This window comes from Capricornis sumatraensis, unplaced genomic scaffold, assembly GCF_032405125.1.
Source record: "Capricornis sumatraensis isolate serow.1 unplaced genomic scaffold, serow.2 scaffold3, whole genome shotgun sequence".
Taxonomy (NCBI): Eukaryota; Metazoa; Chordata; class Mammalia; order Artiodactyla; family Bovidae; genus Capricornis; species Capricornis sumatraensis.
Genome location: NW_027184614.1, coordinates 6634970 through 6707058, shown reverse-complemented (window position 1 = coordinate 6707058; position 72089 = coordinate 6634970). Strand labels below are relative to the sequence as shown.

At 40.7% G+C, this 72089-nt stretch overlaps 1 protein-coding gene across 1 annotated transcript; it reads left to right on the top strand.

The window, feature by feature from the left end:
• The first annotated feature begins 21294 nt into the window (after positions 1 to 21294).
• LOC138072329 (transmembrane protein 192-like) lies at positions 21295 to 49172 on the top strand. The gene is made up of 6 exons (XM_068963433.1): positions 21295 to 21612; positions 30604 to 30750; positions 35837 to 36105; positions 42496 to 42626; positions 48613 to 48715; positions 49034 to 49172. Exons 1-6 carry the CDS (start codon positions 21295 to 21297, stop codon positions 49170 to 49172), a joined length of 1107 nt encoding a protein of 368 aa, XP_068819534.1.
• The last annotated feature ends 22917 nt before the right edge of the window (positions 49173 to 72089 follow it).

Sequence of the window (72089 nt, the reverse complement as noted above, 5' to 3'; positions counted from 1 at the left end):
CCCTATGGACTCTAGCCTGCCAGGCTCCTCTGCCCATGGGATTTTCTAGGCAAGAATACAGGAGTGGGTTGCCGTGCTCTCCTCCATGGGATCTTCCCCACCCAGGGACTGAACCTGTGTCTCTTACATAGCACCACCTGGGAAGCCCATGTATACAGTATGTATCAGTTCAGTTCAGTCACTTAGTCATGTCCAACTTTTTGCAACCCCATGGACTGCAGCACTCCAGGCTTTCCTGTCCATCATCAACTCCCAGAGCTTGCTAAAACTCATGTCCTTTGAGTCAGTGATGCCATACAATCATCTCATTCTCTGTCATCCCTTCTCTTCTTGCCTTCAGTCTTTCCCAGCATCAGAGTCTTTTCAAATGAGTCAGCTCTTCGGATCAGGTGGTCAAAGTAATGGAGCTTCAGCTTCAGCATCAGTCCTTCCAGTGAATATTCAGGACAAATTTCCTTTAGGGTTTACTGGTTTGATCTCTTTGCAGTCCAAGGAACTCTCAAGAGTCTTTTCCAACACCACAGTTCAAAAGCATCAATTCTCTGATGCTCAGCTTTCTTTATAGTCCAATTTTCACATCCATACATGACTACTGGAAAAACCACAGCTTTGACTAGATGGACCTTGATCAGCAAAGTAATGTCTCTGCTTTTTAATATGCTATCTAGGTTTGTCATAGCTTCTCTTCCAAAGAGCAAGCACCTTTTAATTTCATGGTTGCAGTCACCATCTGCAGTGATTTAGGCGCCCAAGAAAAGCTTGTCACTGTTTCCATTGTTTCCCCATCTATTTGCCATGGAGTGATGGGACCAGATGCCATGATCTTAGTTTTTTGAATGTTGGGTTTTAAGCTAGCTTTTTCACTCTCCTCTTTCACTTTCATCAAGAGCTCTTTAGTTCCTCTTTACTTTCTGCCATAAGGGTGGTGTCATCTGTGTACCTGAGGTTATTGATATTTCTCCTGGCAATCTTGATTCTAGCTTGGGCTTCATCCAACCCAGCATTTCACATGATGTTCTCTGCATATAAGTTAAATAAGCAGAGTGACAATATACAGCTTTGTATATACTACTATATATATATATATATATGTATATATATATATGTACATACAGTATGTGTGTGTGTGTATAACCATTTTTGCCTTTAACCAGAATGCTACTCATCCTATTTAATAATGTTTATATTTCCTATATGTAATTCCACAATAAACATGGAGATGTGCAAAACAACAACAGCAACAAAACAAAAAGAAAAAGGAGTGTTCCACGTTTTGACTATTGTGAACAGTTCTGCAGTGGACATTGTCAGGTAAGTATCTGTCTCAGTGCCTGCTTTCAATCCTCTTGGTTGTGTACCTACAAGAGGAATACCTGTGTCTTATAGTAATTCTGTTTAACTTTTTGAGGAACTGCGAAACTGATTTCAGCTACGTTATTTTATATTTCCACAAGCAATGTTTGGGATTCCAATTTTCCCACATTGTTATTTGCTGTTTTCTTTTTCTGAATATAATAGATATGATGTGGCATTTCATTGGGGTTTTTTGACTTGCATTTCTCTGATGACTAATGATGCTGAGCACTTTTTCATGTACCTGTTATCTATTTGTATGTTTTCTGTGGAGAAATGTCTTTTGAAATTCTTTATACATTTTATTTTAAATTTTTGATGTTTTTGAGCTGTGAAAGTGAAAGTGAAGTCACTCAGTCGTGTCTGACTCTTTGTGACCCCATGGACTGTAGTCACCCAGGTTCCTCCATTCATGGGATTCTCCAGGCAAGGAAACTGGAGTGGGTTGCCATTTCCTTCTCCAGGGGATCTTCCCAACCCAGGGATCTGTTGAGTTGTAGGAGTTCTTTATATATTCTGGATATTAAACCCTTATTACATATGTGAGCATCAAATATTTTTCATTCTATCTTTTCACTTTCTTGATATCATCTTTTGATGAACAAAGATTTTCATTTTAATCAAGTCCAGTTTATCTTTTCATTATTTTGTTCTCTGTGCTTTTGATATCATATTTTTAAAAACTGCCAAATTCAAGGTCATATAGGTTTGACTCTACATTTTCTTCTAATAGTTTTACAGTTTTCGTTCTTAAATTTAGATTTTAATCCATTTTCTGTCATTTTTTCTTTCATTGAATGATCTTGGAATCTTTGTTGAAAATCAATTGATTATTAATGTGTGGGTTATTGCTGGGATTTCAGTTCTATCTTTACTGGTCTAAAGCCTAGCTATATGCTGGTATCATACTATTTTGATTACTATAGCTTTGTAGCAAGTTTTCAAATCAGGAAAAATATGAGTCTTCCAAATTTGTTCTTCCCTTTCAAGATTATTTTGGCTATTCTGGGTCACCTAAAGTTCCATATGATTTTTAGGATGAGGGTTTCCATTTCTGAAAAAAATACTGTTAGGATTTTCATAGTGATTGCATTGAAACTGTTTGTCACTTTGGATAGTATTGTCATCTTAGCAATATTGTCTTGCAGTCAATGAACATAAGATGTCTTCCCATTTATTTAGGTCTTGTTTAATTTTTTTCAGCAATGTTCTCGGTTTTCAGTGCACAAGTCTTGCACTTTATTTCTTAAATTTATTCCTAGGTATTTTATTCTTTTGATGCTATTGTAAGTGTAATTATTTTTGGAATTTCTTTTATTCTGACTCCAGAAGAAACACTCATTTGTTGCTAATGTTTAGAACTGCAAATCATTTTGTGAGTAGTTGTGTATCCTGAGACTTTGCTAAATCTGTTTATTAGCTCAAGTGGTGTATTTATGCATTCCCTAAGGTTTTCTAGATGTAATATCATGACTTCTATGAATAGAGATAGTTTTACTTCTTTCATCTTTATTTGAATGCCTTTTATTTCTTTTTCTTGACTAATTTCTCTTGCTCTGTATCTGTTCGTAATATATATTTACACATCAAAATATTTGTGTCTTGCATTATCTATGTACTCTTTTTTATGAAAAAATTTATAAAAGACTATTATTTTGCTATCTGCTTTCATGACACACAGTCAAAGGCTTTAGCATAGTTGATGAAGAGAGGTGGGTATTTTTCTGGAATTCTCTTGCTTTTCCTATGATGCAGCCAATGTTGTCAATTTGATCTCTGGTTCCTTTTCATTTTCTAAATCTAGCTTGGACACCTGGAAGTTCTTGGTTTGCATAATGCTGAAGTTTGGATGCAAGATTTTAAGCATGACTTTACTAGCATGGGAGATGAGTGTAATTGTCTGATGGTTAGCACATTCTTTAGTACTACCCTTCTTGGGAATCGGGATGAGGATTGACCTTTTCCAGTCCTGTGGCCACTGCTGGGTCTCCCAGCTTTGCTGACATATTGAATGTAACACCTTGATGGCATCATCCTTTAGGGTTTTGAATAGCTCTGCTGGAATTCCATTGCATCCACTAGCTCTATTAGCAACAGGGCTTCCTAAGGCCCACTTGACTTCACACTCCAGAAAGTCTGGTTCTGGGTGGCTGACCACACTGTAGTAACTTGGTTTATTAAGATATTTTTTGTACAGTTCTTCCAGGTGTTCTTTCCATCTCTTCTTGATCTCTTCAGTGTGTACTAGTTTCCTACTGTTTCTGTCCTTTAATGTGCCCATCTTTGGGTGAAATATTCCCTTGATATTTCCAATTTTCCTGAAGAGATCTCTAGTCTTTCACATTCTGTTATTTTCTTCTAGTTTTATGCACTGTTCATTGAAGAAGGCCTTCTTGTCTTTCCATGCTATTCTTTGGAACTCTGCATTTAGTTGGATATACCTTTCCCTTTATCCCTTGCTTTTTGCTTCTCTTCTTTCTTTAGCTACTTGTAAAGCCTCCTCAGGCAACCACTTTGCCTTCTCGCTTTTCTTTTTCTTTGGGGTGATTTTGTTCACTGCCTCCTTTTTTTTTGTTTTAAGCTGTGAGAAACATTTATTAATGATTTTTAAGTATATATGTGGCAATGTTCACTGCCTCCTGTACAATATTACTGACCTCGGTCCATAGTTTTTCAAGCACACTGTTAACTAGATCTAATCCCTTGAATGTATTCATTACCTCCACTGCATATTCACTGGGGATTTGATATAAGTGGTGCCTGGCTGACCTAGTGGTTTCCCCCATTTTCTTTAGTTTAAGCCTGGATTTTGCAATGAGAAGCTGATGATCTGAATCACAGTCAGCTCCAGGTCTTTTTTTGCTGATGTGACATTTGGTGATGTCCACGTATAAAGTCATCTCCTTTGTTGTTGAAAAAGGGTATTTGCTATGACCAGTGCATTCTGTGGGCAGAATTCAGTCAGTCTTTGCTTCATTTTGTTCTCCAAGGCCAGACTTGCTTGTTATTCTAGGTATCTCTTGACTTCTTACATTTGTGTTCCAATTCCCAATGACGAATAGAACATCTTTTTTTGGTGTTAATTTTTCTAGGTGAGGTCTTCCAGGTCTTCACAGAACTGTGAAGAAAATTCAAAGAAACTTCAGTTTCTTTGGCTTTAGTGGTAGGGGCATATGTTTGAATTACTGTGATGTTGAATGGCTTACCTTGGAAATGAACCAAGACCATTCTGTTATCTTTGAGGTTACACCCAAGTACTGCATTTCTGACTCTTTTGTTGATTATGAGGGCTACTCCATTTCTTCTATGGGATTCTTGCCCACAGTAACAGATATAATGCTCATCTGAATTAAATTCTCCCTTCTGTCCATTTTACTTCACTGATTCCTAAGGTGTCGATGTTTATTCTTACCATCTCCTGCTTGATTACGTCCAATTTACCTTCATTCATGGACCTAACATTCCAGGTTCCTATGCAATACTGTTCTTTACTGCATCAGATCTTACTTTCATCATCAGAGACATCCATAATTGAGCATCGTTCTGCTTTGGTCCAGTCGCTTCATTCTTCCTCAGGCTATTAGTAGTTGTCCTCTGCTCTTCCCCAATAACATATTGGACAATTTCTGACCTGGAGGACTTATCTTTCAGTGTCATATCTTTTTGTCCTTTCATACAGTTCATGAGGTTCTCATGGCAAGGGTACTGGGGTGGTTTGCCATTCCCTCCTCCAGTGGATCACGTGCCTGCAGCCATGAAATCAGAAGATGATTGCTTCTTGGGAGGAAAGCTATAACAAACTTAGATAGTGTGTTGAAAAGCAGAGACACTACTTTGTCGAAAAAGGTCCATATAGCCAAGTCTATGATATTCCCAATTGCCACATACGGTTGGGAGAGGGGGCCATAATGAAGGCAGAACACCAAAGAACTGATGCCTTCAAACTGTGGTGCTGGAGAAGACTCCTGAAAATCCCTTGGAACAGTAAGGAGATCAAACAGTCAATCTTAAGGAAAATCAACCCTGAATACTCGTTGGAAGGGCTGATGCTAAAGCTGAAGTTCCAGTATTTTGGTCATGCTATATGAAGAGCCAACTAATTGGAAAAGCCTATGATGCTGGGAAAGATTGAGGGCAGAAGAAAAAGAGGGTGTCAGAGCATGAGATGACTGGATGGTATCACTGATACAATATTCATGAACTTGGGCAAACTTCTAATGATGTGGGACAGGGAGGCCTGATATGCTGTAGGCCATGGGATTGCAAAGAGCTGGACATGACTGGGTAACTGAACAACAACAATAGCAACATGTTATAGAGCTGCTTCTTTTTTCAGTCTAACCTGTATAGATCTAACTCATTTTAAAAATTTTTAGATAGTATTTTAATTATAGATACCATACTTTATTTAACCATTTCACAAATAATGGGTATTTAGGTTATTTCCAATTATGTGGCATTTATATTTTAACTTTATGTTTTTTTTTTTTTTTCCTTATGCAGTAGTCTCAAACCTTTTATGTATTCAAATTCATTACATTTTTTTTTTCCTTTGGTGCTTCTGGGTTTGGGGTTATACATGGAAAGTCTTTCTTTATATAACTTAGCATAAAATAAAACTAATATAAATATATGTTAAAAACAATTCTTTGTTCTAGAGCACTTATTGATTTATCTTATGTTTAAATCTTTAGAAGTTAGGAACTTATTCTGTCTTAAGGAACGTGGGAGTGATCAGTTTCATTTTCTTCTAAATGACTATCAGTTTTCCCCAACATCATTCATTAAATAATCTATCAACTGGGAGGTACTTATAAAAGAAATATAAAGTTCAAGTTAAAAAATGACTAGGGCATTTTTACTCCCAGAAAGTTTAAAAGGTTTAGTCTAAAGCATGAGTCTCGTGACAGAAAACTACTCATCCTTCAGAACTGAACTGGAGCCAGATTAGGGAACTACTATCAGCCCAGTGTGTGATACTGTGGTTTCTAATTTGGGTTCTTTGCTCCTTCCCTTTAATTCAAATATCCCTCTCTTTCTACTTTTCTCTGTGAAATCTAACTCAGTTGCTACCTCAACCATAATGAAATATTTATAAGTTTTCCAAAAGTTTCTGTGTTTTGTCCTGCTCCATTTCAAACACATGTATCAGAACATCCAGGAATCATTTTCACCTGTCAGCTGAGAATAGAAAGCTGAAACTGGGAAGGGGTTGAAAGGAGACCAGAGAATTGGGCTTATGCTGGAAACTAGAACATCATGCAAGAAAATAATTAGGAAGTTATGGACATTTGTGAGTATAGTGTACTCAGTGCATGTAGAGATTAAGCCTAAAAACAGGAGTCTAAGGACAAATCTTAGAGCAGACTTTATAATGATTAGCCAAGAGACAAGGAATAGAACATCAAGACTGTATTTTGTCACTCTGCTTATTTAACTTATATGCAGAGTATATCATGCAAAATGTCAGGCTGGAAGAAGCACAAATGAATCAGGTTGCCAGGAGAAATATCAATAACCTCAGATAAGCAGATGACAGAATGACAGAATTTCTTCCTTTATGGCAGAAATCGAAGAGAAACTAAAGAGCCTCTTGGTGAGGGTGAAAGAGGAGAGCGAAACAGCTGGATTAAAACTCAACATTCCGAAGTCTAAGATCATGGCATCCAGTCCCATCACTTCATGGCAAATAGATGAGGAAAAAATTACAACAGTGAGAGACTTTATTTTCTTGGGCTCCAAAATTATTGTGGATGGTGACTGCAGCCATGAAATTAAAAGATGCTTCCTCCTTGGAAGAAGAGCCATGACAAACCTAGACAGCATACTAAAAAGCAAAAACATTACTTTGCTAACAACAATGGTCAGAATAGTCAAAGCTGTGGTTTTTCAAGTAGTCATGTATGAATGTGAGAGTTGGACCATAAGGAAGGCTGAGTGCCAAAAAGTTGATGCTTTTGAACTGTGAAGACTCCTGTGAGTCCCTTGGACTACAAGGAATATTTATTGGAAGGATTGATACTGAAGCTGAAGCTCCAATCTTTGGCCCCCTGATGTGAAGAACTGACTCCTTGGAAAAGATTCTGATGCTGGGAAAGATCGAGGCAGGAGGAGAAGGGGAAAACAGAGAATGAGATGCTCGGGTGGGATCACCGGCTCAATAGATATGAGTTTAAGCAAGCTCAGGGAAGTCTGGAGTGCTGCAGTTCATGGGGTTGCAAAGAGTCAGACATGGCTGAGTGGCTAAACAACAACAACAAAGGAATAGAAACAAGGAAACATAGGTGATTTTATTTTAGTTTCCCATATTTCCCATCAGTGTCCCACACTGGAGGACTTTAGTAAATAATTATTGATGAATGAATAAATGAATGAGTGAGGGAGTGCTAAACATACACTCAAACTCTAGTTTCCCTGTGATCTTGGGAAAGTCATTTAAACACTCTTACCAGTTTTCTGAACTGTAAAATGCAAGCAATAGTATTTTACAAGCCCAACTCTGAGGATTGTTATCAAGACCAAAATAGAAATGTTGCTTAAATATGTGTAAAGGCTTTGTAAATTGTCACGCCCACATAAAAGCTGTACATAGGATCCTTCTTAGAGAGAGGCAGGATATACACATGTCCATGTATAAATGTACATGTTATTCCTTTGTGTCTTCTGTTTTTTCTCCTTTATAACACTCTAAGTAACTTAATTTTCATTTATTTTAAAGAATAAATTCATCTCTAGCTTATATTAACAAGAATGCCATTAATAGCAAATCATCACATGTCCTGTTTTATGTCACCTTTGTACAAACAACTTCAGAGACTGAAACTACAAACTTTTCTAAACATTGGAAAATCAAAATAATTATTTTATAAGTTGTTGGAAGATACTTTCAAATGTCTTTTAAACCTCAGCACACAAAATTATGAATTATATTTTAAAAGAAAAATTTTCCTTCTTAAAGTCTAGAACATAATTAAATGAGATATCACTGCTGAAAGATGAAAGCCCCATCTTCTGGTTATTTGTGAAATAAGGAAATCCTCCATGGAAATACTAAGAACTAACCTGGCTGGATTTCAGGGCCTGGGACTTAGCTTTAGAGTTGAATCAGGCAGGAGCAGAGATCAGATGAGACCAGCTCTAAATTACTGAGTAGTAGCCATGATTTGGGGGACTTCCCTGGTGGCTCAGACGGTAAAGCGTCTGTCTACAATGTGGGAGACCCGGGTTCGAGCCCTGGGTTGGGAAGATCCCCTGGAGAAAGAAATGGCAATCCACTCCAGTACTATTGCCTAGAAAATCCCATGGACAGAGGAGCCTGGCAGGCCCCAGTCTATGGGGTTGCAAAGAGTCGGACACGACTGAGCAAGAAGGAAATGGCAACCCACTCCAGTGTTCTTGCCTGGAGAATCCCAGGGACAGGGGAGCCTGGTGAGCTGCCATCTATGGGGTTGCACAGAATCGGACACAACTGAAGCGACTTAGCAGCAGCAGCAGCAGCTGCCATGATTTCCATGAAGTGTACAAAATTCATTTCATCCTGAGTTTCTGTAAATGGTTTTTCTAAACTTTCAGAGAAATTTTGCTTTTGGTCTAAATCTTCACATTTTGGTGTCTATCCAAGGAAAAATTATATTTGGAAGTTTTAGCAAATTTTTTCTCCCACTCTGAATTAGTCAGCGAAACTGATATAAAAGTTTTCTGTCTTCAAAAACAAGTGTGTTTTTAAATGTCAGGCACAAGAACTCCTGGATAACACAAACCAATAACTTGGGAGAAAGTGCGGGATAAAGTCTGAAATTTCAGAGGTGCTAAGGACCTGGAATAGAACACTTTCACCCAAATTTGAAAAGTTTTGTTACAGTTGGATTCTATTTGTGGTACACAGTGCTCTGAAAGATACATTTATGGAACAAATAAATAGAAACTGCAGAATATTTCCAATTGCTTACAATATCCTTAAATTTCTTTCTAGGAAAAGTTTATGAGTCAAAAATAATTTGACACACTAAAATAACTGTTGACTTACTTTTTCTGACTGTTGATTGAAAGGAAAAATTTCAGTGACACATCTCTGGGGATCTAAGAGAGATTTAGCTACAAAGCTTTATTTCAAAGCTTGAATTTGGAATATATGCATTCCTGATAAAGGTACAGGGAAACTTAAGAGATTTGTAAAAAGGTCAAATTTGAAATTTGGTTTACAGCCAAGGTAGAAATCAGTGTTGGCTCTCCTGGTGCCTCAATGGTAAGTAATCCACCTGCTAATGCAGATCATTCTCTGATCAGGAATGAGTCCACATGTTGTGGAGCAACTAAGCCCGTGCACTACAACTATTGAGCCTGTGCTCTTAAGCCCAGGAGCCACAAGTACTGAGCCCATGTGCAACAACCACTGAAGCTTGTGAGCCCTAGAACCTATGCTCCACAACAAAAGAAGCCACCACGATGAGAAGCCAGAACACAGTAACTAGAGAGTAGACCCTTCTCTCCACAACTAAAGAAAGCCCATACACAGCAATAAAGACCAAATGCAGACAAAAATAAATAAATTTTTAATAACTATCGATAAAAGTGTTAGCTGCTTAGTCGTGTCCAACACTTTGCAACCCTATGGACTGTAGCCCACATGCCAGGCTCCTCTTCCCATGGAATTTTCCAGGCAAGTATACTAAAGTGGGTAGCCATTCCCTTCTCAGGGGTTCTTCTGGACCCAGGGGTCAAACTTGGGTCTTCTGCATTGCAGGCAAATTCTTTATTGTCTGAACTACCAGGGAAGCCCAAAACAATCTCCAGTATCAGTAGCTAAAGTGAATGAGAGTGAATAAAGAGATCTCACTTTAAAATCAATAATAAATATTAAGTAGGCACCTATTGTTTGCACCTGTAGGGAGTAAGATGGAAGAATAGAAGGACATGTGCTGATCTTCTGCAAGAACACCAAAATCGCAACTAGCTGCTGAACAACCACCAACAGGAGAATATTGAAATCCAACAAGAAAAAAGATACCCCACATCCAGGGACAAAGGAAAGGCCTCAACAAGGTGGTAGGAAGGGCACACAATCACGTTAAAATCAAACCTCATACCCGCCAGAGTCTCTTGGAGGGCACAAATAAAACCAGGACCAGGGGAAAGGAACAGTGACCTCCCCTCCAGGAGACTGAGCCAGACCTGCCTATAAGTGTTTGAAGGTCTCCTGCAGAGGCATGGGTCAGCAGTGGCCGGCTGCAGGAACCGGGGTACTGGCAACAGCAGTTTGGGGAGACATGGCTTGTTGGCCTAGTTCCTCTTGGAGAAGGTCACCATTAGCTCTACCATTGGAGCTGACCCTGCACCTCTTTTTTTCAAACAAAAAGTTGATGGTATTACCAAGTTCAAGGTTGTACTGCTCACTGCACAACAGGACAATAAATTGAGAGACAAGTTGTTGGGGCAAGGAATACCAACTTTATTCAGAAAACCAGCAGACCAAGAAGATGGTGGACTAATGTCCAAAGAACCATTTTCTCTGAGTTAGAATTCAGGCTTCTTTGATAACAAAATTAGAGGGAGTAAAGTCAAACATTTCCTGGTTGCAATAAGCCTTCAAAGGGGACGTGTTAATTTCTTCTTTCCTGAAGTTTTCACAGGTGGGTCTGGTCTGGATGTTTCCTATGAGTAAAACAAATCTAAATATTCATTGTCTGGGAGGTAGGATTCCCATGGATGGGCCATTATGTATAATTGAGCTTACAGGCAAATCATTTTAATGACTAACTTGTCATTAAAGTTTGACTTCTGTTGAATACAAAGGTTCCTATAGCATGTGTGGTAAGTTGCTTCAGTTGTGTCCCACTCTGCAACCCTATGGACGGTAGCCCGCCAGGCTCCTCTGTCCGTGGGATTCTCCAGGAAAGAATATTGTAGTTCACTGCCATGCCTGTCTCCAGGAGATCTTCCCAACCTGGGATTTGTCTCCTGCATTGACAGGCAGGTTCTTTACTTCTAGTGCCACCTGAGAAGCCCTCTTCTCTATTATAGGGAGACAAAGATAATGTGTAATCACAGATGATTTCTACCCTAAAGTGTAAGTAAGTCCTTTAGCCTACCAAGTACACTATCATCATCCCAGGTCCTTCCAATGAATATTCATTGATTGAACCCTAGAGGGTTGATTTCAAAAGCATCAGTTCTTTGGCACTCAACCTTCTTTATGGTCCAACTCTCACATCCATACATGACTACTGGAAGAACCATAGCTTTGACTATATGGACTTTTGTCGGCAAAGTAATGTCTCTGTTTTATAATATGCTGTCTAGGTTTGTCATTTCTTTTCTTCCAAGGAGCAAGCGTCTTTTAATTCATGGCTGCAGTCACCATCCACAGTGATTCTGGAGCCCAAGAAAATAAAAGCCTGTACTGATTCCATTGTTTCCCCATTTACGGTCGCCATCAGACACATCCACAACTGGCCATCATTTCCACTTTGGCTCAGCCTCTTCATTCTTTCTGGAGCTAATTCTCTGCTCTTCTCCAGTAACATAATGAACACCTAACAACCTGGCAGGCTCATTACCCAGTTTCATACCTTTTTGCCTTTTCATACTGTTCATGGGGTTCTCAAGTCAACAATACTGAAGGGGTTTGCCATTCTCTTCTCCAGTGGGCCAGGTTTCATCAGAACTCTCCACCATGACCCATCCATCTTGGGTGGCCCTACATGGCATGGCTCATAGTTTCATTGAGTTGCACAAGGCTGTGATCCATGTGTTCAGTTTGGTGGTTGTTGTTCAGTTGCTCAGTCATGTCTGACTCTTTGTGATCCCATGGACTGCAGCACACCAGGCTTCCTTGTTCTTAACCATCTCCTTAACCATCTCCTGAAGCTTACTCAAGCTCAGTTTGGTTAGCTTTCCATGATTGTGGTTTTCGTTCTGTCTGCCTTCTGATGGATAAGGATAAGAGGCTTGAGAAAGCTTCCTGATGGGAGAGACTGGCTGTGGGGAAAACTGAGTCTCACTCTGATGGGTGGGACCATGCTCAGTAAACCTTTAATCCAAATTTTCTGCTGAAGGGGAGGTGCTGTGTTCCTTCTCTGTAGTTTAGTGTGAGGCCAATTATGATAGGGGTAATGGTGATAATGGTGACCTCTTTCAAAAGGACTTATACCAGCATGTGTGGCTCTCAGGAATGTTTTATTCAGTGCCCCTGACCCCGTGGCAGGCCACTGTCACCCATGCCTCTGCCGGAGACTCCTGGACACTCACAGGAAAGTCTGGCTCATTCTTTTGTAGGGTCACTGCTGTTTTTTTTTTTTTCCCCTGGGTCCTGGTGCTCACAAGGTTTTGTTTGTGCCCTTTAAGAGTCTGTTTCCACAGTCCTGTGGAAGTTCTGTAATCAAATCCTACTGGCCTTCAAGGTCAAATTCCCTGGGGTTCTCAGTCCTTTTGCCAGATTTCCACGTTGGGAAATCTATTGTGGGCCCTAGAACTTTTGCAACATTCCAAGAACTTCTTTGTAGAATTGTTCTCCAGTTTGTGGGCATTCTGCTCAGAGGCTTTATGGTGGGGCTAATGACCACTACCTCCAAGAGGACGTTATGCCACATGCCTTGCCTCCCAGGTCTGCTGCAGCCAGAGACCCTGTCCCCCTGGCAGGCTGCTGCTGACCCACACCTCTGCAGGAGACACTCAGACACTTAAAGGAAGGTCTGGTTCAATCTCTTGTGGGGTCTCTGGGTCCTGGTGCACAAGGTTTTGTCTGCACCCTCTGAGTGTCTCTGGCAAGCATGAGATTTGAATCTGAATATGATTTCATCCCTTCTACCATCTTGTTGGGGGTTCTCCTTTCCCCTTGGGCATGAGGTATCTTTTTTTGGTGGGATCCAATATTTTCCTGCTGATGGTTTTTCAGTTTCCTCCTGATGATAGTTGCCCTTTTGGAGTTCTCATGGGAGAAGATGAGCACATGTCCTTCTGCTCTACCATCTTGAAAGCAATATACTGTACACATTGACATAATAACTAAATGTTGTATGTGAACCTTGATTGTGTTAAGTAGTTACAATAGAAAAAAAGAGTCCAAAATGTGGTGGCTAAAAAACAAAGGGGAAAAGCCCACGTAAAGGGAACAAAGAAAAAATCCACAGATCGGAGTGAGAACCTCAGGTGAAACAAACACTCCCCCTTCCTGGCTAGCCCTGATTTGCATAGGGAAGGCTCAGAGGGGAGGAGACAAAATGTATAAAATGAGGAAGTCAAGCTGGGTTGGGGCCTTGGCTCTCTTTTGGGGTCACCCTGCACTCACACCTTGAGGGTGTACTTTGCTTGTGGAATAAAACTCTGAGCTGTAACCAAGCTGTACCACTGGTCAACTGTTTCAGATCTTTGCTGCAATGAGACAGAACTGAGGAAATTATACACTCTCCCTACATATCTGGTGCTATGACCTGGATGTTATCTAGCTGAAGTAGCCTTGGCTCGGCTCCAGTGAGGCAGAGACAAAGCACAGCAGAAGCCCAACTTGGCAAAAGTTGATGCTGTGGAAACTGCAGAAAAAGAAACCCAGTGCAGGGGAAGTGACAAGAAGCCCAGCGTGCTGAAAACCAGGACAGCAAACACAAACTCAGCAGAAAGCTCATACGGCTCAGTCTCAGATTCCAGAAGACCTCCAGTTAAGGTAAGAAGTCTTCACCCCTATGGCTGCAAGGACATATGGCTAACAAAATCAATTCTTTTACAATCTCTCATTTCTTGTTTCCTCAAACCTTCTGCAAACAGTGGGCACAACTGAGGGACTCTGGTAGGGGCTACAACCCAATGTGTCCTGAAGGCTCCACTATCTGCTGTGCCCTAGTAACTGTTGCCCAAGCAAGTGAGAGTTCTTCTCTCCTTAATCTCCTTTGTCTCAAGGATCAGGCCAATGAAAGCTGTGGGCACAGGTCAGGCATCTAGCAGTTTTTCCAGCAGGTTATGAAGGGGATTCTTTGGCACGTTCTTCCCACTGCTTTTTCTTCCCGTCCTTCAGCTCCTCTCTTCATCTATAGCACTGTTTACAAAGTATTGGGCAGGTCATCATCTTTCCATTTCCAAAAGTTGTGCTTGAAACAATTTACCTAAGACTGGAATCACATCACTCGAATCCATGTGACTGGGATTCTGTGCTGTGTTGTGCTTAGTTGCTCAGTCATGTCCTACCAAGATTCCAGCCTGGCCAAAACCCAGGGTGCCTGGTTTCAGGGCCTAATGAAGGTCAGGTTCTTGATGTCTCATTGCAGAAAGAATTCAATGAGAGACACAGGGATAGGTAAGAGGTAGATTTGTTCGGAATCAGAGAGAAACACACTCCACAGAGTGTGAGCAATCCCAGAGGCCGAGTGTGGTGGCTGTGAAATGTGGTGTGGTTAGTTTTTAAGGGCTGGGTAATTTCATATGCTAATAAGTGGGAAGATCATTCCAACTATTGGGGAACTGCCCACTCTTTGTCTTTTGATAAATGCCTTGGAACTGTCCTGGCACATCTGGGTGTGTCATTTTACCTGGAAGATTGAAGATCAACGCTTAGTTGAAGTCGACTTGTCTGCCATCTTGGACTCGTTTGATTTAATTGGTTTATGTTATGTTCTTGGGTTATGTCATTCTCTCAAAAGTTGTGCCTGGCCCCCTTCCCTCCTGTCTCCTGCTCTCTTTGTGAGCCCTGTCTGGGACAACAATGTTGCCTCTACAATCTTCTGGCAGGACAATCAAAAAATAAGGAGTTCCAAAAGGGAAGGGTTATATATGTACCTGGGAAAAGGAGTACGTCAAGGCTGTATATTGTCACCCTGCTTATTTAACTTATATGGAGAGTACATCATGAGAAACTCTGGGCTGGAAGAAGCACAAGCTGGAATCAAGGTTGCTGGGAGAAATATTAATAACCTCAGATATGCAGATGACACCACCCTTACGGCAGAAAGTGAAGAGGAACTAAAAAGCCTCTTGATGAAAGTGAAACTGGAGAGTGAAAAAGTTGGATTAAAGTTCAACATTCAGAAAACAAAGATCATGGCATCCAGTCCCATCACTTAATGGGAAATAGATGGGAAAACAGTGGAAACAGTGTCAGACTTTATTTTTGGGGGCTCCAAAATCACTGCAGATGGTGACTGCAGCCATGAAATTAAAAGACGCTTACTCCTTGGAAGAAAAGTTATGACCAACCTAGATAGCATATTCAAAAGCAGAGACATTACTTTGCCGACTAAGGTCCGTCTAGTCAAGGCTATGGTTTTTCCAGTGGTCATGTATGGATGTGACAGTTGGACTGTGAAGAAAGCTGAGTGCTGAAGAATTGATGCTTTTGAACTGTGGTATTGGAGAAGACTCTAGAGAGTTCCTTGGACTGCAAGGAGATCCAACCAGTCCATTCTGAAGGAGATCAGCCCTGGAATTTCTTTGGAAGGAATGATGCTAAAGCTGAAACTCCAGTACTTTGGCCACCTCATGCGAAGAGTTGACTCATTGGAAAAGACTCTGATGCTGGGAGGGATTGAGGGCAGGAGGAGAAGGGGACGACAGAGGATGAGCTGGCTGGATGGCATCACTGACTCGATGGACGTGAGTCTGAGTGAACTCTGGGAGTTGGTGATGGACAGGGAGGCCTGGCGTGCTGCAATTCATGGGGTCGCAAAGAGTCGGACATGACTGAGCAACTGAACTGAACTGAACTGAAGATCCTCTGACTAATCCTGAGGAAGTCTGGTACATTGATAGAAGCAGCTTTGTCTTAGATGGAAAAAGAAGAGGAAGAGCCGGATATGCAGTAGTCTCCAATTTCAAGACCATAGAGGCTAACTGTTGCCACAAGGTACTTCAGCCCAATTGGCTGATCTCATAGCTGTGACTCGAGCTTTAAAGCTGGGAAAAGGAAAAAGAGTAGGCATTTACACTGACTCCAAGTATGCCTTTCTGGTGCTACATGCACATGCTGCTATTTGGAAAGGAAGAGGACACTTGACCACCAGAGGGTCTTCAATCAAGTATGGTGATCAAATCCTTATGCTCTTGGAGGCAGTCCATCTGCCTGCTGAGGTTTCAGTCTCCCACTATGCTGCTGCTGCTGCTAAGTCACTTCAGTCGTGTCCGACTCTGTGTGACCCCATAGACAGCAGCCCACCAGGCTCCCCCATCACCAAAAAGGGAGCACGGAAGTGGCACAAGGGAATCAAGCAGCTGATTAGGCGGCTGAAAGAGCAGCATTACAAAACAATGACCTAATAGGGGTTGCCACCCTAGTTCCACAGATTAATTTACCAGAAATTCCTTATACTGAAGGTGAAACTCTTAAAGCTAAGAGTAAGGGTTTTAAAGAAGATAATATGAGGTGGATCCAAAAGGAGGTACTTGGGCCATCTTGAATGAGATGTGTTGTTTCTGGCTAAACCCCTCCAGCCAAGTTGAAGAAAGTCTCACAGTCCTCAAGAAAAATATTCATATTCTACAGGATCTCAAAGAACGAGCTGGAGAATCCTCAGGGTGTCTATAATCTCTCCTTGGGGATCTTTCTCCCGGTGAGGGGGGATTTGGAGTTGACTAATATCCCTACTAACCCCTGTTAGCACCATATTGATACTGCTTATAATTGTTCCATGTAGTATCAGTTATTTAACTCATTTTGTCTCTGATCAGGTCAACAAGCTACAAAATGCAGTGCTAGTTCAATAAGGATATATAAAACTACACCAACTGCAGAAAACATCTATCACTCACTCTTAGACGGATACCACTACAAGGACTCTGAGGCTTGAGACTAGCAAGAGGGAAGGTCCAATGCCCCTTGCCGACCCAGCTTAGCAGGAAGTAGCCAGAGAGACCTCGGTGCCCCTATTCCCAAGGAATTGGGCCTCCCATCTCTTGAGAAGGGAATTTTAGGTAGTTAGAATAGGAGAAGGCAATGGCACCCCACTCCAGTACTCTTGCCTGGAAAATCCCATGGGCGGTGGAGCCTGGTAGGCTGCAGTCCATGGGATCGCTAAGAGTCGGACACGACTGAGCGACTTCACTTTCACTTTTTACTTTCCTGCATTGGAGAAGGAAATGGCAACCCACTCCAGTGTTCTTGCCTGAAGAATCCCAGGGTCGGGGGAGCCTGGTGGGCTGCCGTCCATGGGATCGCACAGAGTCGGACACGACTGAAGCGACTTAGCAGCAGCAGCAGCAGCAGCAGAATAGTAAAAAGGAGTCTAAAGTGGTGGTGGCAAAAAGACAAAGAAAGGGAAAAGCCCATACAAAGAGAACAAAGAAAAAATATGCAGACTGGAATGAGAACCTCCGGTGAAACAAACACACCCCCTTCCTGGCTAGCCCTGATTTGCATAGTACAGGCTCAGAGGATGAGGAGACAAAACATTTAAAAAGAGGGAACTAAGATGGTCTGGGGCTTCTCCTTTGGGTTCCGTCTGCCCTCACACCTCGAGGGTGTACTATCCTTTGTTTGTACACCTCAGGGATAAAATTCTGAGCTGTAATGGAGCTGTAACACTGGTCCACTGTTCAAACCTTTGCTGTGGTGAGACAGAACTGAGGAGATTACACTCTTTCCTGACAATTGGATCCTATGTGGTTGGATGAAGGGAAGCAGCAAAACATACATCTGCAGGACAATTTGGAAATTTTTGCCATGGATTTGCAAATATGGAATTACTATTGGTTTCCTTAAGTATAATCATATCATTATAGTTAAAAAGGAAAGTGAAAGTCACTCAGTTGTGATCAACTCTTTGTGACCCCATGGTCTGGAGCCTGCCAGGCTCCTCTGTCCATGGAATTCTCCAGGCAAGAATAGTGGAGTGGGTTGCCATTCCCTTCTCCTGGAGATCTTCCCAACCAGAGATGGAAACCAGGTCTCTTGCAGGTGGATTCTTTACCATCTGAGCCACCAGGGAAACCTGCAGTTAACATGAAAATATCCTTCCTTTTAGGCAATGAACTATCTAGAAACAGCTTCATTTTGGACTCAATCTACTTTCAGATGGTTCAATTTAAAAACATGTGACACACTGGAAATAAAAGCAAAAATAAACAAATGGGATCTAATTAAAATTAAAAGCTTCTGCACAACAAAGGAAAATATAAGCAAGGTGAAAAGACAGCCTTCTGAATGGGAGAAAATAATAGCAAATGAAGCAACTGACAAACAACTAATCTCAAAAATATACAAGCAACTTATGCAGCTCAATTCCAGAAAAATAAACGACCCAATCAAAAAATGGGCCAAAGAACTAAATAGACATTTCTCCAAAGAAGACATACGGATGGCTAACAAACACATGAAAAGATGCTCAACATCACTCATTATTAGAGAAATGCAAATCAAAACCACAATGAGGTACCACTTCACACCAGTCAGAATGGCTGCGATCCAAAAATCTGCAAGCAATAAATGCTGGAGAGGGTGTGGAGAAAAGGGAACCCTCCTACACTGTTGGTGGGAATGCAAACTAGTACAGCCACTATGGAGAACAGTGTGGAGATTCCTTAAAAAATTGCAAATAGAACTGCCATATGACCCAGCAATCCCACTGCTGGGCATACACACAGAAGAAACCAGAATTGAAAGAGACACATGTACCCCAATGTTCATCGCAGCACTGTTTATAATAGCCAGGACATGGAAACAACCTAGATGTCCATCAGCAGCTGAATGGCTAAGAAAGCTGTGGTACATATACACAATGGAGTATTACTCAGCCGTTAAAAAGAATTCATTTGAATCAGTTCTGATGAGATGGATGAAACTGGAGCTGATTATACAGAGTGAAGTAAGCCAGAAAGAAAAACACCAATACAGTACACTAACACATATATATGGAGTTTAGAAAGATGTCAATGACGACCCTGTATGCAAGACAGGAAAAAAGACACAGCTGTGTATAATGGACTTTTGGACTCAGAGGGAGAGGGAGAGGGTGGGATGATTTGGGAGAATGGCATTCTAACATGTATACTATCATGTAAGAATCAAATCACCAGTCTATGTCTGACACAGGATACAGCATGCTTGGGGCTGGTGCATGGGGATGACCCAGAGAGATGTTATGGGGAGGGAGGTGGGAGGGGGGGTTTATGTTTGGGAATGCATGTAAGAATTAAAGATTTTAAAATTAAAAAAAAAAAAGAAAAAAAAAAACATGTGACACACACATAAGCACGAATCCTCACACAAAGCAACTCACTGTTGAGATAATGTTAACCACTGTTGAATCAATGTGAGAGGTACATAGGTGTTCTCCGTACTAGTTTTTCAAAGTTTCCCAGGTTTGAAAACTTTTAAAATAAAATGTTGAGGGGAAATGCACATCTAGACAAAGCTCTTGAGATATAATTCATAGTGTCTCAGAAAATTTTAAAGATTTAAAGTTGCCTTGAGATTTTAAAGATCAAAAGTTCATCTTTTATTTTGTTGTTGCTCAGTTGCTAAGTTCAACTGTCTGTGACCTCATGGACAGCAGAAAGCCGGGCTACCCTGTCCTTCACTACATCCCTGAATTTGTTCAAACTCATAGCTATCAAGTTGGTGATGCCATCCAACCATCTCACCCTCTGTTGCCCCCTTCTCCTCCTGCTCTCAATCTTTTCCAGCAACAGAATCTTTTCTAATGAGTCGGCTCTTCACACCAGGTGACCAAACTGTTGGAACTTCAGCTTCAGCATCAGTCTTTCCAATGAATATTCAGGTTGATTTCCTTTAGGATTGACTGGCTTGATATGCTTGCTCTTCCATCTTTTTCTTGGCTGATACATAAATAATTTTATTTCAACAATGGTATAAACAAGATTACACCATACACAATGTACAAATAAGCATTAAAAAGTATGAAAGTTTATTACTACAATATAACAATAGAATGGGGGCTGATATCGACAAAATTTTTAACTTTCTTTACACTTTAACCAGGCTTCCCTGGTGGCTCAGAGGTTAAAGCGTCTGGCTCCAATGCGGGAGACCTGGGTTTGATCCCTGGGCTGGGAGTTCCCCTGGAGAAGGAAACGGCAACCCACTCCAGTGTTCTTGCCTGGAGAATCCCATGGTCGGAGGAGCCTGGTAGGCTACAGTCCACGGGGTCGCAAAGAGTCAGATACGACTGAGCAACTTCACTTTCACGTTTTAACAAACGATAGTGTAGTCTCAGAAAAATGCCATAAAATTTCTTGTTCAATTTCACTTGGAATAAAAAGTCCAACCCCCCCCCCCCCACTCAAAAACCCCTTATTTCCTCCTTTCCCACTGGTGAAATCATTAACTGTGTCCTCGAAAACAGTTTTTATTCTGTTTGTGTTCCTCTGATGGTGGACTTTTGTGCTATCAGTGAAAACCTGGGATTCTACCGCGGGTCCTATGCACAGACCTATGCTGCAAACAATAACTAAAGAAAGCCGAGAAAAAATAATGCTTTATAAAGAAGCAGCTGACGGCCAAAAATAGTTCAATTATTGGACTTAGAACGCATCCATTAGAGCCCAAATCTCTGGCCAACCTAGGACACTAGCGCAGGCTTCGCAGTCCGTAAGCGCCGCAGCGTTCCCAGAGCCAGCGGCCTCCCAGGGACGAACTTCGGGAAGGCTCACTCCCCCTTTCTCCTCGGCCATTCGGGATCGAGGTATTGGGTCAGCCCCCTCAGAGTCTACCAATAGTAAGCGAGAGGCGGGACCAATCACTCCTGCCCCTCTGCCAATCGAGGGCGAGGGGCGGGCCTGGGACGGCCGCCGGAAGCAGGGCCCTGGAGCGAGGAGGAGGGGCCCGCCTCTACGCTTCGGCCAATTGAAAGCAAAGGGTGGGTCCCAGGGCGTGTCCCGGAAGGCGGCGCGGGCTCAGGTGCGGAGGCTGGGCGGCCCGGTTGCGGCCTCCGGCGGCCGGCAGTATGGAGGACGTGAGTGCTCAGTGGCAGGTGGCGAGCGACCAGCCCGCATCCCCCTCCTCTGATGCTGGGCGCCTTGGGCAGAGACGGGGTTGGGAACAGACTTGGAGAAGGGGATCCTTTTGCGCGCGGCTACCGGGCTGCGGTTTGTGGGAGGAGGCGCAGGGGCGCCGGCGGGGTCCGCGCCTTGCTGGCCCTGGGCTTATATTCTCGTCACAGGAGGCAGGAGGGGCGCCCAGCCCTTGCGGTCGCGTGTCGGGTCCCGGAACTGGGGAGGCCAGCGATGCGTGCATGGCCTCGGGCGCAGGAGCGAGTCCATCTCCTCTTGGCCTCCGGCCTTGGCTCTGAGGGCAGATCTGTCGCTATCATCACACGGAAACCCGCATTGGAGACAAACAATATGATGTTTTGAATGGAGGCCTGGTAGGAGTGAAGGGATTTTTAAATCTTACTTAAGTGGATCCAAACAGGATTATTAAGAAGCCACTGCACTAGTTACAGTGTACAGAGAGCAGCGTAACTGTAAAAGTCTTTGCTTGAGTGTATTAAAACATTTTTAGGAAAAGCATGTATTTGTGCCCGGAATTAACTGGATTACCCATTGCATTACAAAATTCTTGCTCTTGAGAAAATGCAAAGTTGATAGTTATATGAAAGCACTGATTTGAGTTAATAAATTAATAGGCATATTACTGTGATCCTGCCACTGAATGAGATGCATCACGCAAGACACTTGAAATACAATTCCAGCCCTACAATACCTTAGATTCTTGTGCAAATAGTAACCATAGTTCAATTATCTTGACTAAATAAAGACCAAACAATTTCTAATGATAGGACTAAAACCCATGTTTTTTACACTATGAGAAAGTGGAAAGCTAACTGTAACACCTGTAAGTAGATTTGAGATTCATATATTTAAAGAAAAATTGATTGTTTTTGAATTTTTAAAGGGTGAGATTCATGAATTGAAAATATGTGGAGAAAATGAGTATCTAAATGGAAAATGAAACTCATAAAAATGTGTGCAGTAAATGCTTCTTGCTTGGTGCTAAGCTGCCTCCAGGTTCTTGGATCTGTAACTTTTAGCTTTAGGATTAGTACAATCCTAGAAATTTGTTTCACCAAAAGATTGGAGAGTAATGTTTCACCAATAGCTACATAGCTAGGTCACTTTAGGTATGAAAAATTGCCTACCTTTGGTATTTGTGGATATGATTTCTCCCACCCAAGAGAAAGCTAAAAACTATGTGCCATGTCCTAGGCCCAGACACCTAAATGAATTAAGAGGCAAAAACTTTTTAGTTTGGGTTCTTTGTTTGCAAGCGGGCAAACCAATTTTGGCTACTTTAAGGAAGAAAGGGATTTATTTGAAAGGATATAGGGTAGATGAACACCTAATTCTCTGAAAGGATTCAAACCAGGGCTGCTTAAGGGATCCAGTGACAGGAGTCCTTTCAGAATCTCTTCTGGGATGGATCTGTCTCAACCATGGCCTTTTGTTTGCTCTGTTACTCTAAGAGAGAGTTAGATTGGCCTAACCCTCTTCGGTTTCATGACCATCCTTAGACCAGAGGAAGGTGAAGAACACTGAAGGATGTTCCCCTTGAGATTGCAGAGGTAGACTTTGGGTCCCCAACGGGGAAGTAATAATTGTGACAAAAAAGGGAGGCGATGATGTGGACAAACAACAGGTATCTCTTCCAGGTAGCAGTGTGATTATTTTAAGAGTCTTATTCCTTTCACCGTTCTCTTGCAGATGACAAGTTACAGAGAGAGACAGGATGCTGTTTGTATAGTTTTCCTACATTTCTTATAGGATCCAAAGGACAGTGTATTTGATATAGTCACCAAACACATTGTATTTCATGAACATTGAATAAGTGACAGAAACCATATTGTCCCCGACCCCTTCAGTGTAGTGAGGGAGAAAAAAAGGCATACACATAAATGAAACAATACAAGTCAGCACATGAAATGCAATACCTTTTTCGGTTTTAAAGTAGAAAGAAAACACTTGGCAAGACAAGTTTTATAGAGGATGGAAATTCTGTTGGACCTTGAAAGATGAGTTGGATGCTGAAAAAGATAAGAGAGGGTATTTGTGGGCACTCCAAAAAGCTCATGCAGACCAGAGGAGAAAGTGCATGAAAGGGACCAAGAGAGAGATAAAGTAGACTGCTGTCTTACAGTCAGGGTTTCAGTGCTATCTTAAAAAAAATTCTAGATCCCAACTGTTCAAGAAGTTGGGCCATCTTTCATTCACTCTGCACACATATTGAGCACCTGCTGTGTGTCAGGTACTAAAGGTGCAAAGAATAAAGTATTATGTAGAGTCCTGCCCTGTGAAGCACAACTATTCCAACCACTTTCATACCTTGTGCTTCTTTCTGTCTGGAAGAACAAAATATCTGTATATGAAAGGACATTGTTTTGAGATAATAGACATCAAGCAATGAACTAGAGTGATCTTTGAGAGATAGGAAACAACACGAGCTGTGTAATTGCCAGCTCACTGCCTAAAGAGAGTTTGTGGGCTATAGCAGAGGTAGGGGCACCAGGTGGGCTTCAGTAGACCCTGAGTTGAGGAGGTGGAGCTGAATCTGGGGATACTGAAGCAGCTTGGGTTCACCAGACAGAGAACCCAGAGAGCAGGGCACTGTACAGAGGGAGAGCTCCAAAGAGTGCAGAATCCCTGTTCAGCTAAGTCCTGTTCTGTATGCCTCTGAGGTCATGCCCTGACGACTGAGGGAAAAAAAAAAAAAAATGACCCAGAAGGACTAGAAGGAGCAGTACTCTCACAAGGACCAGGATTAGTGCTTGCTTTTCCAGCTAGACTGGAAACCTCATAATCACAGGGTGTTGAGTATTAGGAAAGGTCTTACTTCACTTGTAGGGAATATTTAGCAGTAGACCAAACATGGTGTGGTCCCACCTAAGAAGCACCTTAAAAGAGTAAAGAGATCAAATTGTTTCCAGTGACTTAACTGAATCCAGAAAAAAGCTCAAGAATATTTACAGGAATACAAAAGTATCCAGCACCCAAAGGGTTAAAATTTTTTGCAGTGTCTGGCATCCAATCCAAAATTACCAGGCATTGCTAATTATGTGATATAATGGAGATGTTAAGTGATGCTCTCGTGGTAATCATTTTGCAATATATAAGTGTATCAAATCAACTCATGATACACAAACTTACACAATGTGACGTGTTAATTATATCTCAATAAAGTGGAAAAAATGACCAAGCATGCAAAGAGGCAGGGAAATATGACATAATGAATCAATTAAAACTGATTAAAAAATGACATGAAATAGCAAACAAGGACATTAAAAAAAAACTACTATAATTTTTCTGTATGTTGCAAAGGTTAAAAAGACATGAGAGATATAAATAGACCCACTCAAACTTGTAGAAATAAAAACTACAGTGTCAAAATGAAAAAAAGGACAGAGGGAACAGCATTGAGGCATCAGGGAAGGCGGCATGTTTGCAAGACAGCCGTTTGACAGGTAGCAAGGGATGAAGAGGCACAGAGATTGGAAAAATGGCCCCTGGAGGTGTGCATGGACATTAGCTAAAGGAATACCCAGGGAGGAGAGACAGCTGCTGAGGAAGCTAGAAGAATAGAAGTCATGAAGAAAACACATATCATCAGAATTTCTCCTTGAGTTATGGCAAACTAATCAGGAAGCTATCTAGGCATTGAATTAAAAAAAAAAAATTGTAGCAGTATTGAATGCCTACTAGTGGAAATCGAGAAGCCCATCCCAGATCTGGTCATGTCCCAGACTTTTGTGTTATCTTTATAATCTCGGTGCCCAGAGCCCACCCTTACACCATTTGTCCCCCTCTCTACCCCTTCCAAAGTAAATATATATATATATTATATAATATATAAATGTTATATATATTTTATATATATATATATCTATATATGAGTCATGCCCGACTCTTTGTGACCCCATGGATAGTAGCCTGCACCAGGTTCCTCCGTCCATGGGATTTTCAAGGCAAGAGTATTGGAGTGGGTTGCCATTTCCTTCTCCAGGGAACCTTCCCAACCCAGGGATTGAACCCAGGTCTCTCACTTTGTAGACAGACGCTTTACTGTCTGAGCCATCAGGGAAGTCTTTTAATATATATACTAAATATATATTACTATCAACTAACAACAGTCAATTATTAATAATAACTACAATTAAATTATATTAAATATATATGTATTTATACATTATAAAGTCACTAACCCATGTCCAGCTCTTCACAACCCCATGGACTGTAGCCTGCCAGACTCCTCTGTCCTTGGGATTTCCCAGGCAAGAATACTGGAGTAGGTTGCCGTTTCCTTTACCAGGGGATCTTGCTGACCCAGGGATTACACCTGCATCTCCTGCTTGGCAGATGAATTCTTTACCACTGAACTACCTGGGAAGCCTCACACACACACACACACACACACACACACATGTATGTATATATGCACATATGTGTGTGTGTGTGTGTGTGTGTGTGTGTGTGTGTGTGTGTGGTGCTGGTGCTAAGTCACTTCAGTCGTATCAGACTCCTGGAGACCCTATGTACTGTAGCCCACCAGGCTCCTCTGTGCATAGGATTTTCCAGGCAAGTGGGTTGCCATGCCCTCCTGCAGGGGGTCTTCCAGACCCAGGGATCCAGCCTAAGTCTCTTCTGTGTCCTGCATGGCAGGTAGTTTCTTTACCACTAGAACCACATGGGAAGCCCTATATATTTATATATATACATATGTATATATGTGAACGGCTGATGCTAACAGCCGATTCATTGGAAAAGTCCCTGATGCTGGGAAAGATTGAGGGGAGAAGGAGAAGAGGGTGTCAGAGGATGAGATGGCTGGAAGGCATCACTGATTTAATGGATATGAACTTGGGCAAACTTTGGGAGATAGTGAGGGACAGAGAGGCCTGGCGCATTGTGGTCCACGGGGTCACCAAGAGTTGGACACGACTGGGTGACCAAACAATAACAACAGTATGTGTGTGTGTGTATATATATATATATATATATATATATATATGTATACATATCAATTAACTGATGCTTTTGAACTGTGGTGTTGGAGAAGACTCTCGAGAGTCCCTTGGCCTGCAAGGAGATCTAACCAGTCCATTCTGAAGGAGATCAGCCCTGGGATTTCTTTGGAAGGAATGATGCTAAAGCTGAAACTCCAGTACTTTGGCCACCTCATGCGAAGAGTTGACTCATTGGAAAAGACTCTGATGCTGGGAGGGATTGGGGGCAGGAGGAGAAGGGGACAACAGAAGATGAGATGGCTGGATGGCATCACTGACTCAATGGATGTGAGTCTGAGTGAACTCCAAGAGTTGGTGATGGAAGGGGGGCCTGGTGTGCTGTGATTCATGGGGTTGCAGAGTTGGACACGACTGAGCAACTGAACTGATGTATACATATATGTATAATGTTAAATCAGAAGATCAAATCAAGATGGTGGAGTAGAAGGACATGTGCTCATCTCCTCCTGTAAGAAGACCAAGATCACAACTAGCTGTTGTACAGCCATTAACAGGAGGATGCTAGAACTCACCAAAAAAGATACCCCATGTTCAAAGACAAAGGAGAGGCTGCAGTGAGACAATAGAAGGGGATACAATCATGATAAAATCAAATCCCATACCTTCTGGATGGGTGACCCACAAACTGGAGAAGAATACTTAAGAAGTTCTCCCTCTGTTGTGAGGGTTCTGAGCTCTATGTCAGTCTTCCCAATATGGGAATCCAGGAAAGGGACTAGGAATCCACAGAGAATCTGACTTTGCAGGCCAGCAGGATTTGATTACAGGATTTCCACAAGACTGGAAGAAATAGATAATCCACTCTTGGAGGGCACAAGCAAACTCTTGCATACACCAGGACTCAGGGGAAAAGAGCAGTGACCCTACAGGAGACAGAACCAGACCTACCTGCTAGTGTTGGAGGGTCTCCTGTGGAGGTGTGGGTTGTCAGTGGCTCACTGTGGGGACAGGGGCCCTGGCAGCAGCAGTCCTGGGAGGTGTTCCTTGGCAAGTGAGCCCTCTTGGAAGAGGCATTAGACCTACCATAGAGCCTGTAGACTCCAAGGCTGGGTTGCCCCAGGCCAAAATACTAGCCCCACCTGTCCCATCAGCTGATAATTGGATTAAAATTTTACCCAGCCCACAAGAATAAGACCCAGTTTTTCCCACCACCAATCCCTCACATCAGCCTCATTCACCTGAGGTCAGAAGGAAGAAGCAGGAAGAACTACAATCCTGAAGCCTCTTGAATAAAAACCACAACCACAAAAGTTAACTGAAATGAAAAGGCAAATAATTATCTCCCAGATGAAAGAACAAGATAAAACCCCAGAAAAATAACTAAATGAAGTGGAGCTAGGTCCAGGAAAAGAATTCAAAATAATGATAGTGTAGATGATTCAGAATCTTGGGGAAAAAATGAAGCAGATGTAAGAAATGTTTACAAAAGACCTAGAAGAACTAAACAAACAAAACAGAGATGAACAATACACTAGAAGGAATAAGTAGAAGAATAACTGAGGCAGAGGAACAGATAAGTGACCTGGAAGACAGAATGTGGAGATCACTGCTGTAAAACAGAATATAGAAAAAAAAAAGAAAAAAAAAAATGAAGTTAGCCTAAGAGTCCTCTGGGACAATGTTAAGTGCACCAGCATTTGTATTATGGGGGTCTCAGAAGGAGAAGAGAGAGAGAAAGGATCCGAGAAAATATTTGAAGAGATGGTTTTAGTTGAAAACTTACCTAATATGGGAAAAGAAATAGTCAACCAATCCAGGAAGTGCAGAGAGTCCCAGGCAGGATAAACCTGAGGAGGAATACACCAAGACACAATGTAATCAAACTGACAAAAACAAAGATAAAATATTAAAAAATAATGGGGAAAATGACAACATACAAGAGAATTCCCATAAGATTTTTAGCTGATTTCTCAACAGAAACTCAACAGAAATTCCCTTCAACAGAAGAGAATGGCGTGATATATTTAAAATGATGAAAGGGAAGAATCTACAACCAAGAATACTCTACCCAGCAAGACTCTTGTTCAGATTTGATGGAGAAATCAAAAGCTTTCCAGACAAGCAAAAGTTATGAGAATTCAGCATCACCAAACCAGCTTTACAATAAATTTTAAAGGAACTTCTCTTGGCAGGAAACACAAGAGAAGGAAAAGACCTACAAAGAATTAACCCAAAACAATGAAGAAAATGGTAATAGGATCACACATATTGATAATTACCTTAATTATAAATGGATTAAATGCACACCAAAAGACATAAACTGGCTAAGTAGATGAAAACATATGCATGTATGCACTTCCACTTACCACATCACTCTACTTAACTTCCCAAATTGTATGCAGTTATTTTATACTGTTAGGTTAATCATGTTTCCATTATGACTTGTAAATATCTTTTTGTGTGTATGACTATTAAATGTGGGAACTGATAAGCATCTTTTACTATTGTGAAAAAAATTATCTACTCTCTTCACAACACTCAAATATATATACATTACAGATAACTGTAGTCACTGGGCCACAAATTATGTTTCCCCAGGACTTATTTGCCGTCAGATTTTTACATTTTGACCACTTTCACTCATTTCTCCTACTCTCCCATCCCCTTCCTGTGGCCACCATCAATCTATTTTCTGTATCTATCTTCAGTTTTTATAGATTCCACATAAAAGTGAGATCATACAGTAATTGTCTTTATTTGATTTATATTACTTGATATAATTCCTTCAAGATCCATCCATGTTGTTGCAAATGACAGGATTTCATTCTTTTTTATGACTAAATAATAATTTGTTATATAAAAATATATTAGATTGTTTCCATGTCTTGGCTATTATGAATAATGCTGTGATGAACATGGGAGTACAGATATTTCTTTGAGATAAGATTTTGTATCCTTTGGATATATACCCAGAAGCAGATTTGCTGGGCCATATAATAATTCTATTTTTGATGTTTTGAGGCCCCTCCATACTGTTTTCCACAGTGGCTGTACCAATTTACATTCTCACCATCAATGCTCAAGGGTTTCCCTTTTCTCCATATCTTCTCTAGCACATATTATCTCATCTTTTTGATAAAAGCCATACTGATAAGTGTGAGTTAATAGCTCATTGCTGTTTTGATTTGCGTTGCCCTGGTGATCAGGGATCTAAGCATCTTTTTGTGCATCTGTTGGCCATCTGTATTTCTCTTTGAAAAAATGTCTATTTGGTTCCTTTGCCCATGTTTTAATTGAATTGTTTTTGGTTTTGTTTTTTTTGCTATTGAGTTGTATGAAACAGCATTATTATTAATATACATCAATTTATAATGGTCAAACAAAATGTGATATATCTGTATAATGAAATACCATATTCATCAATAAAAATGAACTGATTACTGATACATGCCACAACACAGATGAACTCTAAAACATTCAGTACAAGAAGCAGGACTCAGCACATTTTTTATGATTTCATTTACATGAAATGTCAAAAAAAAAAAAAAAAAGAACCAATCTATAAAGACAGATTAGAGGTTACCTAGGTCTAGGGACAGAAATGGGGAGTGATTATAAATGGGCATGATTAGCATGTTCCAGGTGTTCTAAAATTGTTGTAATAGTTGCATAACTATAAATATACAGACATTTATTGAATTGTATACTTAAGCTTGGAGAAGGCAATGGCACCCCACTCTAGTATGCTTGCCTGGAAAATCCCATGGTCGGAGGAGCCTGGAAGGCTGTAGTCCATGGGGTCGCTGAGGGTCAGACATGACTGAGCCACTTCACTTTCACTTTTCACTTTCATGCGTTGGAGAAGGAAATGGCAACCCACTCCAGTGTTCTTGCCTGGAGAATCCCAGGGACGGGGGAGCCTGGTGGGCTGCCGTCTCCGGGGTTGCACAGAGTTGGACACAACTGAAGTGACTTAGCAGCAGCATACTTAAGCTAGTATATTTTATGTTATATACATTATATCTCAATAAAGCTGTTGAATAAAGTATTTTAAAAATCAGTAAGTTTTTAGGGCTTGAAGAAAATTATTTGCTTTAATCCCTCTATGTATTACCTTATTTGGAGATAAAGAATCAATATTTCTTTTACTTCTTTTGATAATTGTTATTTTTACCAATTTATTTACAGTAGTTATTAAGAGGTTTATGATATTTTTTTCAAATTTGGCTTTAGGTAAGAAGTGTGGTTTCTTGTCTGTAATTTTTGTAATGAATTTTAAAGCTTTGTAGTTAGTAGTTTTTCTTGAAAACATAATCCAGAAAGTGGTGTTTATTGCTTGCTTCCGTTTTCTGTACGCCAGGGTTCCTTGGATCTCATCCAGAGTATTGAAGATGACCCTCTTCTGGACACCCAGCAGCTTCCACATCACTCTTTACATGCTCATTTTAGGCCCAGATTCCACCCTCTTCCTACTGTCATCATAGCAAATCTTCTCTTGCTGATACATGTAAGTTGGCTGGGGGAAAGTGGTCCATTTGGAGGTGATGTTTTTCTAGAGGTGATATTTCTAAAAAAAATTTATAACCTCCTCAGAGGGCAGAGGGCAGTTTGGCTGTATCTATCAGCATTTAAAGAGTGCATACTTTTTTACTCATACTTCTACTTCAAAGAATTTATTGTAGACATATTTGCACACACGCAAGGATATTGTTTATGATAGCAATGTTGTCTGCAATATGAAGGAACTGTAAACTACCACTGCCCAGAAGATGTTTTGTATGTCCTTTCCATAGGAAGGAATTGCTTATGTAATATTAGAAGAGAAACTTAGAAATTTGGGGTAGATGCATATGTATTTGAACTACTCTTCACGATTCATTGTTGAATGGAAAAAAATGGGGTTTACAATGGTGTGAACAGAATGTTCCTTTTGCATGTTTGCAAGGGAGTTGAGAGAGCTTTTGGACATGTGGGTGATATTGTGACTTATAAGAAACGTATTTGGTCATTCAGGTGATCAGAGTAGAGTTCTCAGGTGCACTGGGTCGTCATCCTTGGTTTCTGGCTCTCAGCTCCCAAAAACCCTGGGAATTTCCTGAGCAATAAGAGCAGTGGGAGTATCTTTTGTTACAATTTTTGGTCTTTTGTCTTCAGTTCCTAAAATCACTTCAGTGTCATAAAGGTGAACTGGGTGTCTTGATATTCATAGCAAGCATCTTTCCACCATTTCTGTTTATGTTGATGAGTTGACTTTGAAAAGCACCTAAAGGATGGGGGCAACAGCCAGGGAAACTAAGCAGGGACAGAGGGTTGGAACATACCATCCCACCCCCTGACTTCTGGGGATGGGAAAGGGGCTGGAGGTTGAATCATTCACTGACTGCCAGGGATTTAATCAACCAGGCCTATGTAGTGAAGCCTCTGTAAAAGCTCAAAAGGAAGGGGTTCAGACAGCTTCTAGGTTAGTGAGCCAGAACGCTTGTGATGTGCCATACAGCCAGGCCCCGAACTCCACCAGGACAGGAGCTCTTTTAGGACCTCACCCAGTGTGTCTTTTCATTGGGCTGTCGATGTGCATCCTTTAATATCCTTTGTAATAAATTGGTAATCTGGAGAGTAAATAGGTTTCTTGTGTTCTGTGAGCCTGTCTAGCAAACTAACTGAGCCCAAGAGGGAGTTGGTGGGAATCTTTGATTTGTAGTCAGTGGGTAAGAAACACTGGTTACAAGCTAGACTTGCAATTAGCATCTGAAGTGGGAGTAGTCTTGCGGGACTGAGCCGATACCAAGGGAATCTGATACCTCGGTGGATAGTGGAAGTGATTTTAGGTGGATAGTGGATATACCAGGTAGATAGTGTCAGAATTGAGTTGAATGGCACCCCACTCCAGTACTCTTGCCTGGAAAATCCCGTGGACGGAGGAGCCTGGTAGGCACCAGTCCATGGGGTCGCTAAGAGTCGGACACGACTGAGCGACTTCACTTTCACTTTTCACTTTCATGTATTGGAGAAGGAAATGGCAACCCACTCCAGTGTTCTTGCCTGGAGAATCCCCAGGGACAGGGGAGCCTGGTGGGCTATGGGGTCTCACAGAGTCGGACATGACTGAAGCAACTTAGCTGCAGCAGTAGTACATGCAGCTGGTGTTAAAGGCTTGCTCGCCTCCTGCTCACCCACCCCCTTGGAATTGGTACTGGAAACATTTAACATTCATTCTGTATTCTGTAATAGAGTATTTCCAGAAGCAGATATCCTTTTAATACTAGTTGCACTGAGCACCTCAATGGAATGGACACCTAATATGTTTTAATGTTTACCTTTTGTACTATTTGAAAAAAATTTTTTTACCATATCATATATTACTTTTTCAGTTCTAAAAACAAAAAGATATAGATAAATCTATATGTTGACAGACATTTATCAATTTATTTACACCTAGGAAATAATGTTAAACAGAGAAATCAGTATAATGTTTTCCCATGTTTTATATGATAAAATTACAAATGTCTGGGGATTTTTAAAACATGTCAACCACAAGATAAATAAATCCTGGAGATCTAATGCATAGCGTAGAGATTATAGTCAACACTATAATATTATAAATTTCAAAGTTGCTCGGAGACTAAATAATTGCTCTTACCACAAAAAAGAAATGGTAATTATATGATATGATCCAGGTATTGGCTAAAGCTATGGTGGCCATCATTTTGCAACATATGAATTTTTTTTTTTTTTAAACCCCCGTCGCCCCCTCGCCTTCTCTCAGCTCAGCCCGCCCTGCGCCCGCGCTGCTCGCGCACCCCGCCGCACTGACAGCGGTGCGAGCCCAGCAGCCGCGAGTCCTTCCCTTGGCCCGGACCACTGAGGCGCGCGGTGGTGGGGGTGCCCGGAGCGGCTTCTCTCAGCTCGCCCCGGCTCGCCGCTCCGGCCAGGGCCCAGCCACCTGAATTTTTCAAATCAACACATTGTACACATTAAACTTACACAATGTTATGTCAGTTATATTCCTCAATAAAAAGAAATAAGTAAAGTTCAACATCATAAAAACAAGACACATGTATGGATGGTCTTGGAGGCTCGCTGGGGGCTCTGTTCCAAGTCTCTTCCTCATTTTGATGACTGCAGTCTCAAGCACCAGGGGCTGCAGTTGCTCTTTGCTGAAATGTGAAAAATCAAAAGAGGGCAAAATCTTGCCGCTTCTTGGGTGTTCATGAGGAGAGTGGACGTGGTTGAGGACTGGCCCAGCTGCTGCTCCAGTGAGGTGTGCTGTGAGAGAACTGACTGCATTGAGGACAGAGGTACGCGTGTGCTCCTCTATACATCTAGCAAGGTTCTGCCATGACTTCCTAATTTCCAGACAGCAGCTGAAGCACTTCTTTCCTGGTGCCTTTTTGTGTATTTTGTATTCATACTTTTTATGTATGTGATACATACATACACATACATGCACACAACACTTAAAAAAAATTGCCTGCCTTTGCTATTATGGCACTGATTGCCCTAATTTTAGGACTAAGATAATCTTGTGTTAAAGAACAAGAAAAATTAATGCCTTTATATGCTACTTTGTATAAAATGGTTCAGTTAGGTTCAATGTACAGTACATTGCAGTAGAGGGAGTATGTTGACTTTTCCACTTTTGCTTTATGAGGATGTGTATAATATAGCTAATATTACTACTCTTGACAAGTCATATACATTTTAAATAGATTTATTACATGATAAGACTCCCTGCTTGGTGATGGATGCTAATGACAACATTTAAAATTTTTAAAATATTACATAATAATATTTCCTTTTATAACAAGTAAAACAGTATACAGAGATATAATCTTCCCATTTCTCTGCTTCACCCCTTCTCCCTGAGTTAATAAATATATCTCAGAGTTTGTTGTATTTCTTGCAGTATCTTTTGTTCAGTTCAGTTCAGTTCAGTCACTCAGTCATGTCCGACTCTTTGCGACCCCATGAATTGCAGCACTCCAGGCCTCCCTGTCCATCACCAACTCCCGGAATTCACTCAGATTCATGTCCATCGAGTCAGTGATGCCATCCAGCCATTTCATCCTCCGCCGTCCCCTTCTCCTCCTGTCCCCAGTCCCTCCCAGCATCAAAGTCTTTTCCAATGAGGCAACTCTTCACATGAGGTGGCCAAAGTACTGGAGTTTTAGCTTAAGCATCATTGCTTCCAAGGAAATCCCAGGGCTGATCTCCTTCAGAATGGACTGGTTGGATCTCCTTGCAGTCCAAGGGACTCTCAAGAGTCTTCTCCAACACCACAGTTCAAAAGTATCAATTCTTCGGCACTCAGCTTTCTTCACAGTCCAACTCTCACATCCATACATGACTACTGGAAAAACCATAGCCTTGACTAGATGTACCTTAGTTAGCAAAGTAATGTCTTTGCTTTTGAATATGCTATCTAGGTTGGTCATAACTTTTTTTCCAAGGAGTAAGCGTCTTTTAATTTCATGGCTGCAGTAACCATCTGCAGTGATTTGGGAGCCCCCAAAAAATAAAGTCTGACACTGTTTCCACTGTTTCCCCATCTATTTCCCATTAAGTGATGGGACCGGATGCCATGATCTAAGTTCATACAAATATACACAAAAAGATTACCACATAGTAAAAGGAGGTCTCCCATTTCCAAGAAAAAAAAAAAAGGGTACTGCAGTATTTATTTCTAAACAACATTTCTCAAACTTGAACATACAACAGACCCCCCTGACAGGCTTATTACACCACAGGCTGCTGGCTGCTCCCCCAGAGGTGTTGATTTGGGGCTTGAGAATTTGCATTTCTAACTGGTCTGGAGACCACACTTTCAACTACTACTTTATACATTAGTGTTTTTAAATCTTAACATGTCATAGATATCCACCCAAACTAATAGATAGAACTTCAGTTAATTCTTTTATAGCTGAATAACATTCTATTATGTGAGTGAGTATACCTTAATTTATTCAAATATTCTGCTATGGATACACACATATACTTGGGCAGTTTACATTTTTTTCTTTTCAAATACTGAGAAAACTGAAGTAAAATATCTTTTACTTCTGCTTTTACTTCTGAGTGACTGGGTCCTTAAGATAGAATTTCTCAGTCAAGATATTTCCAAATTATTTTCAACAACACATCCCAGACCAGTATATTTTGATACCAGTCTTTGAAATTTTGTCAATCTAATTGGACAATTATTTTAGTTCTCTTAAAACTGAAATTAGAAATAAACTTTAATGCATGATGTTTATCAGTTACTTTTTAGGTGCTGAATTAATTGTTTTTACTCTTTTTAATAAAAGAAGTGGACAGGAAACTGCATTTAACATTGAAGTACTCATCTCTAGCAGATGGGATTTAGGGTGGTTTTTATTTTCTTATTTGGAATTTGTTTGTTCCCCAAATTTTCTGCAAAATTTTCTCCAGGTTATCTGTTTAAAAAGTTTGTAAAAATAGCAAAAGTCCATTTTTAAATTCATAAAAAATAGGATAATGAAAGTCACAGGTATAAGAGTATGTGCTGGGCATGGACCTTATTGTTTCTTAATCCAAATATTGAATGTTAATCCTACTGTTTTCTTTTCTACCAGCTTGTATTTGTTATTTTAGCATTTTTAACAGGTGTGCTTTGTTCTTACCCCAATCCAATGGAGGACAAGTGCCCAGGAAACTATACCAACCCGTTGAAAGTTCAGACAGTCATAATCCTTGGAAAAGTTATTTTGTGGATTCTGTATTTCCTTCTTGAACGATACATCCAGTATCACCATTGCAAAGTAAGAAACCGAGGCTATAACAAGATCTACCGGTCAACAAGACATCTGAAAAGACTTCCACTGATGATACACTCCACTGGTAAGTTCAGTTGTCTCACTCAGCTCTTTGACAGCTTGCTTGAGTGGCATAAATGACAGCAGAATAAGGTGTTAAGTTTGGTTTTATAATCAAATATATGCTGTTGTTTCTGTGAGAGTGATGTGGCCACTGAAATTCATATCACCTTAATGTCTTGAAATTTTTCTTGTATTTCCCTTAGAAATCTGTATTTGTTATATAGAGGAGGAAAAATATTTCTCTTCCCTTCTAGGTTTTTAGCTGAGATTCCACCAAAAAAAGACAGGTTAACAGAAGAAAAAAAAAAAACAAGTTTAATAACATTATACCTCCTGTATACAAGGGAGATGCTTCCCTGGTGTCTCAATGGTAAAGAACTTGTTTACCAATGCAGGAGATGCAATCAATCCTTGGGTTGGAAGACGCCTGGAGAAGGAAATGGCAACCCATTCCAGTATGATTGCCTGGGAAATCTCATTTATAGAAGAGTCTGGTGGGCTATAGTCTATGGGGTCACAGAAGAGTCAGACACAGTTAGCAACTAAACAACAATATACAAGAGAGAGACCCAAGAGAACTGAGTGACTTGAAAATGGCCTAAGCCACCTACTTCAATAACATCTACAGCTAAAGACCAAAGAAGATGGGAAAGATTGCAGGGGGCAGTAATTCTGAGAGGTGACCACGAAAAGTGCAATAAGCAATGGTAAGGTTGTTAAGCAGATTTCCATTGATTTCTTGCCTTCTCCATGATTAGAGTTTCTAGACAGTTAGAGTCATTGTGGTCTTTGTTATTGTTCAGTCCCTCAGTTGTGTCCAACTCTTTGCGACCCCATGGACTGCAGCACACTAGGCTTCCCTGTCCTTCACTGTCTCCCAGAGCTAGCTCCAACTCATGTCCAATGAGTCAGTGATGCCATCTAACCATCTTGTCCTCTGTTATCCCCTTCTCTGCCTACTTACTATCTTTTCTAGCATCAAGAAAAGCCGACTTCTGATGAGTGGGCTTTTCACATCAGGTGGCCAAAGTATTGGAGCTTCAGTTTGAGCATCAGTCCTTCCAATGAATATTCAAGGTTGATTTCCTTTAGGATTTACTGGTTGGATCTCCTGCTGTCCAAAGGATTCTCAAGAGTCTTCTCAAACACCACAGTTCAAAAGCATCAATTCTTTGGTGCTCAGCATTCTTTATGTTCCAACTCTCACATCCATACGTGGAAGAACCATAGCTTTGACTATACAGACATTTGTTGGCAAAGTGATGTCTCTGCTTTTTAATATACTATCTAGGTTTGTCATAGCTTTACTTCCAAGGAGCAAGCATCTTTTAATTTTATGGCTGCAGTCACCATCTGCAGTGATTTTGGAGTCCAAGAAAATAAAGTCTCTCACTGTTTCCATTTTTTCCCCATCTATTTGCCATGAAGTGATGGGACCGGATACCATGATCTTAATTTTTTGAATGTTGAGTTTTAAGCCAGCTTTTTCACTCTCCTCTTTCACTTTCATCAAGAGGCTTTTTAGTTCCTCTTCACTTTCTGCCATAATGGTGGTATCATCTGCATATCTGAGGTTACTGATATTTCTCCCTGCAATCTTGATTCCAGCTTGTGCTTTATCCAGCCTGGCATTTCATATGATGTGCTCTGCATATAAATTAAATAAGCAAGGTGACAATATACAGCTTTGTATACTCTTTTCCCAATTTGGAACCAGTCTGTTCCATGTGCAGTTCAACTGTTGCTTCTTGACCTGCATACAGGTTCCTCAAGAGGCAGGTAAGGTGGTCTGGTATCCTCATCTCTTTTAAGAATTTTCCACAGTTGTGATCCATACAGTCAAAGGCTTGAGAGTACAAAATGAAGCAGAAGTAGATGTTTTTCTGGAATTCTCTTGCTTTTCCTACGATCCAGCGGATGTTGTCAATTTGATCTCTGGTTCCACTGCCTTTTCTAAATCCAGCTTGTACATCTGGAAGTTTTTGGTTCACGTACTGTTGAAGCCCAGCTTGGAGAATTTTGAGCATGACCTTGCTAGTATGTGAAATGAGTGCAATTATGCAGTAGTTTGAGCATTCTTTAGCATTGTCCTTCTTCAGGATTAGAATGAAAACTGACCTTTTCCATTCTTGTCGGCACTGCTGAGTTTTCCAAAATTTGCTGGCATATTGAGTGCAGCACTTTAACAGCATCATCTTTTAGGATTTGAAATAGCTCAGCTGGAATCCCATCACCTTCAGTGGCTTTGTTTGTAGTGATGTTTTCTAAGCCCCACTTTACTTCACATTCCAGGATGTTTGTCTCCTGGTGAGTGATCACACCAGCATGGTTGTCTGGGTTATTAAGATCTTTTTTGTATAGTTCTTTTGTGTATTCTTCCCACCTCTTCTTAATATCTTCTGCTTCTTTTAGGTCCATACTGTTTCTATCCTTTATTGTACCCATCTTTGCATGAAATGTTCCCTTGATATCTCTCATTTTCTTGAAGAGATCTCTAGTCTTCCCATTCTATTATTTTCCTCTATTTCTTTGCTTTGTTCACTTAGGAAGGGTCTCTTATTTCATCCTGATATATAGAAGGATATCACCTTTTAAATGGAGATTTCCCTTATAAATGTAAATGCTTCTCATAAAAGCTAACCCCTAGTTGGTTTTCAGAACCTCATCTTTGTCTGCCATTTCTTAAAACTAATCAGCTTAAAACAACCTTTATGACAAAAAGGCATATTTTACTGTGGCACTGTCTGTCCACTTAATTGTGAGCAAGGAAGGCCTGGGTGAAATGTGACTCCCTTCATTCCTCTTGCTACTAGCAGTCTTGTTTATCTCAAGGAGATATAAAGCTGATGCTAGTTTATACTTGTAGGATAAGAGAGTTGTTTTATTTTACACGAAGCTTCATGCTTTTCTTACCCACTGCAGTATCCTTTCCTGGGAAAGCCCATGGACAGAGGCTCCATAGCATCACAAAGAGTCGGACACAACTTTGTGACTAAACAACAGCATAGTGCTTTTCTTGCAGTAAGAGAGAGACTGTTTTATAATAAGATGTATTATTTAAAACAGAAATGTGGAAAGCAATTTATGAATGCAAGATCAGAAAGTCCATTGAGGACTTTGAACATATGCCTACCTGCTTTTCTTTATTGCTGCAGACATTTTAAAGGCTTTATGGATTTAATATGAACTCTCATGTATTTTTGCCTAATTTTTTTTTTTTATAAAAGCCCTCTGTTTCAATTTGAGTCCAGAATAAATGATTAAACATTTTGAAGCCAAATTAGAAATTAATCTTTTCACAGAAAAACAGCTCTATAGAATTTAATTTTTTTTTCTTCTGTATTCTGTAGTGCCTTTTCTTAAAAGTCAGGCTGCAAGTTCATCTGCTCAGTGAGGTTCTCAGTGGGGGTGGAGGGCCCGGGGATTGCAGAGAAAGAAGCATTGTAGTGGGATGACTAGTCCTGATATATCTCCAAGGGGGTGGCCTTAACTCCTTCTCCAGAGGAAGAGCTGTTTCTGCTTTCTGCTGCTAATGTGTGGGCTTCCCTGATAGCTCAGTAAAGAATCCACCTGCAATGCAGGAGACCCTGGTTCAGTCCCTGGGTTGGGAAGATCCCCTGGAGAGAAGATAGGCTACCCATTCTGGTATTCTTTGGCTTCCCTTGTGGCTCAGCTGATAAAGATTCTGCCTGCCATGCAGGAGACCTGTATTCGATTCCTGGGGGAGAAGGTCCCCTTGAGAAGGGAAAGGCTGCCCACTCCAGTATTCTGGCCTGGAAATTCCGTGGATTGTATAGTCCATGGGGTCCCAAAGAATTGGTCAGGGCTGAGTGACCTTCATTTTCACTTCATGGCTAATGTGCAGTGCTTGTTTTTGGCCAGAAGATGTCACTTATACTCTGTGCCTGTGACAAAGCAAAAGTGGAATCTTGTCTATATACTGACCTGTATACTGACTGCATGTTCAGTTTCTCCAGTGCTGGTCTGGAAATAGTATTGAAATCACCAAGAGATTGTCTAATCTTTTTTTTTAAATTAATTTATTTTAATTGAAGGCTGATTACTTTACAGTATTGTGGTGGTTTTGGCCATACATTGACATGAATCAGCCATGGGTGCACATATGTCCCCCATCCTGAACCCCCCTGCCTCCTCCCTCACCATCCCATCCCTCTGGGTCATCCCAGTGCACCAGCCCTGAGCAGCTGCCTCATGCATCAAACTTGGACTGGTGATCTATTTCATATATGATAATATACATGTTTCAATGCTGTTTTCTCAAATCATCTCACCTTCCCCTTCTCCCACAGAGTCCAAAAGTCTGTTCTTTACATCTGTGTCTCTTTTGCTGTCTCGCATATAGGGTCATCATTACCATCTTTCTAAATTTAATATATATGTGTTAATATACTGTATTGGTGTTTTTCTTTCTGACTTACTTCACTCTGTATAATAGGCTTCAGTTTCATCCACCTCATTAGAACTGATTGAAATGCCTTCTTTTTAATAGCTGAGTAATATTCCATTGTGTATATGTACCACAACTTTCTTATCCATTCATCTGCTGATGGACATCTAGGTTGCTTCCATTTTCTAGCCATCTTTTGCCTTTCTTTTGACTTTGAAATTATTGCTACATGTATGACCCTTAATCACACAACCTGTTTCTAAACAATCACAGAAGGCTTCACTTTCAAGTTGCTTATATAAGGAACCAGAAAATCCGAGAGATTGGGGCAGATGTTTACTTTGTTTCTATTTTCTTTAAATATATATTTTTTTCTAATTTGAAGAAAAAGAACATAAATCTATGAAGATATAGAACTTCCAGTTAATCTGAAGGGTGTAACCATTCTTTTTTTTGGCCTATGATAGTATTTCTGGGTATTGTTTAGCTTCATCTTGACACTTGTTTTTCTCTGCAGAGAGAAAAATAAATTGATTTGACTTTATTTTGTGGAGATGGGAAAAAGGGCTTTGGTTTCCTTCCAGTAAGCTGAAAGTATTTATCTGATTTTTCTCTTCTCCTTCCTTAATCTTGAACTCTTTCAAATATTACTAGCTACATAACAAGTTGCACGTTTAGTTGTTTTTTTCATCGATTTGAAAACTTAACCCTTCACTGAAACATGGGCAGAGTGGGTGGGGTGCTCTCGTGTCTACAGTGTTTGTTATCAGGAGAATGTCTTACTTCAGCAGTCTCTGCTGCTGCCTGCAGGTTCACCCCATGTCCTGCCACCTTGCTGACATAGGCCTTCTCAGGATATCAAAAATCCTTTGGAAACTGTGTTCACTTTCCCTGCAGAGGTTTTCCTCTAGTTTTTTCCTCTTCCTAAAGCTGTAAAATTAAATTTTCCTTGTACATAAAGCTAATTTATAAATTGAGCTCTTGGTCAACATGCTAAGACACTGACATTTGTGAGTGTAAGGAGAGGCCTTAGGGATTTGTGCTAGACTATTGCTTTGTGTAGAGAGACTTCTGATAGGTTATTTAAAATCATGGCTCAAAATAATCCCATTGTACCAAGAAATAGAAGGTAAGTCAAATAAGCATCTCCCCAGCCATGATCAGATTTAGATAAATGTGTTAGTTTTAGGAAATTCTAAGATAAAACACTATAAGAATGATTTCTGCCCCTAAACTTTTCTCTGATGCATGTGCATGCTCAGTCACATCCAACTCTTTGTGACCCTGTGGACTGCAGCCCTCCAGGATCCTCTGTCCACAGAATCCTCCAGACAAGAATACTGGAGTGGGTTACCAGTTCCTTTACCAGGGGATCTTCCCAACTTGAAGATCAAACTCACAACTCCTCCAGCTCCTGAATTGGCAGGCTGATTCTTTACCACTGAGTCACCTGGGAAGCCCAAACTTTTCTTTGACAGTCTTCAAAATAAAAGTATAGGATGAAGTTAAAATGATCTTCAAAAATAAATAATGGCTATCTGAGCAGGGGGGAACAGCTCATATTTATTGAATACTCACAGGCTAGGCATCATTCTAAGTGTTTTTCACACACAAACTTATTTACTCCTCACAGCAGCTCTGTGAGGAAGGTACCGTCATCCCATATGTCACAGTAAGTAGAGGTGTTGGATCATCTGTCCAAGGTCAGCAGCGTGTCCTGGGTTTTTCTGGACCCTTGCCCTGCCCTTGACTGTGGTGCATGACCAGAAGGGGCCACTGGGTCCTTGTAGAAACTTACTCCTTGAGTTTTAAGCAAGTCCAGATTCTTCTCTATTTGTGTTATGGACATCATTTACTTTTGGCAGTGTTGTTTATTTGTGTTTGATTTCCATCCTCTAACTTCCTTCTTGCCGAATAACTGGGGGTGCATGCCCCTGCTGTGGTGGTGGCCGGGGTGCTTGGACCCCGGCTGTGCCCCCACCTGTGTACATCTCTTCCCCGCAGGCAGCACGGCACTCCTCCTTCTCCTCTGCCTGCAGCACTCCTTCCCTGAGCCCAGCACATGGTACCTGAACCTCATTTTGGCCACCCTGGCTTTGGAGCTGATCTGTTCCCTGACGTGCCTGCTTGTGTACACAGGTGAGCATGACAACGAGCCTGTTAGAACTGAGAAAGGTCTTTAACTGCAGGTCCCATCCCCACCTGAAGTCCAGCCTGTTTACCTTTCTGGCATGAAAGCTTTTCTATGTGGCTGAGACCCTATTGAGCACCCATGTCTCTCATTGCTGACTGCATCCAAACTCCTCTAATTTCAAACCACTAGGAACATACCAGTGAGTCATATTTCTAGATTTATGTCATCAACAAATTCTTATTAAATAGAGTGAAGGCTTTTCATTAAAAAACAGAAATGATAAATCCATAAATTCTGCGTCCTCAAAGGCAACTGAGATGTAAGTCTGGCTTTAAATTAGAAAATAACAAAATATAGGACTTGTCTGGCAGTCATGCTGGTTAAGACTCTTTAACTTCCACTGCAGAGGCATGGGTTCTATCCCTCATCCAGAAATTAAGATCCCAGGTGCTGGTGGGGTCAAAATCGTAATAAAAAATGAAAGTAAATAAGTTAGTACATGAAAACTGTCTTTAAACCAAGCTTGTTTTTGGTAAACCATTTAAGAATCTACTTCTTTCTAAATTTAGAATTGTCTAAGGATTGCTCTGTACAACTAGCTGTCTCTCAAAAGTCTGAGGGGTAAAATTAAATAAGCTTCAAGTATGTTAACAGGAAAAATAGGTGGAAGGATTCTTGAAGAGAAAAAAATCCAAAGCTGATAGAAATCAGGATTTCATTCCTGTTGCAATATTGACATGCACCAAAATCTGTAATACAGCTAATTTGGTATTATTGATCAACAGTTGTTTTGTGACAATAAAATACCCTATTTGTCCTATTTGAAAGAGATAATTCTTCAGTTATGAAGGAAAAGTCACATGGACCAAAACTCATGTTCCATTTTACTATTTTGTGCCTCTGATTGAGACTTCTAGGGCAAATATTGCTTTTGTTATGATACACTGAAGTGTATCACAAAAAATTTAAGGTTAATCTCCTGATACATACATTTTTCCTCCCTATATTAAAAAGATTTAAAAGATATCTAGTTTTGGTAATGTGAATAGTAACTCTTCATGACATAATTCTTTGATACACTAATTCTAACCTAAACTTGAGTGACTTGTCTGTAGTAAAGTAGTTAATCTCTGGAAATACAGATGGACTTTTTCACTGAGCACTGGACTGCCTCTGTTGGAAAAAATTAGGAACATGAAACTTAAAAAAGCTTTGTGATTTGATTGGCTCACCATTTGTTTAAAAACAATCCAAGCTTCAAAAAATGCTACTCAGTTACCAGTCTTCTAGCAGTCCTGATGTTCTGGCTTTAGCTCGGGAGGAAAGGAGTGTAAGGGCAGCAGGCCCATGTCCCGCGTCCTGCAGTTTAGTGAGAGCTCCCCTGGGCTTATTGTAGCAGAAAGAAAGAGTAGAAGATTTCTTGTTCTATGTAGATTGCATTCATGGTGTTGCCTGGCCTGCGATCTGTAAAATGCTGACTCCATGCAGCTTATTTTAAAAACCACAAACAGCAGAAACTATCACAACATTGTAAATCAACTATACTTATATTTAAAAAGTGGAACATCTTCAGGAAAAAAAAAAACCTACAAAGATGAGTCTGATAGTTGGACTTTGTTATATTGTCGAGCTACGTGTTTTATTTCTGCCTCTTAACTTTTATTTTAGTACCCTGTTAGGTGTTATTTCTGTTCCCAAGTTCAAGAAACTTAAACTTGTTCCAAGTTTCTCCATTTATCTAGGAGTTTTTATGTGGAAGACAACATTATAAGGAGATGCCATATGAACATAACTCCAATTCAGGAGCAAACCTCCTGGGACAGTCAGGTCTCATCCTTCATCTCCAAAGTGGCACTGGACATGGTGGTTTGCTCCCTCCTCGAGATGTATTCTTTACTTCCCCTGGGACCCTGGCTTCTTGGGATCCTGCCTGCCCCCTTGGTGGCCTCATCTTTTTGCTGAACTCTCCCAGCCTTCATGGTGGAACCCAGTGCTCAGTCCCTATCTGCTCTTGGATGAGGGTGCTGTGCTTATGCCATTGGAAGCCAAGGGGCTGTTCATATCTTTTTTTTTCACTGAAGTGTAGGTGATTCACAATGTTGTGTTAGTTTCAGGTGTACAGCAAAGTGATTCAGATATATATATATTCTTTTTAAGATTCTCTTCCATTATAAGTTATTATAAGATATTGAATATTGTTCCTAATGCCATATAGTAAGTCTTCATTGTTTATCTATTTTATGTATGGTAGTGTATATCTGTTAATTCCAAACTCCTAATTTATCCCTCCCTCTGCACCCCATTTCCCCTTTGGAAATCCTAGTTTGTTTTCTGTGTCTCTGAGTCTATTTCTGTTTTGTAAATAAGTTCATTTGCATCATATTTTAGTTTCCATATATAAGTGATAGCATATATTTGTCTTTCTCTGACTTATTTCACTCAGTATGGTAACCACTAGATCCATCCATGTTGCCACAAATGGCATTATTTCATTCTTTTTAATGACTGACTAGTATTCCACTGGAGAAGGAAATGGCAACCCACTCCAATATTCTTGCCTGGAGAATCCCAGGGATGGAGGAGCCTGGCGGGCTGCAGTCTATGGGGTTGCACAGAGTCGGACATGACTGATGTGACTTAGCAGCAGCGGCAGCAGTATTCCATTGTATATATGCATCACATCTTTTCCTCCATCAGTGAAGATGTAGGTTGCTTCCACGTCTTGTCTGTTGTAAACAGTGCTGCAATGAACATTGAGGTGGATGTACCCTTTCAAACCATGTTTTTCTTCCAGATATATGCCTAAGAATGGGATTTTTGGGTCATATGGTAACTGTTTTTAGTTTTTTAATAAACTTCCATACTGTTTCCCATCGGAGAAGGCAATGGCAACCCACTCCAGTACTCTTGCCTGGAAAATCCTATGGACAGAGGACCCCATGGATGGGGTCGCTAGGAGCCAGACACAACTGAGCGACTTCACTTTCACTTTTCACTTTCATGCATTGGAGAAGGAAATGGCAACCCACTCCAGTGTTCCTGCCTGGAGAGTCCCAGGGATGGGGGAGCCTGGTAGGCTGCCGTCTCTGGGGTTGCACAGATTTGGACATGACTGAAGCAACTTAGCAGCAGCAGCAGCATACTGTTTCCCATAGTGGCTGCACCAATTTACATTCCTACCAATAGTGTGAGAGGGTTCCCTTTTCTCCACACCCTCTCCAGCATTTATTATTTGTAGACTTTTTGATGATGACTGTTCTGACTGGTGTGAGGCAGTACTTCATTATAGTTTTGATTTGCATTTCTCTAATTAGTGATGCTAAGTATCTTTTCATGTCTGTTGATCATTTTGATGTCTTCTTGGAGACATGTCTATTTAGGAATTTTGCCTATTTTTGTTTGGGTTGTTTGTTTTTTTGATATTGAACTGTATGAACTGAAATTAATCCCTGTTGGTGTCATGGTTTGGTTTGGAAATATTTTCTCCCATTCTTAAGTTTTCTTTTTTTGTTTATCATTTCCTTTACTGTGCAAAAGATTTTAAGTTTAATTATGTTCCATTTGTTTATTTTTGCTTTTATTTCCATTACTGTAAGAGATAGATCCCCCCAAAATTGTTGTGAATGGCACCCCACTCCAGTACTCTTGCCTGGAAAATCCTATGGACGGAGGAGCCTGGTAGGCTGCAGTCCATGGGGTCGCGGGGAGTTGGATACGACTGAGAGACTTCACTTTCACTTTTCACTTTCATGCATTGGAGAAGGAAATGGAAACCCACTCCAGTGTTCTTGCTTGGAGAATCCCAGGGATGGGGAAGCCTGGTGGGCTGCCGTCTATGGGGTCACACAGAGTCGGACACGACTGAAATGACTTAGCAGCTTAGCAGCATGCTACCTATGTTTTCCTCTAGGAGTTTTATAGTTTCCACCCTTACATTTAGATCTTTAATCCATTTTGAGTTTATTTTTGCATATGGTGTTAGAGAATGTTATAATTTTATTTTTTACATGTAGCTGTCCAGTTTTCCCAGCCCCTCTTATTGAAGTTCAAACTTTCTTTTCTCCATTGTATTCTCTTGCCTCCTTTGTCATAGATTAATTGATCATAAGTGTGTAGGTTTATTTCTGGGCTCTCTATCCTGCTGCATTGATCTGTGTGTCTGTTTTTGTGTGAGAGGCTTCTCATTTCTAATTCTCTTGACCATATCCTGAAAGTCAAGGGCTTCTCGTTACATTCCCTCACTTCGTTCTTCTGGCATCTCACTTCCTTCTGGTCCTTTCTGGTGAACCCTCTGCATATCTCCTAACCTTCCCACATTTCTCTTTAACTTCATTGCTTAAGCTTCTTTTGCCTTGTTCTCAGCTGAGAGTCACATGAAAATCATCTGTGGGTTCTGGTGGTTCCATGACAGATTGAACATATGACTCAGCACATGCACTTCTGGGTATCTGCCTACTTCTACACTTTGTGTTCCAAGTGGCATTGTTTATAGTATGGATTGGGAAGATCCTTTGGAGAAGGGAATGGCAACCCACTCCAGTATTCTTGCCTGGATAATTCGATGGACAGAAGAACCTGGCAGGCTACAGCCCCTGGGGTTGCAAAAAGTCGGATACCACTGAGCAACTAACACACACACACACACACAGAAGTAGGAACAACCCCAAAGGCATAAAGTGATGACTAGACCAACAAAAGATAGTCTGTCTATACAGAGGATAGTGTTCAGTCACAAAAAAAGGAGTACATGGAGTGAAGCTTGAAAGCATTATGCCCACAGGAAAAGCAGTCATAAATATTATATGATTCTATAATACTTGAAATGACCAGAACAGGCACATCTATAGAGAAAGAGAATGTGTAAGTGTTGCCTAGTCCTAGAGGCTGGGCTACATGATGAATGACTGCTCAAGGAACCCAAGCTTCTTTTTGTTGTGGTAAGATGTTCTAAAATTGATGGTGGAGATAGTTGCACAACACTTTGAATGTATTGAACCATTGAATTGTACACAGTAAAGGAATTACATGTGAACTGCATCATATGTAAATTATATCTCGAGGGTTATTACGGGAAAGGAAAGAATCCTGTGGAGTTTTTAAAAATTGTGCCAGGGCCTAACTCACCTCCTCTCCCCTCCACACATGCTGAATACTCCACCCATTTCGAGCTGCAGAAATAATTCTCAAGGGCAGTCACTGCCTGTCACGGAGACCTGCCTCAGCCTCTGTCTCCTTGTACCATCTCTGGTGGGAGTACTCATTCCAGCCATGTCCCAGGGTTGTTATACAGTTGGAGTAGGTGCCTGGACAGTGGGTGTTATTCAGACATGCAGGTGTGTAGATAGATCTGAGGTTGGGAGCAGCAGCCTTGTCTTTGCAGCTGACTTCTCCCAGTGGCATTAGTCTTCTGGGGCTTCTAGAACTGGATGACTAAGACACATAAACTTAGTTATTCAGTTCTGGAGACTGGACATATGAGATTGGGGGCGGGGGGCAAGGATGACTTTCCTGAGGCCTCTCCCTTGGGATATAGGTGGCTGCCCTCTCACTGTGTTCTTATGTGGCCTTGGCTCTGTGTACGTGTATCCCTGGTCTCTCTTCATGTATCAGATCAGCAATCCCTTTTGTTTTTACCTTGATTACTTCACCAAAGGTACTGTCTCCAAGGACAGTCATGTTGGGATTAGGGCTTCAAGTTCATCCGTGGTCTCCAGGTCATCAAACTCTGGCTCCTCTATATAGGTGTCTTCACTTCCTGGCAGTGACCACTGATGGCTGTTTCCTGATTCTACTCCTGCCTCTCTGCATCAGCATTTCCATTCCATTTAAGTCAATTTTTCCCATTTTTGTTTATTCACTTTATGAAGTGCTTTTTTTTTTTTTTACATTTTATTTGAAAAGAATAGGCAATTCCTAATGTAATTTGAATAAATGGAATTAGAACATTTTTTGTGATTGGATAACCTGATAATAATGACTTTCTTATTTTAGTGAAAATTCAGAAATTTAATAAAGCCAAGCCACAGCCTGATGTACTTGAAGAAGAAAAAATCTATGCTTACTCCAACAATATTACCTCGGAGACTGGATTCAGGTATGTGCAGAGTGAAAGAGTAGAGAAAGAGAATTAAAAGTTTTTTCATCTAAAAATCCAGAGACCATTCTGATGCTTGGAGTTTAGGACACTGCATATGTTAGAATATGTTTACGACTGTGTTTGATTTGTTTCTTTCCTCTCAGCTGTGGTGAAACTAAGTCTAAAGAAAGAATCTCATTTGGGAATATTGCTTTGGCTTATGATGTCTAAGAAAAATAACAAATGTAATATGCTTTACTGAAAAGTAGTAGGGCTCCATTAGCAAAGAGACTGTTGGTGAACGTGTGTAACCATGGCCACCTTGGTTCTGCGCAGGCCTCTCTCGAGCCTGGAGGAGCTTGTGGAGAAGCAGGGAGACATCATAGTGTACTTGAAGCGGCACAACGCGCTCCTCAGTCAGCGGCTGCTGGCCGTCTCGTCCTCTGACCTCGGCTCGCAGCCAAGTGGGATTTGACAGCAATTCCAGAGGAACCAGAGTCACTTAAGACTGATCAACTCCCTGACAAGGTGTCACAGGAGATTGCAGCTTTGCCAAGTAACATTCTACAGTTTCTGTTGGAAACCTGAATCTGATCTCACCTGTGTGACTGTTTAACAAGTAGGACTCATGGATCATTTGAAAGGCACTTTGAAGAGCCTTGATAACTCATGGAAAATATATCTTTTGCATGTTTTGAAATTATTTAACCACTTGGTTTATCCTAGGTCAAAGTGTAGTTTAAACATCTCCTTGGCCAACACTTCTTCCATACTCTTTGAAACCTGGTGATAATTTGTCTTTTGTAAAGACAGTCTGACATGACAACCTACTTAAAATGGGGTTTTGATCAAATGAGTTTTTCCCACTTTTATACAGGTGAGGGAAGTCATCATTTCTCATGGTTAGTGGTTTTTTCCATGGAGCCTATGCATTTATATGCTTCTGTGGTATTGGATATCCTTGGGCCTTATAGTTTTTATAAAGAATTTTCCACTAGGTGATTTACCTTCCAAACCTTACAGTTTTCCATCCTCCAGAAGTAAGATTTGAAGTTTACTTGGACCAGTGTTAGGCCAACCAGTGCTGCCTGTGGCAGCAGCAGGGCCTGTGATTGGCAGCAGCTGAAATGGAGAAGACTTTAGGCTTTCTCTTTCTTTACTTTGACCCTTCTTTGAGAGATTGCTGTTTCAGTATTGACCAGTTGTCATTGAATCAATAAGTTCACTGATTTAAAAGGAGTCTTCTGTGGCTTTAAGTTTGTCTGAAAGAAAAAAAAGAACTTTTTTTTAGTCTTGGATTATACTTAAAAATTATGATGGGAAAAAAAAGTATTAACTGTTTATATACAGATATTAAACATATCTAATTCTTCAGATAAAATGAAGCGTTTTTATGTGTAAATGGCATTTTTTTCTCCATTTTTCCTACTTTGCCCTTTTCATTTATCAGTTTGCTTTTGGCACCTTTCCATGCTGCCTCAGCAAACTTCTTTGTTGAATGCTTAACATGAGAGAGGAGATATTTGTGATTACGTATGCTGCTAAAAATCTTTTTTTGTATTTAGCTGAATAATGAATATTTGATTTAAAAATCTTTGAGCTATACATAACTGTTTGACAAGGAATGTCTTCAGTGGATCATACCATACTTATGAAATGGCAAATGTCTGTTTCCTTCAGATACAGCCCTTTCAGAGCACTCAGAATTTTCTGTTGAGGACAGGTGATTGATTGCTTGTCACTTGCAGTCAACCCCATTGAGTCCCCCAAAATGACAGCATTCACAAACTAAAGCCAAAATTGTATTTTTAAAGTTAAAATTGAATCCAGGTTTCCTGACTTTCTCTTCCTCCCTTTTTTTGTTTTTCCCTTCCTTTTTGTATGTCTCAAAGCCATTGCATTGTGTGGAAATTTGTCTCCGTGCCCTGGAGAGCTTTTGCCTTTAGCTGTTTTCCTTAAGGAAAGCACTGGTGGTAGGTGATTAATGCTCATTTATTTTTAAAATTCAATTTGTATCTCTTATCAATTTCTAAGGTTATGAGATGAACTTTGGTTTACAGAGAAAAGTATAGTTTAAAAGTTAGAACACTCAAGTTCTGATGAGATATCTGTATAATCACCAACACACTTTTCTAAACAGAATGCTGAACATTTCAAACAATAAAAGAAATTTTAAAAAGAATGAACAAAACAGTTTAAATATTAATCATTCTATGCACCAGAGACACTGTGCTAGCACCATGGATAGAAAAATTAGTGAGACAGTCCTAGTTTAAAACTTACACTCTAAGGAGAGGACTAGGATTTCCAGGCTCTTGCTATGTGAGATGATGGCAGCAGCCCCAAGATACCATAGGGGCTCCAGGTCAGAGGATTCTCTGGCGGGGAGGGGGGAGGACAAAGCTTTAGGAATTCCAGGGAAATTCATGAGCAAACAAGAAGTGCGACAGCTACTGATGACCATACGTGCTGTGTATAACTTGAGCGCAAAGTGTGAGGCAGGACTGGGAGGAGGAACAACCAAGATTCTGGGCACCCTGACCTTGTAGGCCAAGGGGCCTGTGCTGGAATGGGTCCGGCTAAAGAGTTCTAGGCAAGGAAGTGGCAGTTGGTTTTAGTTTCAGGAGGATCAGACTGTCAGCGTGGAATGGGAAAATGGGTGGCAGAGTACATGGTGCTGAATGAACAAAGGCAGGTGGAGTAACATTTTATCATGTGTGCGTATGTTTATATCTGTGATGTATTTCTATATTGTTAATTTGAAAATTGTATTTCAAATGACAGTAGCATCATGATTTACTGCATTTCTTTGAATATTAATGAGGTTGACTTTTTTTTCATTCTTTGTCCTTTTACAAATCTTTTATGATATACATGTGTAAGTCTTTTGCTTATTATTCTCCTAGAATATTCTTTTTCTTTTTTTTTGGATATTCTTTTTCTTAACAAACATGATCTTCCTTTCTATATCAGGATAGTCTTCAGTTTATATTTGTTTGGAATATTTTCTAATTTGTTTGGGGTACTTTTGCCATGTACTCTTCGACTACAGGCTGGATTCTGTCCCTGCAGCCTTGGTGGGACTGACACAAATAGATCCCTAAAGTACATCGGATGAAAGCCAGGAGTATCTTGAAGGAATTTTAATATACCCAGACTCGGGAATTCCCTGGAGATCCAGTGATTAGGGCTCTTTGCTTTCACTACTGAGAGCCCAGGTTTAATCCCTGATCAGGGAATGAAGATCCCACAAGCTGCACAGCAAGGCCAAATGTATATGTATACACACACACAGAGGCTTCTGCTGGAGGCCTTTGTCTTCATCCAGAGATTCAAATAGAGGTCTTATATGAATTGAGTTAATTCTTTTTCCTTTTTTCTCTAAGACAGGGTTCTCCATCCTTGGCGCTGTGGCCATTTTAAGTTATATAATCTTTGTTTCAGGGACTGTTTCTTTGTTTTCACAGGGTGAAATCTTTGTTTCACCCTGTGCATCATGGGGTGTTTAGCAGTATGACTACTGGGATGCCTGTAACAACCTCTAGTTGTAACAACCAAAAATGTCTCCATGTAATAGCAGGATGAGCACAGCCCTTAGCAGGCAGCCATTGCTGTGCCTTATTATTCCATACCCTGTTACTAGGCAGCAGATGTTGGTTGGTACCTCAGTAGGTCCTGCCCACAAGCAAGCATCAATGAGCGGCTATTAGTTGCCCTGTCCAGCTATTGGTCAGCACCACAGTGGGCCCTGCCCACAAGGAACTGTCAGTGAGGGACCATTAGGGAAGCGATTCAGCCAGGGTCAGTGGTGTGGTGGTCATCAGGTGGAGAGTGAGGTAAGAGGCAGATTCAGGCCTTCTCCTGGAGGCCCTCCAGCTTACCCAGCCTTGGGCCAACTGGTAAGCTGGCAGGCCCAGGGAGCAGGCTGTACACTCTGTCCTGCTGGGCTCCAGAGCCCTCACTCAGGCCCTCCATGCTGAGGCCCAGGCCTTGAGGCAGCAGTGAACCTGTCTGTGACCTAATAGCAGTGCGCGTTTGTCTGGGTCACAGTCTGTGAGACCTGGTCTCCCTTACTTGGGCAGCCTGAGGAGACTGAGGGGCAGTTGGGTTGGATGCCTGGCTCCCTCAGGGATGACAGGTGGGCAGAGAGTGGGGAACCTGGCCGTGAGGAGCTGTAGCTGAGCTCTGCCTCCTCTTAGCCAGGACTGGGACCTCAGAGGGTGAAAGTTGTGCCTTGGGACTTTGCCCTTTCTTGTCAGGACAGAGTAACATTATTCTGTTAACAATAAACAAATAACATTCGTTTGGTAGAGATTTACAGGAAAGTCATTACCATACCATGACCTGATCACAAAGATTCTGATACCAAGAAGTTTGCAACAACTCACCACAACATTCCCTCACCTTTTGCTTTTAAAGGGGCTTGCTAAAAGTTTTCAGTAATTTTGGGGTTCTTAGGACATGAGCCACCCATATCCCTGTATGAATGTGTAATAAACTTTTCTCGGTTCCGAACTCTGATGTTTTAATATTGATGGGTCTTACTGTGTATCGGGCACATGGACTTGCGATTCTGTAACGTCTGTACACAGGCATTTCATTTCATTTCATACTTACATTCTGTGGGAGCTGGTGTGCACCAGGACGCGTTGTAGGTGTTCGCAACAGGGGTCAGTTAGACAGAGATGGTTTCTGTTGTCATGGAACCTACATTCTGGGGTGGGGTTGGGAGGAGTAAGATAGAGGGAAGGTGGAAGTGAATGCATAGACAAACAAGCCAGTATCTGGTTTGAAGAATACAATTCTTTTTCTGTAAATCAGGCCTCATGGAGATTTTAATGTTAATATGACTTATGGAAAGAATTTAGCTTCAGTATCCTATAAACATTCAGAAAACTGAATGGCAGAGAAAATGAACTTTATGTCTGCTTCATACTTTTTACAGAAGATACCAGTGTTTCGTGGTCTTACAGCCTGATCAGAAATGCTCTTGTGAGCCTTGAATACAAAACTCCCATCTGGCAGCCTCTTGAATTCTTGAGGAAACAAACCTCAAATATATGACAATCACAAATGACAAAAATCTCAAGACATTTCCTAGGTTTTCTAAAGAAGACTGTAGTAAACATGTCTCTAAATTGTCCCTTCCCATTCTTTCTGTTCTGACCCAGCTTTTTACCCAGCTACTCTACTGGAACTTCTTATCAAGGCAAAGGGTAGGATATCTCTTACCTGGGACTGAGTATACCTCCTCGGCCTGCCTGCCGTGGTCCTCTCAGTTCCCTGCTCTCTCCTCACTTGATTTTCTTTACTCTGGCTTCCAGGACACTGCAACCTCCTAATTTTCCTTTTCACTGGCCTGTCCTATCTCCTTTGCAGGCTACTTTTCTTGATGTTAGTGTCTCCTGGTCCTCTTTCGTCTCCATCAGTTCTTGCTCTTGCTGACTTCATGGCTACAGCAGAATGTACAAGCTGGCCACTTCCAGGTGTGTCCTCCCTGACCTCCAGATGCATATCCCCAGCTGCTCCTCTAGATCCCCACTTCAATGCCTGAAAGGCATTTTGCTAAACTAAGCCCTCCAACACAGCCTTCTCTATCTCCACCAGGGTAACTCCTCTTCCTCTCACATGCCCATAGAATCTATCAGCAAACCTTGCTGGCTTTTCCTTTAAAATAGAGCCAGAATCCATCACCTTCACATGGATTGTTGAAATAGTCCCTTACATGGCCTTTCAGCTTCTAACCAATGCTCTTCCCCCACATATCCCCACCCCAAACATCAACATTTAGTGTAGCAGCCAAGGAGGTCATGCTAAAGCACACATATACCATGCAACTCTGATGTCTCCCTGCTGCTTAGTTGCTTCATTCCTCTGACTTTTTGTGACCCTATCGATTGTAGCCTGCCAGGCTCCTCTGTCCAGGGGATTCTCCAGGCAAGAATACTAGAGTGGGTTGCCACGCCCTTCTCCAGGGGATCTTCCTGACCCACGGGTCGAACCCAGGTCTCCTGCATTGCAGGCAGATTCTTTACTGCTGAGCCACCAGGGGAGTCCTAAATGTTCAATAAAAATCCAAGTCCCTGGCAGTGACCACCAGGGCTCTAGAAAATCAGCTCCCACCCACCTCTGCTTTTCCTTCACTTTCTCTGCTCCGGTCATGTTGTTTCTGGACTGTGAGACACATCCCCAACTCAGGACTTTGCACCCCTGTTCCCTCTGTCCAGAAAGATCGACTCCTATGGAACTTTACCTCCTTCAAGTCTGTGTTCACATGTCTCTTGTTTATTAAGGTCTCCCGCTCACACTCAGCCCCTCTATCTCCCTTATGTTGTAGGAGTTCCGAATGTATGTCCCCTCGAAATTGTCAGTTTGGCATATTGGTTATTTTGAACTAAAGTTATCGAGAAACAATCACTTACAAAAAAGTAAACTCCTGGGACTGACCAGGTGGTCAGTTGAGTAGTTTATACTCTACCTTCTACTACAGGGGGCATGGGTTTGAACCCTGGATGGGGAACTAAGATCCCACATGCTGCATGGCCCAGCAAAAAAAGAACCCCTGCAGGAAAGAACCCACAAGAGAAAACCCACCACTCATAAAAGAGTCACTTAAAAAAAAAAGAAGTAAGCTCTTACTCTCCTTTGTCTCTGTGAAAGCAGGAGATAAAACTGCTGTGTAAAAGGTATCGTCCCCTCAGCAGTGAAACAGTAGGACCCTGTATGGCCCTCCTGGATTCAAAAGACCCTTTGTGTCCCCTGTTTCTTGTTTATATAGAAAAAAGGCTTTAATCTCCTAAGCCTTCCCTGCATTCCAAAGAGCAGGCACAAGAAGTTACTAATTAGTGGAGAGAGGGAATACAGACACAAAAAGCAGTCAAGAAACAATCATCATCATCAGTGTTAGTCACTCAGTTGTGTCCGACTCTGTGACCCATGGACTGTAGCCCAATAGGTTCCTCTGTCCAGGGGATTTCCCAGGCAAGAGTACTGGAGAGGATTGCCATTTCCTTCTCCAGACGATCTTCCTGACCCAGGGATCAAACCAGGGTCTCCTGCATTGCAGGCAGATTATTGGCTGTCTGAGTCACCAGGGAAGCCCCAAGAAATAATAGTGCAGAGATTAAAAAAAAGCCCTGGTTCCTCCCCAAGTGACATACATAGCAATCTGATGCATATCTTTGAGTTTTTATGCAGGAACTAAGACTGCACCCACATGTAGGATGATCACTACAAGCTAAGGATGAGTATGTAGACCAAGGCTGGTTGGAACCAGTAGGCTGATAATTAAGAGTCTTGAAACCACCTGGTTACCTGACTACCAGACAATCAGAAGAAAGCCATGTACCCTGCAACCCTCATCCCAATTGTTGCCTTTAAACACCCTTCCCTGAAAGCCGTCTGGGGGTCTTTTGAGCATGAGCCGCCCATTATTCTTACTTGGACCCGAAATAAATGCTATACTTTCTTCACCACAACCTGGTATCATTAGATTGGCTTTGCAGCATGGTGGGCAAGCAGACCCAGGATTGATCTGGTAACACCAAGAGACCAGAAGTCATATTTATCATCAGATGGAATTTAGAGCCAAGAAGGCTATAAATAAACAAAACTTGTTTAGGGAAGGAAAAATAATTTTCCCTCTGCCCTATTAGGTTCTTTCCTGGGAACTCACTGTAATAAAAGATAGTAAACAGGAGACCAAAAAAACCCAAACTTTATCAGCATGTATACCTTCTGTGTACATGGGAGATACCCAGGAATACTGAGTAATATCCCAAAATGGCCCAAGAGTGACACAGAGTGAAAATCGTTTGGTCGTGTCCAACTCTTTGCAACCCCATGGACTCCATGGAATTCTCCATGCCAGAATACTGGCGTGGGTAGCCTTTCCCTCCTCCAGGGGATCTTCCCAACCAAGAGATCGAACCCAGGTCTCCACATGCAGACAGATGCTTTACCAGTTGAGCCACAAGGGAAGCCCCAAGCCACCACCTAAAATACCTCTAGCAAAGGACCAATGAACATGTTGAAGGGCGGGGAAGCCAGTTATTGGAGGCTACAGGAAAGGCACAGCTAACAAGAGTATGATTGTTATGTAGATTTAGCTCTTTGTCTTCTCCATTGGTCAGATTATAAGATGTAGAACTATCTGCCTCGTCCTGGCACAGAGAAGGAAATACCCTTACAAATAGAGATTTCATTTATAAATGTAAATGTTTCTTTAAAAAGAGTAGCTAACTGCTTGGTCACTTCTTTACAAGTCATGTTTTTATGGGGCTCCCGTGTGTACACAATTAAATTTTTTTCCTCCTGTTCATTTAATGGCCTTATAGCCATTATGTTATTAAACCAGTCAAAAAGAACAAAGAGGGAAAGAGAGAAGATTTTTCTTCCCCTACATCTTGTTTGTTTTCCTCCCATTGCACTTTCCATCTTCCATATTATGTAATTTACTTGCTTACTTTTTCTCTCCCCTGACTCGAAGGTAACATATTAATTTAAGATGTAACAAAGATTTAAAAGTAAAAAAAAAAAACCCAACCATTTTCCTACATTATTCACAAGTGCACAAAGACATGTAAAATCATGGCAGTAATGATTATAAGAGTGAAAAATTTCATAATACACTGAAATAGTTTCAGGGGATTAAGTATATATATAAACATAATGTTATATATATATTGTGTATATATATACAGATATACACTGATATAGAAGATGTCTGGTGCCATATATAAAATTAAAAATATGTGGGGAAAATATTTACAATGTAATAGTCAAACATGCTTATTTAACATTTTCATTTTGAAAAGAATGCAACAGAAAACAGACAAGGGTAGTAGAAAACCTCAGGTGTTCCCATTAACATTAGAATTAAGACAATGTCCATACATTATCATTCTGGAGGTTCCAACAAAATATTCAGATGAGAAAAAGTATATGGATCTTTATAGATGGAAAAAGCAATGAAAATTACCATTACTTCCAGACTATATGATTCAGTTCAGTTCAGTTCAGTAGCTCAGCCATGTCTGACTCTTTGTGACCTCATCAACTGCAGCATGCCAGTCTTCTCTGTCCATCACAAACTCCTGGATCTTGCTCAAACTCATGTCCATTGAGTCGGTGATGCCATCCAACCATCTCATCCTCTGTTGTCCCCTTCTCCTCTGCCTTCAATCTTTCAAAGCGTCACGGTCTTTTCCCAGTGAGTCAGTTCTTCACATCAAGTGGCCAAAGTATTGGAGTTTCAGCTTCAGCGTCAGTTCTTCCAATGAATATTCAGGACTGATTTCCTTTGGAATGGACTGGTTTGATCTCCTTGTAGTACGAGGGACTCTCAAGAGCCTTCTCAAACACCACAGTTCAAAAGCTTCAATTCTTTGATGCTCAGCTTTATTTATGGTTCAACTCTCACATCCATGCATGACTACTGGAAAAACCATAGCTTTGACTAGATGGATCTTCGTCAGCAAAGTAATGTTTCTCCTTTTTAATACGGTGTCTAGGTTGGTCATAGCTTTTCTTCCAAGGAACATGCATCTTTTGATTTTATGGCTGCAGTCACCATCTGCAGTGATTTTGGAGCCCCCCAAATAAAGTCTCTCACTGTTTCTACTGTTTCCCCATCTATTTGCCATGAAATGATGGGACCAGGCACCATGATCTTGGTTTTTTGAATGTTGAGTTTTAATTTTTTCACTCTTCTCTTTCATCTTCATCAAGAGGCTCTTTAGTTCCTCTTCACTTTCTACCAAAAGAGTGGTGTCATCTGCATATCTGAGGTTATTGATATTTCTCCCTGCAGTCTTGATTCTAGCCTGTGCTTCATCCAGTCTGAAATTTTGCATGATGTACTCTGAATATAAGTTAAATAAGCAAGGTGACAATATACAGCATTGATGTACTCCTTTCCCAATTTGGAACCAGTCCATTGTTCCATGTCCAGTTCTTCTTGACCAACATATAGATTTCTCAGGAGGCAGGTCAGGTGGTCTGGTATTCCCATTTCTTTAAGAATTTTCCACAGTTTGTTGTGATCCACACAGTCAAAGGCTTTGGCCTAGTCAATGAAGCAGAAGTAGATAGTTTTCTGGAATTCTCTTGCTTTTTCTATGATCCAGTGGATGTTGGCAATTTGATCTCTGGTTCCACTGTCTTTTCTGAATCCCGCTTGAACATCTGGAAGTTCTTGGTTCACGCACTGCTGAAACCTAACTTGGAGAATTTTGAACATTACTTTGCTGGTGTTTTAGATGAGTGCAATTGTGCAGTAGTTTGAACATTTTTTGGCATTGCCTTTCTTTGGTTTTGGAGTGAAAACTGACCTTTTTTAGTCCTGTGGCCACTGCTGAATTTTCCAAATTTGCTGGCATATTGAGTGCAGCAGTTTAACATCATCTTTTAGGGGTGAATTATATGATTGAATACCAGGAAAACTCCAAAAATCCTACTAGAAAAACTGTTATTAAAAATATAGATAAAAATAAATTAAGGAAGGACATTTTCACAGGACCATAATAGGTACTTGGTTCATGCATCTTGCCTAGTTCAGACCCTCTCTTTGAATGGTTGTCTTTTTTCCCCCCATAATAATTTCTAATCAATATTCACTTTAATGAAACAGAAAAGAATTACAGTGACTGGACAACCACAAAAAGAATTCTATGATGTTTTTGCTACCTGTGAGTATATAAATATGCTTTTGGAATTCCTGGAAAACAATAGAAATAGGAGCATGCAGTAAGATAGCTGGAAATTTAATACATAAAAATTCATTGCTTTATACAGATAAGTACCTGTTAGAACATACAATTCAAGAACAGACCTCATCTGTAATAACAATGAACAAAGATTAAATAATCCAAATCCTTTTGAAGAAAACTTAAGAATATTACTAAAAGTTACAAAAGAAGACTTGAAAAGGCGTGGCATGTCCTCAGAGTCTTGACACTATAAACATGTCTATTTTTGTCCAGGCAATCTATGAGAGGACTAATGCTAAAGAAAACTTGACTCATTATTATAATAACAGCAACAGTTAAATACTGTCCATTAATAATCAGATGAAAGAAATGGAATAGGAAGTAGAGAAATAGCCCAAAGTGTGTATGGGAATTTAGTATATAAAGAAAAGAAAAGTGAAAGTGAAGTCGCTCAGTCGTGTCCGACTCTTTGTGACCCCATGGACTGTAGCCTACCAGGCTCCTCTGTCCATGGGATTTTTCAGGCAATAGTCTTGGAGTGGATTGCCATTTCCTTCTCCAGGGGATCTTCCCAACCCAGGGATCGAACCCGGGTCTGCCGCATTGTAGACAGACGCTTTACTGCCTTAATATATAAAAGTGACACTTAAAATCACCACAGAAAAGTTAGCTCAATCACTAAATGATATTAAAACCACTGGGTAAAACACCAAAGAAAAAACTAAGGTTATTATCTCTATCTTAAAATTCATAACTTCTAAATCCAGCTAATTCAAAGATTAATGTATTAAAATGAAACTATTAAAATATTAGAAATAAACAATGGTTATGTTTTTACAATCATTTCAGAGAGGTGAAGTCTAAGACTTTTAGGATTGGCATAGAAGCCATAAGTGAAAAGCCTGATATATTTAACTGCATAGAAATTAAAATTTCCCCCTGGGAAAAAACTTTTGTAAGGCGATCATGACAAAAGTTTTAGGACAATAAACTGGGTAAAAACTATCTACAATTCAAGTCACAGGCTAAGAATTTGAGTTGTGATTAAGGAGTATATATTTGGCACAGAACATCTGACAGCTCACTGTGAACGACGCTGGATTCATGACCTCTGAAAACTTCGCCTTGGGACCAGGAGCAAGTCTTGATCACTCAAGAGCTTTTGTGTAGAAGAGTTTTATTAAAGTATAAAAAAAGACAGAGAAAACTTCTGACACAGACATCAGAAGGGGGACAGAGGGTGCTTTTATAGTTTTATATACTTTTCATATGCATTTTAATTAATTATTACAATAAATCAAAAGACTGTCTCAAAGGTCTTACTAGACCCACTCCCACGATTTACATTTTATGACAGGATTAGAACTAGCAATAGAAATATCTTACCAGACCCACTCCCATAATATACATTTTAAGATAGCAGGATTAGTTAGAAGGTTCTCAAGAAGGAAAAGCATATCAATAAGCAGGATACATTGTTGTTATATAATTCTTCAGTTCATTTCAGTTGCTCAGTCATGTCCGACTCTTTGCAGCCCCATGAATCGCAGCACGCTAGGCCTCATTGTCCATCACCAACTCCCGGAGTCGACTCAAACTCATGTCCATTGAGTCGGTGATGCCATCCAGCCATCTTATCCTCTGTTGTCCTGTTTTCCTCCTGCCCCCAATCCCTCCCAGCATCAGAGTCTTTTCCAATGAGTCAACTCTTCGCATGAGGTGGCCAAGGTACTGGAGTTTCAGCTTTAATATCAGTCCTTCCGATGAACACCCAGAACTGATCTCCTTTAGAATGGACTGGTTGGGTCTCCTTGCAGTCCAAGGGACTCTCAAGAGTCTTCTCCAACACCACAGTTCAAAAGCATCAGTTTTTCGGCACTCAGCTTTCTTCACAGTCCAACTCTAACATTCATACATGACTACTGGAAAAATCATAGCCTTGACTAGATGGACCTTTGTTGGCAAAGTAATGTCTCTGCTTTTTAGTATGCTATCTAGGTTTGTCAAGGTAAGGAGCAGTGGCTACACTTCGCTGGAGTAGCCATGAAGAGATACTCCACGTCCAAGGTAAGAGAAACCCAAGTAAGACGGTAGGTGTTGCAAGAGGGCATCAGAGGGCAGACACACTGAAACTATACTCACAGAAAACTAGTCAATCTAATTGCACTAGGACCACAGCGTTGTTTAACTCAATGAAACTAAGCCATTCCCGTGGGGCCACCCAACATGGGCAGCTCATGGTGGAGAGATCTGACAGAATGTGATCCACTGGAGAAGGGAATGGCAAACCACTTCAGTATTCTTACCTTGAGAACCCCATGAACAGTATGAAAAGGCAAAATGATAGGATACTGAAAGAGGAACTCCTCAGGTCGGTAGGTGCCCAATATACTACTGGAGATCAGTGGAAAAATAACTCCAGAAAGAATGAAGGGATGGAGCCAAAGCCAAAACAATACCCAGCTGTGGATGTGACTGGTGATAGAAGCAAGGTCCAATGCTGTAAAGAGCAATATTGCATAGGAACCTGGAATGTCAGGTCCATGAATCAAGGCAAATTGGAAGTAGTCAAACAGGAGATGGCAAGAGTGAAAGTCAACATTCTAGGAATCAGCAAACTAAAATGGACTGGAATGGGTGAATTTAACTCAGGTGACCATTATATCTACTACTGCAGGCAGGAATCCCTTAGAAGAAATGGAGTAGCCATCATGGTCAACAAAAGAGTCCAAAATGCAGTACTTGGATGCAATCTCCAAAACAACAGAATGATCTCTGTTTGTTTCCAAGGCAAACCATTCAGTATCACAGTATCCAAGTCTATGCCCCAACCAGTAACGCTGAAGAAGCTGAAGTTGAACGATTCTATGAAGACCTACAAGACCTTTTAGAACTAACACCCCAAAGAGATGTCCTTTTCATTCTAGGGGACTGGAATGCAAAAGTAGGAAGTCAAGAAACACCTGGAGTAACAGGCAAATTTGGCCTTGGAACGTGAAATGAAGCATGACAAAGACTAATAGAGTTTTGCCAAGAAAATTCAAAATGCTATGTTTGCTCATAGTAAACACCGTCTTCCAACAACACAAGAAAAGACTCTACACATGGACATCAACAGATGGTCAACACCGAAATCAGATTGATTATATTCTTTGCAGCCAAAGATGGAGAAGCTCTATACAGTCAACAAAAACAAGACCAGAAGCTGACTGTGGTTCAGATCATGAACTCCTTATTGCCAAATTCAGACTTAAATTGAAGAAAGTAGGGAAAACCACTAGACCATTCAGTTCAGTTCAGTTCAGTCGCTCAGTCGTGTCCAACCCTTTGCGACCCCATGAATCGTAGCACACCAGGCCTCCCTGTCCATCACCAACTCCTGGAGTTCACTCAGACTCACATCCATCAAGTCAGTGATGCCATCCAGCCATCTCATCCTCTGTTGTCCCCTTCTCCTCCTGCCCCCAATCCTTCCCAGCATCAGAGTCTTTTCCAATGAGTCAACTCTTCGCATGAGGTGGCCAAAGTACTGGAGTTTCAGCTTTAGCATCATTCCTTCCAAAGAAATTCCAGGGCTGATCTCCTTCAGAATGGACTGGTTGGATCTCCTTGCAGTCCAAGGGACTCTCAAGAGTCTTCTCCAACACCACACTTCAAAAGCATCAATTCTTCGGCGCTCAGCCTTCTTCACAGTCCAACTCTCACATCCATACATGACTACAGGAAAAACCATAACTTTGACTAGATGGACCTTAGTCAGCAAAGTAATGTCTCTGCTTTTCAATATGCTATCTAGGTTGGTCATAACTTTTCTTCCAAGGAGTAAGTGTCTTTTAATTTCATGGCTGCAGTCACCATCTGCAGTGATTTTGAAGCCCCCCAAAATAAAGTCTGACACTGTTTCCACTGTTTCCCCATCTATTTCCCATGAAGTGATGGGACCGGATGCCATGATCTTCATGTTCTGAATGTTGAGCTTTAAGCCAACTTTTTCACTCTCCACTTTCACTTTCATCAAGCGGCTTTTTAGTTCCTCTTCACTTTCTGCCATAAGGGTGGTGTCATCTGCGTTCAGGTATGACCTAAATAAAATCCCTTATGGTTATACAGTGGAAGTGAGAAATAGATTTAAGGGACCAGATCTAATAGATAGCGTGCCTGATGAACTATGGACGGAGGTTTGTGATATTGTACAGGAGACAGAGATCAAGACCATCCCCATGGAAAAGAAATGCAAAAAAGCAAAATGGCTGTCTGAGGAGGCCTTACAAGTAGCTGTGAAAAGAAGAGAAGCAAAAAGCAAAGGAGACAAGGAAAGATACAAGTATCTGAATGCACATTTTCAAAGAATAGCAAGAGATAAGAAAGTCTTCCTCAGCGATCAATGCAAAGAAATAGAGGAAACAATAGAATGGATAAAAAAGCTGTGGTACTTATACACAATGGAGTACTACTCCGCCATTAAAAAGAACACATTTGAATCAGTCCTAATGAGGTGGATAAAACTGGAGCCAATTATACAGAGCGAAGTAAGCCAGAAAGAGAAACACCAATACAGTATATTAACACATATATATGGATGTTGATGTATGGCAAAACCAATACAGTATTATAAAGTAAAATAAAAAAATAAAAAAATAATAAAATTTACTTCGTGTTTAATAAAGAAAGCTGTATTCCTTAAGACTTATGCTTAGACATATTATTATTTGAGGTTGTATTTTGCCTATCTCATTACACAGAAGAAATACCAGACCACCTGACCTGCCTCTTGAGAAATCTGTATGCAGGTCAGGAAGCAACAGTTAGAACTGGACATGGAACAACAGACTGGTTCCAAATAGGAAAAGGCGTACGTCAAGGCTGTAGATTGTCACCCTGCTTTTTTAACTTATATGCAGAGTACATCATGAGAAACGCTGGACTGGAAGAAACACAAGCTGGAATCAAGGTTGCTGGGAGAAATATCAATAACCTCAGAAATACACATAACACCACCCTTATGGCAGAAAGTGAAGAGGAATTAAAAAGCCTCTTGATGAAAGTGAAAGAGGAGAGTGAAAAAGTTGGCTTAAAGCTCAACATTCAGAACATGAAGATCATGGCATCCGGTCCCATCACTTCATGGGAAATAGATGGGGAAACAGTGGAAACAGTGTCAGACTTAATTTTTTGGGCTCCAAAATCACTGCAAGTGGTGAATGCAGCCATGAAATTAAAAGACGCTTACTCCTTGGAAGAAAAGTTATGACCAACCTAGATAGCATATTGAAAAGCAGAGACATTACTTTGCTGACTAAGGTCCGTCTAGTCAAGGTTATGGTTTTTCCTGTAGTCATGTATGGATGTGAGAGTTGGACTGTGAAGAAGGCTGAGCGCCGAAGAATTGATGCTTTTGAAGTGTGGTGTTGGAGAAGACTCTTGAGAGTCCCTTGGACTGCAAGGAGATCCAACCAGTCCATTCTGAAGGAGATCAGCCCTGGAATTTCTTTGGAAGGAATGATGCTAAAGCTGAAACTCCAGTACTTTGGCCACCTCATGCGAAGAGTTGACTCATTGAAAAAGACTCTGATGCTGGGAAGGATTGGGGGCAGGAGGAGAAGGGGATAACAGAGGATGAGATGGCTGGATGGCATAACTGAGTTGATGGACGTGAGTCTGAGTGAATTCCGGGAGTTGGTGATGGACAGGAAGGCCTGGCGTGCTGTGATTCATGGGGTCGCAAAAAGTCGGATATGACAGCAACTGAACTGAATATTAGGAATATTTCTATTTCTGTGAAAAATGCCATTGAATATTATTTTGTGATTGCAGTCAGTGTATTTGTTGATGGCTTTGTTTGGAATGGACATTTTAATTCCTCATTGTCCCAGTGCATGAGCGTGGAATAGTTTTCTGTTTATTTGTGTTTTCTTTGGTTTCTTCATCAGTGCTTTCTAGTTTTCTGACTACTGGTCTTTTATGTCCTTGATTAAGTTTGTTGCTAGATGTTTTATTCTTTTTGATGCAATTATAAGTGGGATTTTCTTAATTTTTGTTTCTGATTGTTATTAATGTATATAAACACAAGTGATTTTTGTATATTGATTGAGATTGTAAATTGTAGTATTTCATATGATTGTAAATTTATCTGAAGATATTCAACTATACTGAATGTAGTCTAAAAACTTTTTGTGAAGTTACGGGGAACATTTTATTTATAAAATCTGTTTCTCCTGCAATAGTTCATCCAGAGGACCCAAGGCATGGTGGTTACTAATAGACTTCCCACAGTACTTCTTCATTCCATGTGGACTCGTTCGAGGGCAGTGAGCATCACAGCTTCCCTTGAACTTCGTCTGGGTAAGTCTTGGCCTCTATAAGAAAGTTTCATGCCTGTCTAGTCTGATTTTCTTCTATGGTATTGACTTGGTTGTTTTGAAGCATAACTTACTTTCTGGTAATTTAAAATGTACAGAAAACTCCTAATAATGGGGAAAAGTGCTCACATTTGCTACATCATCTAAAATACTCTATGTGTTTTATCCAAAATGGGTGCATCCTCCTGCAGAACCAGCACATTACCTCCAAAATCAGGAAATCATGTGGTTTCTACATTATAATGTTATCCACAGCCCCACTTCCCTTTGAGCAATTGTTCAATTGCATGAATATATCTTTTCTTCCCATCCTTTTCCTCATCCTTTTTTTTAGAGTGTTACTGAGATTTTCAGTGATTTGGACAAACTTGATGGATTTAAAGTAGACATGGTGAATATGGGATCTGGGTGGCCTTTTCTATATGGATTTTTTTTCACTAAAGATGGTTTTAATGTTTATTCATGTTGTAACCTGTATGAATCCTGCATTCTTTTTTCCCCCATAGTAATTAAAAATAAATAACATGCCAATTACCATTTAGATATTTGTAAGCATACAGTATTGTAGTATGAATTACCTTTACTTGTTTTGCAAACCAGTTTAATAATGTGTACCTTGTATGTGGTTTGTAGAAACTCAGGAAACTGAGTCAGTGACTGAAATGGCCCAAGATATCACCTTAGATACCATCTTCATCTAAAAACAAAATGGGCTTCCTGGTGGTCCAGTTGCAGAGACTGGACACTCCCAAAGAAGGAGGCCCAGGTTCAATCCCTGATCCAAGAACTAGATCTCCCATGCCACAACGAAGAGTTTGCATGCTGTAGCTAAATATCTGGCTTGCTTCAACAAAGGTCGACCTGGTGCAGCCAAACAAAAAAACAAATATTTAAAAAATAAAACCGAAGGAAAGGAAGGATATGGTTGTTGTACAGATTTACATCTTAGCTTTCCCTATTGAGAAAAAAAAAAAACTAGCTTCACAAGACTGCCATCCTTCCATCTGGTATATACCGAGGATTCCCTTGAAATGAGATTTCTCTTTTAAATATGACTCACAGAAGAGCCGTCTTGAACTTGGGTTTCAGAGATGATCTTGTGTCCTCTTAAAAAAAAATAATTAGGTCCAACTAATTCTCACGCTGCAGAGGTATATTTTGGGGTAGCATGTGCTCCCCTTCACTTTGGATGTATCCCAGTTTGCTTACACAGTCATCTACCGAAGACATCCTGATATTTGAAAGTTTTTAGCTGTTACAAGTTGAGCTGCTGTGTATAACTGTGTGATACTTTTTGTCTGGACACTTTTTCAAAGCTGTTTACTAAGTGCTAGACGTGTAGTAGACGTGTAGTGTTCTGGTCACTGGTGAGCCTTGTTTAGCTGTGGGAAACTTAGCCTTGTCCAGCTAAGTTTCTGTGGCATGTGGGATCTTCCTGGGTAAGGGATTGAACTTGAGTGTCTTGCATCGTCAGGCAGATTCTTTACCACTGAGCCACCAGAGAAGACCCGCCCCTGCCCTTTTTTTTGAGTTTGCTAGATCTAATAGGTGTGCAGTGCTGCTTCACTGTTGTTTTAGTTTGTAATTTCCTAATGATATATGATTTTGAGTATTTTTGATAAGCTGATTTACTATCTGTATCTTTTCTTTGGCCAGGAATTCAGATTTATACATTTTTTAATGAGGTTGTTTGTTCCAGATTTTTTGATATAGTTGGAGTACAGTGTTTTATCAAATATGTATTTTGTAAATATATTTTTCTGTGGCTAGTGTTTAAGTTTTGTGAATACGGTTTTTCACAGTTTAAATTTATACTTTTTTAAAGTTCATGGTATAAGTTTTATGTTCTTTTTTGGATAGATTTTAGCGTTTTGTTTTGTTTTTCGGTTAAATTTCATAAGCAAAACTAAGGTACTGTAGATACAGTTTTAAGCAAAAGTGAGGTGCCATAGATACAGTTTTGCTTTTTGTCTGTTGAGAAGTTTGAGTGAGGTTGGTATAAATTGTAAAATTACGTCTACATTAATTTGACTGGATATGGCTTCCAATTATTTGTATAATTGGTTTTGGAGATGTCATGGAAAATCAGTTTCCCCAAGGGAAACTGGGTGGGTTCCATGAAGCACGAACCATCTTCAATCCCTGGGAATCACTTTCTGCTTCTTCTGGCTTTGGATTTGACTTGTTTGGATATCTCATACTAGTGGAATCACAGAACGTTTGTTCTTTTCTTGTCTGGTTTATTTCACTTAATATAATGACTGTAAGGTTCGTCCACATTGTAGCATTGTCAGAATTACCAACTTTGAAGGGCCGAATCAGATTCCATTGTGTGCATACCACAGTTTGTTTATGGAGTTGGCTGTCCATGGACACTTAGATTGCTTCTGTTTGTTGGCCAGTAAGAATCATGCTGTTGTGACTATGACTGCAGAAATATGCATTTTTTCAGCCCCCTGTTCCAAACCTTTTGGGTACATAGCATGAATTAGAATTGAAATATCAATTTATTCCATGTGTTAGTTTTGGAGTAATTTCTGTAAAGTCTTGTGCAGTGGCAGAACCATTTCAGTTCATCTTTTTGTATAGTCGAATACTGTTCAAGCTTTTGAATATACCCTGTGTTGCATGTTCATTCCCCCACCGATGGACACTTGAATGGGTTCTACTTTTGGGCTATTGTGAATATGGTCGCTATGAATATTTGTATACCAGTTTTTGTTTGAATTATTAAAAAATACATAATACTATATATGAAAGAAACCACAAGGACCTACAGTATAGTTTAGGAAAGTGTATTGAATATCTTATGATAGTGTATAATGGAACAGAATCTCAAAAGGAATATGTGACAAAGACATAGTACCATGATAATTATTGTGCCAACACTATGAGTTATCATAGCACTAGTCAACATGTATTAATACATGCCACTAAAATATTCACATCCGTAAGTATATTTTACTGCTTGGTTATATAAAAGTAGAGAAGTCAAACAGAGAATAAATAAACTTCCTGTCATTGCTCATCATCATTTATGCACTATTACTACCTGTAACACTCATTGTATAAGTGCTGGACTAGGAATTGACATTCGTATAAACCAAGAGATTGTGAAGGTGTAAGAAAGTAGTTGAATTCCTTAACGAAGGATGATAGAACTCTATGTACATGAAGTGAGTGAAAGTCAAACGGTTTAATTGAGCTACATTCTCACTAGAGTGATGAGCTTTCACCCCACCCAATGTTAGTTCACAATTAAATCCTGCAGTCATCTGGCCTCAGTGTCTGCTTCTTGCCATCCAGAAAGAAAAGGTGAGGAAGTCCTGACAAAATCGTTGCTATTTTTCTTTTTTTTTTTTGTATTTTATCGCAAAGCTTGGCAAAAAGAGGGCCTAACCTGTTTTTAGAGTTGCATGCCAAGGCTTGCCCTGGCATGTTACATATGTTGACAAACTGCTGATCATTTTCAACAAAGGACAATGATCTGCACTTCAGTATCTGTTGCTTGAACTGGGATAGTAGGCATCCCTTTAAGTGCAGTCCTTCAGGCTGAAGTACGCATACCTGAAGCAGTAGCATAAGATGCACACATTTATCACATAAACATCACATCCCATGGATATGTAAGAATTTTTCAGTTATACCGCTCATCATTGGAGGAACTGACTTGCCCCAGTAATAACTGGAGTACCCAGCATAGCAGTTCCTTGACTAAATAATACGCTTACGGTACTTCTTCCAGTGTTCTTTCTCCTACTTCGGTCATGAACAGGAGAAGCTGATGACAGTGTTTCTTGAAATGTTCTCGATTCCTAGGTAGCACCGTCGGTAAATAATCTGCCTACCAGTGCAGGAGATGGAAGTGATGTGGGTTTGATCCCTGGGTCGGGAGGATAATAATTCATACACTCGTTTTATGTGAAAAGTTTTATACTCATGAATGTTTTTCTTCTGTATACAGAATATATAGGTGCACTATAAAGAAAGCTGAATGCAGAAGAATGGATGCTTTTGAACTGTGGTGTTGGAGAAGACCCTTGAGAGTCCCTGGGACTGCAAGGAAATCCAACCAGTCAGTCCATACTAAAGGAAATAAGTTATGGTGTTCATTGGAAGGACTGATGTTGAAGCTGAAACTCCAATATTTTGGCCACCTGATGCAAAGAGCTGACTCATTTGAAAAGACCCTGGTGTTGGGAAAGATTGAAGTCAGGAGGAGAAGGTGATGACAGAGGATGAGATGGTTAGATGGCATCACTGACTCAACGGACACGAGTCTGGATAAACTCTGGGAGATGGTGATGGATAGGGAGGCCTGGTGTGCTGCGGTTCACTGAGGTTGCAGAGTCAGACACGACTGAGTGACTGAACTGAACTGAACTGAACAGAAAAACAAATGCTGTTCAAGGACACTGAAAAAACCCTTATGTTGAAAATTAGATCTGTATTGTGAGCAATGCTTAGAAATACATGAGTTGAAGCATAGTATTATGCCTATCATCCTTCTCGTTCCCTCAGTGAAATGTGTTGAGAAAAGCTCTTCATTCATGATATAGATTCATGAAGAAGCTAAGTAGAATTAATCCTTTACATTGACAACTGTGAATTTAAGTCTCCTGTGAATCCTATGTGACAACCACACATACCAATATGATTTATGAGTATTATATCAATATTTTTAGTCCTCAATTCAGTTCAGTTCAGTCACTCAGTCGTGTCCGACTCTTTGCGACCCAATGAATTGCAGCACGCCAGGCCTCCCTGTCCATCACCAACTCCCGGAGTTCACTCAGACTCACATCCATCGAGTCAGTGATGCCATCCAGCCATCTCATCCTCTGTTGTCCCCTTCTCCTCCTGCCCCCAATCCCTCCCAGCATCAGAGTCTTTTCCAATGAGTCAACTCTTCGCATGAGGTGGCCAAAGTATTGGAGTTTCAGCTTTAGCATCATTCCTTCCAAAGAAATCCCAGGGCTGATCTCCTTCAGAATGGACTGGTTGGATCTCCTTGCAGTCCAAGGGACTCTCAAGAATCTTCTCCAACACCACAGTTCAAAAGCATCAATTCTTCAGCGCTCAGCTTTCTTCACAGTCCAACTCTCACATCCATACATGACCACTGGAAAAACCATAGCCTTGACTAGACACACCTTTGTTGGCAAAGTAATGTCTCTGCTTTTCAATATGCTATCTAGGTTGGTCATAACTTTTCTTCCAAGGAGTAAGAGTCTTTTAATTTCATGGCTGCAGTCACTATCTGCAGTGATTTTGGAGCCCCCCAAAATAAAGTCTGACACTGTTTCCACTGTTTCCCCATCTATTTCCCATTAAGTGATGGGACTGGATGCCATGATCTTTGTTTTCTGAATGTTGAGCTTTAAACCAACTTTTTCACTCTCCTCTTTCACTTTCATCAAAAGGTTTTTTATTTCTTCTTCACTTTCTGCCCTAAGGGTGGTGTCATCTGCATATCTGAGGTGATTGATATTTCTCCCTGCAATCTTGATTCCAGCTTGTGCTTCATCCAGCCCAGTGTTTCTCACGATGTACTCTGCATGTAAGTTAAATAAGCAGGGTGGCAATATACAGCCTTGACATATTCCTTTTTCTATTTGGAAGCAATCTGTTGTTCCATGTCCAGTTCTAGCTGTTTCTTGCTGACCTGCATACAGATTTCTTAAGAGGCAGGTCAGGTGGTCTGGCATTCCCATCTTTTTCAGAATTTTCACCAGATTATTGGGATACATGCAGTCAAAGGCTTTGGCATAGTTAATAAAGCAGAAATAAATGTTTTTATGTAACTCTCTTGCTTTTTCAATGATCCAGTGGATGTTTGCAATTTGGTCTCTGGTTCCTCTGCCTTTTCTAAATCCATCTTAAACATTTGGAAGTTCACGGTTGATGTATTGCTGAAGCCTGGCTTGGAGAATTTTGATCATTACTTTACTAGCGTGTGAGATGAGTCCAATTGTGTGGCAGTTTGAACATGCTTTGTCATTGCCTTTCTTTGGGACTGGAATTAAAACGGACCTAACAACCTAGATGTTTTCAATTGCATATGCTAAAAGAACTGGCTTTGCAGTTTCCAAAGAAAAAAAGTTTTATTTTAACCAATTTTCTCTGAAGTCCAAGGAATATCATGGCCATCCTGCAACAAAAAGTCATCTTTCCTTGATGTAGTCATAGTTTATGCCTAAATTATAGACCAATTCGTGCTCAACTTGACTCTGATATCAGGGGCAGATCAACTGATCAAAAGCTTGGACTGTCCTTCTGGAGGGAAGCGAGACCTTGGTCCCATGAGAAGAATCTGAGGACTTC

Excerpts from the sequence above, each read along its gene's own strand:
- LOC138072329 (XM_068963433.1), top strand. The coding sequence starts at position 21,295 with ATGCTGGGCGCCTTGGGCAGAGACGGGGTTGGGAACAGACTTGGAGAA. Across the intron at positions 21,613-30,603 it reads CTATCATCACACGGAAACCC|GGTTCCTTGGATCTCATCCA; the intron begins GCATTGGAGACA and ends TCTGTACGCCAG. Across the intron at positions 42,627-48,612 it reads GTGCCTGCTTGTGTACACAG|TGAAAATTCAGAAATTTAAT; the intron begins GTGAGCATGACA and ends TTCTTATTTTAG.